We start from the raw sequence: 72,089 nt of genomic DNA on the forward strand, positions 1-72,089 counted from the left end.
ACTGCAGAGAAACTTGGCAGGACTCTAGCCACTGTATACCGTTGCTGGTAGCGGTGCTCACGACAATGTACGGTCACAAGAAGAACGGGATACTGAAGGCCACGTGGCACTACGGAGAGACAACGAACTCTTACAAAGCCGTTACTTCAAGGAGAGCTCCGAGCTAGAAGCACTGTAGTGTTCGTTCTACTGAACTCAAACCAACGCCGTTTGCGACTTCAGTGGTGCCAAACGAGGGCCCATTGGAGGGCAGTGTGGAGTCTGTTGCGCTTCTTGCCTACAGATATGTCCGCCTCGGTGCGAATCAAGCTGCGGGCCTATGGGGTATCATCTTAGTTGTGCGACTGGATTCATGATTTCCTGTCAGGAAGGTCGCAGTTCGTAGTAATAGACGGCAAATCATCGAGTAAAACTGAAGTGATATCAGGTGTTCCCCAGGGAAGCGTCCTGGGACCTCTGCTGTTCCTGATCTATATAAATGACCTGGGTGACAATCTGAGCAGTTCTCTTATGTTGTTCGCAGATAATGCTGTAATTTACCGTCTAGTAAGGTCATCCGAAGACCAGTATCAGTTGCAAAGCGATTTAGAAAAGATTGCTGTATGGTGTGGCAGGTGTCAGTTACGCTAAATAACGAAAAGTGTGAGGTGATCCACATGAGTTCCAAAAGAAATCCGTTGGAATTCGATTACTCGATAAATATTACAATTCTCAAGGCTGTCAATTCAACTAAGTACCTGAGTGTTAAAATTACGAACAACTTCAGTTGGATAGACCACATAGATAATATTGTGGGGAAGGCGAGCCAAAAGTTGCGTTTCATTGGCAGGACACTTTGAAGATGCAGCAAGTCTACTAAAGAGACTGCTTACACTAAACTCGTTCGTCCTCTGTTAGAATATTGCTGCACAGTGTGGGATCCTTACCAGGTGGGATTGACGGAGGACATCGAAAGGGTGCAAAAAAGGGCAGCTCGTTTTGTATTATCACGTAATAGGGGAGAGAGTGTGGCAGATATGATACGCGAGTTGGGATGGAAGTCATTAAAGCAAAGACGTTTTTTGTCGCGGCGAGATCTATTTACGAAATTTCAGTCACCAACTTTCTCTTCCGAATGCGAAGATATTTTGTTGAGTCCAACCTACATAGGTAGGAATGATCATCAAAATAAAATAAGAGAAATCAGAGCTCTAACAGAAAGGTTTAGGTGTTCGTTTTTCCCGCGCACTGTTCGGGAGTGGAATGGTAGAGATAGTATGATTGTGGTTCGATGAACCCTCTGCCAAGCACTTAAATATGAATTGCAGAGTAATCATGTAGATGTAGATGTAGATGTAGATGTAGATGTAGATGTAGATGTAGATAGCCGTATGTTGATTAGCAAGAGACCAGTTGAGGACCTGTAGCCAACCAGTCTGTGTGGTAGACTCGCCGGACATAGACGTGAGATTATGGTCCGGCGTGCGATTTCATATCATATCAGGAGCGCTCTCGTGGTTATCGCGAGCACTCTGACTCCAAATTTTTACGTCAGTCTGGTGATTCAGCGTGTTGTGCTGCTATTAATTAACAATATTCCAAGAGGTATTTTCCAACTGGATAACGTTCACCCGCGTACCACTGCTGTAACCCAACACGCTCTACGGAGTGTCGACACATTGCCCTGACCTGCTCGATCACCATATCTGTCTCCAGCGGTGCACATATAGGACATCACCAGACGAGAACTCCAGCGTCATCCACATTCGGTTATTAAAGTTCCAGAATTTCACATTTGCAATGGCTTACCTCGCTCTTACGCTTGTGATCTTGCGATGTTACTCACTTAAATATGTTGCCTAGACAAATGTATTCCCTAAATTTGTTACTCTATATTAATCAGTTTTTTTCCGTCGGTGTAGCTTCATGGAAGCTCTAGAGGCAAGTTACTCTCCAGGCTTGTGCATCGGTTGTGACTCTACAGGATTTACATCAACGAAGAGAATACTGCAGCAGCCAGTAGCTTCTTTGGAGTCCTTCCCCATCCCAGTGCTGCGCAACGCACGCAACCTCTGGCGCACGTGAACCTGTCGGAGGAAACGCGGGTCACTCTGCCGCGATGGTCCGCACTTAGCGTCACTCCTAACCGACTGGCCGTCAACCCGCCGCCGAGCCTCGTCCGAACCGCAGGGGAGGGTGGATCATACGTCCCGAGTCCACACGCGATCCTTAAAGTGCCTCGTAAAATGGGCGCATCCTCCACGCTACCATTACAGTCAAAAGTCTTTGTAAGGAGACGAGTCAGATGTAGATTACCACGTGCTACAGAGGCCGCTTTGGCATTCAGTACCGACTGAAATTACCCTGCTGCGGTGGTACGTAGAGACAGGAGTGGACGCCATCCCAATCCATATGTGGGCGGATTCAACAGCTCCTTTTATCACGTCTGCTTTAAAGCTTTTAATGATGTAGGCTGCCTGTAGCCATGGAATTACCAAGTTCTGTAATACTTACTTAATACAGGAATTAAGTAATTAGTGAAAAACTGTTTTCTACCAAAAGACTTGGGTATCTTACTTTTTTACACGTTCAATGATGAATCAAATCATTAAGAGCACCTGGTTGCGCAATACAACATCTGTTCTGTACGGATGTGATAAGCGTTGAAACGCACTTCTTGCACCGTACAACCTCCCTCCCCCTCCACAAGTTACAAAAATCACAAGTTTTGAAAACTTGGGATAAAACTTACAATGAGAAATCGTTTTTTACGAAATACTGTTCTGAAATTAAAGTTTTTGTCCGCTGTCTCGGACCAACTCCCTTCCCTACCCAGAAACGCGCCATACAGCCAGAATTTCCTCCTAGGCCGACTTCGATCACAGGTGATTACTGGACAAGTAGTAAATCGATAGCAAACTCGAGCCAGTAGCGCCAGACAAGACCCAAGCGAAGTAAAATGCGGTGCCACGGCTCAACCTCCCGCCCTTAAACGTAAACCAACCGGGGACGCAGCAAGCGGGCGGAATCAGCTGGCACGCTTGACTTGACTGTCGTGCACGTTAAAGGTGCTACCGGTGGTCGGATGTTTGACAAGCAGACTGACCGGCCACAAAACTCTCACAATCAGGCGTGGTCCTAGGAAACGTGGTACGATCTTCCCCAGACCCTCTGGAGTACTCCCTGCCACATTCCTGACGTAGGTTAGATCACCCATCTTCTCCTGGAAGGCGCGCCTATTTCCGTTATACCGCTGCGCTTGACTGCAATAGGTCATTGTAATGTTAGTACTAATTGAGTTTTGTTACAACCGGACTCATTTAGGGTCATTTTCATTACTACAGATAATTCATTTATTTCATTGACAGTACAGAGTAACCCACCACCTTGAAATGTAAGGTTGGCCAGATGCTTCTGAATGTAACACCAGAGATTTCTCATTGTTACAGTCTTATTGGTACACAGTTGTTAATGCTTTTTTAAATAATATACAGAAAATAATATATAAAGATTTCTCAGAGATTACAGTGAATTGAATCCTTAAGAATTATTATAATGCTTTCATGTAATTTGTTACTGCCTAGTTGATGAAAATATGATTTATGTAATGCAAATATCAAAGAAAAATTTAAAAAAGAGAAAATTTAATACAATAAGTGCGGTGAAAATAATTTCCAGTATGTAGAGGGAAGTATGTATTTGGATGTGTATTTGGGTGTGTGATATAGCATTTCGGTTGATAATGGCCTATTTCTACCTATTTTAGATGAGAAGGTCTCGGTACAACCTCGAGCTATTCCCATCTGAAATGGTTTGTGCTAATGTATGTTTACAGAGATTATGCAGATTAAATACTGACTGAGCACTTCGTAGATGGAATAGATGAATTTTAGCTTTGCATGAGAAATACACTTACGTTTGAAATTTGTTAGTAGAAATAAAATATAGTTCATTGCTACTTGATTGCATTATTTCTTAAATCACTTAATACATTACTGATATATAAAATTCATTGATTGTAGCTTTTAATAGAGAAGAGAATATACTTCTGTCTGCACACAATAAATACTGCTTATGTGCTGCATACTTTAAACACTATGCAGTATGTCATTGGGGAGGAGGAGCCTCGGAATAAAAGTTCTTCGAGTCTTCTCCTACCAAGCGACGTTACCTTATTACTACAGTCTTAGTATGTGGCGCCGGTGTTTTTTTGTTTTATGATTGTTGTGTTGTTTGTGACTGTGTTGTGGCACGCAGTGTCATGCGTTGTTGGTTTTGGTCCCTTACATGTTGATCCCTTCTGTGTCATGTCCACTTAGTGTTCCTTCCTTGGTTTCGGAATCTGTGGTCCCGTTTGTGTCCTACCATGTGGTTTGTTGTGTTGTTTGTGCTTGTCTACGCCTCTTTCCATATGGGTTTTGGTGCTTGTATTCTTCGTGCAGAATGTTCGATACAATTTCCACTACACTATTTATTTTGTTCCGGTGATCGGGATTACGTATTGTTCTGGCGATGTCATTTTCGTTTTGTATAATTCTCACTTGTGCTAGCGTGTGACATGCTCTGGTGTCCCAGTTTCTCCGCATACGCGTACTTGATCATTAGTTAGTCCCTTGCGATTTAAGTGTACAGGATACGGCTCGTGGCAAGTCAGGAAATGGACCATCCCACGGGTTGGGTCGACATGTTTCAGTTGTAGTCTTTCGCCTACATCAGGAAAGAAAGATTGTACTGACATTAAACTTCGAAAAGACTCACTATATGCAATTCAGAACCTGTTAGAGGTTTCCACCCAGCATATTCATATAGTATGAAGAAGAGAAGATGGAAGAGCTTGACAGTCTTAAATTCCTGGGATTGCAACTTGATAATAAATTCAGTTGGGAGGAGCACACCACAGAACTGCAGAAACGCCTTAACAACTCTGTATTTGCAATTCGAGTGTTAGCTGACGTAGGCAACTTAAAAATGAAAAAGCTCGCATACTTTGCCTACTTTCATTCCATAATGTCATATGGTATAATATTTTGGGGAAACTCTTCAACTCAAACAAATGTTTCCGAGTCCAAAAGCGTGTAATAGGTATTACTTGTGGAGTAAATTCACGGACGTCCTGTAGAAACCTCATCAAAGAACTGGGAATACTAACTACTGCCTCTCAGTATATTTACTCCTTAATGAAATTTGTCCTACATAATATATATCTTTTTTCCAACAAACAGCTCAGTTCATACATACAATACCAGGAACAAAAATGATCTGCACAAGGACTTAAAAGCACTTACTTTAGTTCAAAAAGAGGTCCACTACTCAGGAACACTCATCTTCAATAATTTGCCAGCAAACATAGAAAAATTAGTTACAAATAAAGATCAGTTTAAAAGGCGCCTGAAAGACTTACTAGTGGCCAACTCCTTGAACTCCAGTGACGAATTTTTTAATAGAAACAAATGATATTTTGTATATATTCATACTATTAGTATTGTTACTTCAGCTTAAAAAAAATTGACATGTTCCACATCCATGAGGATCTCCTCAGCACGGATCTATGGAACGAAAAAATTATCTAATCTAATCTAATCTTCACACAACACGTGTCAACCTTCAGTTGCCACGCTTTTAGTGCTAATTGTATGTACATCAACCTTTCTTTTTCAGTTATTATAGTAGTTGTCCATAGTACTGGCGACCGTAATTTTCCCCAAATCTCAAATATCTAATTAACGCCAGTTAATTGTTAACTTAACGACCGCACGTTTACTTTCTTTAATAACTTCACCTTTTTTTCGACATTAATTTCCACCAATTTAATTTTCATTTTTCCTTTCATTTAGATGTAACCCTTTCCCCCCTCTTTACCCACAAATTAACTTCGGTGACGATTGCTTTTCCCAAATTTCCATTAGGTACACGCGGTTTAATTTTTCACTGTCATTATGGTCGATAAGTGAGGGGAGGTTACAGGTCGACATATTTCAGTTGTGCTTCGCCTACATCAGGATAGAAAGAGTGTACTCGGCGACCCTTGTCGGATGCGTCCCATTCTCTCTGCCAAGTCTGAAGCTGCCATTGTTTCATTTGTGTTTTGTTCATAATGTTGGTTCCCGTAATTGCGGTGACTTTATCGACCCTGTCCCTCTTAAGCCAGTAAAGTGCAGCTCAGTAACGTATTGTTATGTGCATAGATCAGGTCCCCATCATAACGCATCTGTTATTACAGACAAACAAGACAGTCGAGACGAAGGGAAAGGAGACAGAGGAGTAGGAGCATGTCGAGGAGAGTGGAGAAAGAGAGAGTACATAAGAAAGGCCAAGAGAGGGCAAGGAAAGCACTGAAGGCTGCTGTGTGGCGTCGGAGCGCAGAGGTAGGGCAGCCGCGGTGCGAGGAGGCGTGAAGCCGTGGGCAGGGCTGGGTGCTGCGCAGGTCTGCGCCGCGGTGCGGCTCTCATTAGCCGCGTCTGCCAGCCACCAGCCGGCGGCGAACGGGCCGTTCTTTTTGGCGCGCCTTTACGAGCGCCCGTCCACCCGGCTCTGGGGCAATTTTTGTCTCCAAGCGGCACGCCTCCCCGGGTTTTATTACACGTACGTCGCCGCGTCGCTGCGCATCCTTTTGCTTCATTTTATCCTTTTCCCGCGTCGCTCGGCGCCGCTTCTGGGAATTACTCCCACGGATTAGGCTCGCTTTTGTCATACCGAGCCCGCCTTCCCCAGGGCGGGACGGTTAATTTACGGTCTTAAAAAGCAGAGCGACTCACTCGTAAAGTCACATGAAATACTGAACGATAAAAATTTTTTACAAAGAGTATGAAATTGTAATACATTGAAAGGGTTGCGAAGACTGCCGTCTCAGCTCTGCGCTGCGGCAGCTGCGCACAAGAAACGCTTGTAAACGTGGGGCGCCCGCCGCTTCAGAGGGAAAGACGCCTGTTTCTGCATGCGCGGCTTTGCTGTCGGTCTCCTCATTCGCCACTATCGAAGCACGGAATCCTGTGTTACGTAGACAGGCATCTTAGCTTCAGGGCTGCAGAGACAGACATAATATAGAGGGATGTTACTCTGGCAGTTTCTAAGTAGAGATCGCTACTGCAAGCAAGATCTATGCTCTGTGCCCATCGAAGAATGAACACTATGAAAAAATATTTACATGTCATGCAGGTTGTGCCGTGGCCACCATAACAAACAAAGTGTCATAGTTTACAGTGACGAATAGATTATCTTCCACAATATATCCATCTACACCTGCATTTGTTTCCATATTCTGCAGACTACTGTGAAGGGCATAGCAGAGAGTTATTCCCATTGAGTTCATTTCCGTTCCATTCATGCATGGAGCACTGGAGGATGTTCAAATGCTTCTGTACATACCGTAATTAATGTAAACTTGTCCTCATGATCCCTTGGGGAGCGACAAGTACGGGGCTATAATATACTCCTAGAACCATCGATTAAGGCCGGTTATTGAAATTTTCTAAGTGGTCTTTCTCTGGACAGTTTGTGCCGGTCTTCAAATGTCTGCCATTTCACTTTCTTCAGCATCTCTGTGACACTCTTCATCGTCAAAAAACCTGTGAGCAATCGTGCTGTCTTTCTTCGTGTACGTTCAATATCCTTGTAAATTCTATACGGACGTCTATGAGGGAAATTCTAAAAGCAAATGTAATGTTTTTAAAAGAAAATTTTTGTCAGGAGAGATCGTTCTAGGTAAGACCAGTCCTTTACCTAATACCGCTCAATGTCTATGCACTTTGCTCCAAGTTGTGCCTACCTTCCTAACTCAGTTCTGGAGGAAGCTTTATGGGAGGTGATCATGAATCTTGCAACACTTCCAGAACTTCGTCATCTGGAGAAAGCTTGGATTGGCCCAGGTGCTCCGCCATTGGACAAAAAGGTGGAAACCTCTCGGTGTAATCAGATCAAACTGTGTGGTTCTAGAGACAATTTAAAGCCTCACAAAATGTGTGAAGCGTATGTGCAGACAGAAGCGATGACTGATAATTTTTACCAAGGTCGGGATTCGAACCCTGGTCTGCTTCTTTTGGTATAAGGTCAGAATTGTACGGTAGGTGTTTCATGAGCTCAAAATAAAGATTCTGGAAGATATGGATTGTTTTTTCTGTTTTGAAAACTTCTTTGTCTTCTTCTATTTACTTCTGGTTTCAGATTGCCCATTAGCTCACAGTACCATTTACTGCTCGCTGTTTGACTGTTAGGTGTGTAGTGAATCATCAGTGAACATTCTAAGCAGCTTTTTGTGGTTAACAGTATCATAAGCCGCCGTGAGATCGATGAAAGCCACACCTTTTATTTCGCCTCTCCCGTACCCATCCTCAATATGCTGAGTCAAATTAAGGATCTGTCCACAGCAAGACCTTCCCGGTCGGAAGCCGGACTGCTCTTTTATGAGTATTTTATCAATATACTCCGATATTCGATTTAGGATCAGCCTTTCCAATACCTTGTACAAATGACAAAGGAGTGAAACCGGACGGAAACTTTTTGGGTCTGCTGGTTCTTTCCGAGGCTTTAAAAGTGCTATTACCTTTGCTTTACGCCAGATCTTGGGGATATGCAATTTTGAAATGAAGGTGTTCAAAATGTTTCATATCCACTGTTTTGTGGCAGGACCAAACTATTTGATTTGTTCCGTCCGTAGTTCGTCTAGGCCAGCAGCTTTATTACTCTTTATAGTTGTGAAAACTGTTTCCAGTTCTTTTAAGGTAAAAGGGGTGTTGAGATACAGCTTTTCATCTGCCTGCCTGATGAATTTAGATTTTTCTGATCTTCCTTTAGTCTTGCCATTGAGAAGTAATTGATGAGCAATTTGGTCAGGGGTTACCTTTGAGAGGTCAGGGGGAGTAATGATTGGCTCATTGTTGAGGGTCTTCAATAATTTCCACGCTTTTCGCTTATTCTGTTTCATATCTAGGTTTGGTACCAAGTCACACAATTTTCTGCTTCTGGAAACTGATATGGAATTTACTAGGTCCTCACATGTTTTTATTGTTTCATCAGAGAGTGGATCCATTTCAAATAGTTGTTCATATCTCTCCAGCAGAGATTTGGAGTCTTCATCGAGTCCTGGGATATAGTTCGTTCTGCATCCTCTCGGGATATATTCACGTGAGGTGGCTTGGACTATCTATCTACATCCGAATCCCGCTCCAGCTACTGTCGGGTCTGGGTGCTGATGAGTCCTCTCCATTTGGCTCGGTCCTCCCACCACTTTTCTTCCTCCACTTGGTGCCATTTCACACCTCTCCTTTCTACAGATATTCTCACTCCCATTTTCCACCGTGTTCTTGGGCGCCACCTAGGTCTTTTCCCATCCATCTTTAGTTCTTCCATAATTTTGGGGAGTCTCTGCCCATGCATCCTCTTAACATGCCCATACCATCTTAATCTCTTTCTTTCAATTTCTTCTCTCATACTTTCTTGTTTGAGGTCCTTTCTAATCTCTACATTCCTTACTCTGTCCATTCTTGTTTTTCCCTTAACTGCTTTAAGAAATTTTATTTCCCCTGCTTGCAGTCTGCTCCACTCCCTTTCTGTCATTGTCCATGTTTCTCCACCATAGGTGACAATAGGGATGTAATAATTCTTATACAAAAGGAGTTTTGCTCTTTCTGAAACTTCATTATTCCAAATCAGGTGTTTTATTGTTTGGTAGAAATTGCCTCCCTTCTGTAACCTCCTATTAATTTCGTTAGTTATTCTTCCATCCCTAGATATTTCACTCCCTAAATAAGTGAAACTTTCTACCACTTTGAGGGGTTCTCCATTCAAGGTAGTATTTCCGTTGATCCCTTTCTCTCTTCCAAATACCATTACTTCAGTCTTATCTTTATTTATTTTTAATCCATGCCTTTTCATTATTTCCTTCCACGCATCAAGCTGTAACTTTACATCTACCTCTTTATCACCCCATATTACTATATCATCTGCAAAAATCATCTTTTTCCCTTTTTCTTTTACTATATCTTTAACTGCCCTGTTCATTCCCTTCATCACAACATTAAAAAGTACAGGAGATAGAATACTTTCTTGCTTAAGTCCTTGTCTTATTTCGAAGTATTCAGAGTTCCCCAATGGTGTTCTAATTCTACAATTGTGTCCTCTGTACATTGTCTTTATAACATTAATGTATCCATCTTCTATATCTATCTTCGTCATTTCTTCGCAGAGTCTTTCCCTGTCAACTGAGTCATATGCCTTTTCTATGTCTATAAAAACCATTATCACCCTTATGTTATACTCCCAACTTTCTTCCATCAATTGACGGATAGAAAATATCAGGTCGATTGTGCTTCTTCCTTTCCTAAGCCCATGCTGTTCTTCACTCAGCTCCATTTCTATCTTTTCACTTATTCGATTTAGTAAAATTCTTTCAAAAATCTTGGCTGTATGACTCATAAGGGTTATTCCTCTGTAGTTTTTACAAAGTCTTTTATTGCCTTTCTTGAAGATGGGAACAATGTCTCATGTTCTCCAGTAGTACTATTTCTCCACATGCTTGATAGTACTCTATACAGCCACTGCATTCCCACTGGACCTGCTGCTCTTATCATGTCCACTGATACTTCATCAGGTCCTGGCGCTTTCCCCGCATTCATCGTCTTCACAGCTTTTTCCATTTCTTCCTGTGTAATTTGTCCTAATTCTGCTTCCCAACTTCTCTCAATTTCTCCATTACTTGTTGTTTCCTCATGTACCTGCTCCTCAGCGTTTAACAGCTTCTTAAAATGTTCTTTCCAGAGATCTTTTATATTCTCTGGATCTTCAATAATGGTACCGTCCTCTGTTTCCATCCTTACTGGTACTTCAGAAGCCTTCCTTTTATTTTTCATCATTTTATAGAACACTTTCTTATTGCTCTTCACATCTTCAAGTTTTTTTGTAAACTCTTTCAATGCCTTTTTCTTTGCTGTTTCCTGTATTTCTTTGCACTTCTTCTTTTATGGTCTTCGTCATTTTTAGTTTTCCACCACTTTCTCCATGCTCCATTTTTTCTTCTAACTGCTTGGATTGTGGTATCATCCCACCAACTTGTCTATCTTATTTTTTCCTTTCCAGATGTTCTGCCACATACTTTTTGTGCTGCTTCGACTAAAATGTCTTTGAATAAACTCCATTCTTTTTCTACATCGCAGAAAACTTCTTTTGGAAATTTTTGTGTGATTAATTCTCTGTACTTCTCAGCACATTCAATCTCCTTCGGTTTCCAATCCTGTATCCTCATCACTTTCTTCTGTTTTCTATTTTTCACACACTGATTCATTTTCCATTGTCCCACCAGTAATCTACGATCTCCATCTGCACTCACACTTGGTATTACCTTCACATTTGTTACTTTCACTCCCCATTCCCTATCTACTAGAATATAATCAATTACACTCTTGGTTCTTCCATCCCAACTGTATCTGGTGATAACGTGACGATCTCTCTTCATAAACCAGCTGTTTGCTATTTTCATTCCATTCTTCTGGCACAAATCCAGCAGTCTTTCCCCTTCTTCATTTCTGCCTCCATATCCAAAACATCCCAATACTTGCTCAAATCCCTTTCTGTCTTTGCCTAGCTGTGCATTAAAATGTGCCATCACTGTATTAGCACTCTCTATATGGTTTTCTAACACATTTTCAAAGTCCATCTTCTCTTCTTCGCTACATCTCACTTGAGGTGCATAAATCTGGATTACTTTTAGTGTTTCTTTTTGGAATCTCAGGTTTAAGATTCGATCCTGTCTGATATATATCTCACATTTTCAATACAGCTTTGTACATTCTTATTCACCATCACTGCCACACCATCTCTTCCGGACCTGTTATTCCCACTCCAGTACAGTTTTCCTCCTCGTCTCAAATTCTTCTCACCTTTTCCCTTCCACTTTGCTTCACTTAATCCCAATATATCTAACATCCTCTCTGTTAGTACGTCTGTCATTTCTTCCATTTTTCCATTGAGGGTTAATATTAAGGGTGCCAATATTTAGGTTATTTTTTAGTCCAGTTGGTTTCATCTTCTTGTACTGATGAATATCATCAGGTCTCCCATCATTTGCACCAGTACTTGAAGAAGCAGTGGGGTCAAATCCTGAGTGGTTCATTCCGAGGCTCGTCTGTGTTTTGAAAGCAATATATGAAGACTTTCCTACTGGCTTGCTAGACCTAACGCAAGAAAGGATTTTCTGTTGGTGTTGTCTCCCTTAGCCTTTGGAGTTTCTCCTCCACCACAAGGCAGTGGTTCCCTTCTCATTTAATCCCCAGAAAGGAGGGTTGCTTCATCTGCCAACTACGGCATTCCGAAGTCTTTCTTCTCCGCCGTCGCTGCCATTAAGGTCTTCACCCGTAACCCCGGGCATGGGTTCCGTGTTATACCCCTGGCTGAACTCAGCCATCCTAGCACTCCGGCCTACTGAAGTGTAGGATGCCCACCCCTGCGACTGTTTTGACAAAATCATCATACCTCTCTGATGATACGTCGAGATTTAGAACTTCCATATCAAGTTCTTGTGCGAAATTCTCCCACTTTACTTTCTCGAAGTTAAATTGTCTTTTGAGCAGGACGCGCTCTCGTTTCACAGCTGCTTCAACAGAACAAACAATAGGTCGATGTTGTGTGCGTGGGATTACGTCTATAACGTACTTCTTTACTTGTTGGGCAATATGTTCACTGGCGGAGATGTTATCTAGGTTACAGCCTCTATGCCATCTGCCACTACTGAAGATGGTGGTAGCTTCGAGTCATGGACTAACATCAGTCCCATTCTTACACTCCAGTCTTCCAGATTGTGAGCGTGGGGTTGCTATTCGGTCATTCTGCGCAACGGATTAATCTGAGATGTACCCTTTACCCTGTGGCTCCTGCAAGATGCAATTTCCACCCCCACACTACTACAGAAGTCAGACAGACGCTCCTAACGTTCTAAAGAGAAATGCCTAAAAAACTTTCAGCAATAAATATCTTCTGGAGTTGTCCGCTGTAAGGAAATGACACAAAAATTCACAAAATCTCTTACGTAACTAGTAGGATACTTGGGTACTGGAGTAGTGCTAGTTAGTGTAAGAAAAATATGAAAGTGACGAAAATTATTATTTATTTTGCAAAAATTCTGAGAAATCATAATGGCACTTTTAGTTATGAACTGAACACGTTATTTCCTGATTCTTTTCGGAATGTGAAGTTACCTCTCAAGGATAGGATTCGCTAATGAAATTTCTATACAAAGTTTAAGATTGTTATTGACTTGGCAGAATGGCTGAGAGGCGCACCTACTCAACTTGAATAATTATCTGTTAGAATGTTGCTAGGTTCAAAAAAGGGTTCAAATGGCTCTGAGCACTATGGGATTTAACATATATGGTCATCAGTCCCCTAGAACTTAGAACTACTTAAACCTAACTAACCTAAGGACAGCACACAACACCCAGTCATCACGAGGCAGAGAAAATCCCTGACCCCGCCGGGAATCGAACCCGGGAACCCGGGCGTGGGAAGCGAAAACGCTACCGCACGACCACGAGCTGCGGACTGTTGCTACGTACAGTCGAGGCTGTCGCGTTGGAATTGCAGTGAAGTGTACTGTTGTGGAGGAAATATGGGCCTCGCAAGAGCTGTAGTGCACAATACCGTAAGCTGCGATGACTGCTGTCTGCGCCACTCGCTGCTGACAAATAAGATAACTCTCGTTCTATCTGGATTGACCTTCGCCAATCAAACTCTCCCTACTCCTTGATGAAGTCAAGGACTCCTATTCGCCCCTAGTCTAACTATTGGCGTGGTACAGCGGTCAGATAACCAGTCCACCGCCATGCCACTCAAAAATTCGCTCGCAGGCGTGTAACTATAACTCTGTCCGTTCACTCCGCACAATAAGTATGGCAGCCAACACAGTGAACAACGCTTAATCACAAGGACTAAATATAGAGTCGCACTCCGATTCGCTCTCGACAGAGGTGCTCTCCCAGTGAAGTACTCAGGGGAGACTTGTTCCTCGCTATTTGAGTACACATACGAGCGCCCACGCTCTCGTTACATGTTCTCGCTCCAAGAGCGACAACGGAACTGGCCCTCTCCACACCAGACGTGAAGGGGTATATCTTTCGGTCTCTTCCATTACTCCTTCAGCTCAAGGAGTCAGAAATATCGTCTGCCAATCAGCATTGCTCTTCTAAAACGGGAGAATGAATGACGTTTCGTTTAAGGCGACCAACCTGGAAACTTGTAGCATTGGCGTTTGGCGTTTGCTGTCTCCCTGTGAAAATCTCTGAAACTGCGTGCTATATTGTAAAGAATGTGTAGGCTGGGCGCTCCCACAGAATGTAGCAGAATTTGCTTTTAAGCCGAACATGGGGTCTTTGCCCCTTTCACTCTGGCACACGCTGTCTGCTCCATGGGCGGTCACCGGCCGACGTAGATAGGTTGGAACCGGCCTCCTGGCGTGCGGTTGCTCTCCCGAACTAAAAGCTTTTGTGACCGTCGTGTCGTGAATGTGTGTACGTACACCAGCCTCGAGTATTTCAATCTCGGAGCGCATCTGCGATTTACTAGTTATTTGCATATCGTTTACATGAATTCATATAACATTGACTTTATCTTATCGAGTTTGGGTTCGAATGAAGCGTCTTGATGTGCGGAATATGATTCTGAGGGCGGAATATGTAAACAATGAAGGTCAGGAGACCACGACGTCTTACAAGATCTTCTCCATTTATTTCAGTTTCCTTGTAGTCCCATGACGTACTGTGGCAGTTAAAGTCGCCGATTACTAATTTTGTTGGTTGAGAGAGGAAGTTAGGTGGTTCCTTGAAGCAGAATTTAGCGTTAGGTGGTTTACATATGAATGTCACTGTACATGACTGGATTCCCACTGTCAGGATCTCTTTGTCGTTATCTGACGTGGAACCTACTGAGATGATGTTTATATTAGGTTTAGCAAACACTGCACTACCATATGTCATATTTGGTCTTTCAGTGATAAGTTTCATTCCACTTACTTTTGGTCTTCGGTATTCTGGGTCTCTATGGGTCTCTTGAATTAATAGAAAATCATGGGCTGTTTGTTTGCAGATGTTAGATAGTAAAACTTCTTTATCAGATGAAATACGTCCTATATCAATGGATATTATTCTAAGGGCTAGCTTTGATAAAAGCCTTTGTTCTTTTTGATCCTGGTGGTGGAAGGATTCACTGCTAGGATTCTTCCTAACGCCCAGGGTACGCCCGATCGTGCTAAAACCCATCCTCTCTTTGTCAATAATGACCCTTGCACGATCTTCGTGGTGGCTCCTTCCTTGTACCCCATTAGTAGAAGATAAACAGCTTCTTATAACCTACAACGGAAGTGCCTGGTCGTCCGCACAGTGCGGGGATCAATTAATTGACTTGTGGTTCAAAAATGGCTCTGAGCACTATGCGACTTAACTTCTGAGGTCATCAGTCGCCTAGAACTTAGATCTAATTAAACCTAACTAACCTAAGGACATCACACACATCCATGCCCGTGGCAGGATTCGAACCTGCGACCGTTGCGGTCGCTAGGCTCCAGACTGTAGCGCCTAGAACCGCACGGCCACTCCGGCCGGCAATTGACTTGTGGTTTGGCAAACTATTCATCGGAGAAACTGGAAGTAAGTTCACTGACAAAAGAACATGTCAAAGAATAGGAATGATGTACACGTTTAAGAAATACGTAAAATCAGAGGTAGTGGAGCACCAAGAAAAATGGAACTAGCTTGCAGATCTTAAGAACATACACGCAACAGCAACAGAAAGAAACATTTATAAGAGGTGAAATCCGTGAAGCAGTCGAATTACCAAAGACTGAGTAAAATTTCAATAGATGCAACGGCTAAAAGCTGCAGCTTCGTGGATATTCACCATCACGGAAGCAAATATGCAACAATGCCGAACGAAGAAAATCAACAGTTTCTAGGGAGCAACCGAGGATTCCCCCACTCTTCCAGCATCTGCTTTCAGTATTTATCCAATGACGAGGGTCCACCAACAGAAGGGTGAAGATTTTTACCCTGTAAGGCCACTTCTCCAAAAAAGATTTTTGTAAGTTGCGAGTTAATATCCCACAGATGTTCGGGCTGACATGCGGTTCCTCTTCGTCGAAATGTCTTGGCTCAGACTCGTCTAGGGATTGAACCGCACGTGTCGCATTACACGCCCTAAATTAGACACTTGAGACCCTTTGGTTAAATTGTCTGGATGATGGCAAGTTTGTGAAATACAAGGGTAATATAGCGTATAATAACAGTAATAATGCCGGCCGGTGTGGCCGTGCGGTTTAGACGCTTCAGTCTGGAACCGCGTGACCGCTACGGTCGCAGGTTCGAATCCTGCCTCGGGCATGGATGTGTGTGATGTCCTTAGGTTAGTTAGGTTTAATTAGTTCTAAGTTCTAGGCGACTGATGACCTCAAAAGTTAAGTCGCATAGTGCTCAGAACCATTTGAACCATTTTTTGAACAGTAATAATAACATCGAGAACTAAATTAACGACCCATAAGTGATGTAGACAACACGGTTGCGAATTGGTTAGAATAATGACGATTCAGAAAGCAAACTAGTAGCGAAAGTGGTCATGTTCAGAATTACTATTACACTCAAGCGCCTATCTATTTGACACACTTCGATCATTCACAAGCTCATCGCGAATTACAAGTCCAATACTCCACCTCGTGGACTACGCAAAAAGTTAAGAGTTCACACCAGACGCGCGGTTGCTCACCGCTGAGAGACTAAGTTCGGTGATACCACACAACGCAAAATTTTCTAAGTCGTTTCACTTCCTAGCCACCTAAAGATCAACCGTCCGCTTTCGGGTCTGCATCCTAACCGTCCCTTTAGGTGTCTCCAGACGAAATGTATTCTGTGTCTAGACCAGAACTGTCCTCTTTGGCGTCTCGACCAGAACTTCCCTTCCCCGGCCGCGTTTTCCCGCGCGCCGAACATCTTTGCTCAACTGACTAGGGCAGTTCCTTCCCTGAGGCCGTCCATCATATTGGCTACAGCTCCTTCTACATTATTTTACATTTTAACGCTTTTAAATAATCAAAGCTTGCCCGCATTCACGTTCTACTTAAAGTAAAAATAATATCCACTACCTAATAACCGTTAAATTTTTTTATATAAAACCAAGCAAATTCGTTCTTAGCTTTGAATGCCACTGCCAGTAGCCTTGCACCAATGTGCTTTCTGATAAATAAATGAAGAACAAAAGTAACTACTGTGTACTAAACTTTACAACAAATATTCTGTTACCTAGTGATTCAACAAGCATCATGCTGTCATCCTTCAATGTTTTTTGTTTGGTGGAAATGATGATGTGAGGCTCAAATGAAAATACTGATAATTTAAATTTACTATATCTTTTAAACAAATAAAGTTACAGAGTTGATATTCACAATGTTTGTCATTTTAATGATGCGCTTCTATATGAAATGTCGATCGTTAAGATCGACCTTAGCATTCAGATTTTAGCATTCAGGTCTTTGTTACAAAGCTTGTTAATTTCACTTTAACAGTAAATCCTAAACTATTATAAATATGGTCAATATTCAAGTTTTATTGGGATCACCATGAAAATTTATGGAGGATGGCAGATTAAAATTACTGGGGCTTGATTACCTGCATTACTACAGAATTAAATAGTTTCCATAAATGTTTCCCTTTATGGCCGATCTTAGGTCCGCCATATTTAACATTGTTACGTCTCCCTGGCCACAAACGGCTACTCTGGAGTTTCCCTATGACGTAGGTTCTTGTCTGTCTCACTCGCACACAACGGCGCTTAGTCCTCAATAGACAATAGACGCTTGTGAATTTCCTAATCTCGTGGTGAATCTGCGTCCTTTGTGGCACGCGGTGCAGGACGATAGGGTTCGTTTCACAATTCCTGTAGGCTGACTCTTTCGACCATATCTTTAAAAGAGGCCGCAGTGCTCGTTAACTTACAAAGTGAACGCGGCACGGTCTTGCGACAATGTTCATCTATCCATTGACAGTACTAGTAACCTGAAGAAACGGCGATCGCCGAAGAAGTTTGAAAAGAAATGTGACGCTACATAACGACACTACGCTATTCATCTATCCATTTACAGTACTAGAATCCTGAAGGGACGTCGATCATCGAATAAGTTAGAAAAGAAATATGACACTGCCTGACGATTCAGATTTTATCATCAATGACTAGCCGTGAAAGCCTGCAAACTTAAACAAATCATTTGTTCAGCTGTTACTATTAGATTTGTAAGTGGACGTCTCTTTGTTGCAAAGATATACAAACTCACTATTGGAATGCACTCACAAAATTTTTATTCACTAAGACAACTAACATCATACAGCAGATGCACTCTGTGAAAAATGTCCGCGCTCTAGTCACATCAGTCATTTCTTCCTTGGTGCATATGGCGAATGGAGCACTCAACAATAAATTACAGTGAAATAGTTTCCAATAGAGATATTCAGTGTGCCATCACAACTAACGCATAAGGACAACACTGAGGCTAAGGCATGTCATTGTTGAGTCAGTGCAATCAACAAGTGGGCAAAAAAGTGGTTCACTTACTGCTTTTACCGTCGGACATACATGCTCTGCAAACTACAGTGGATGAGGGATGGTACTTTTTATCGTACATATGTTAGGCTTCCTTCCCATTCCATTCTTCTATAACGCACGGTGCAAATGGTTGATTATAAGTGCTATGGTGTCTTTGCAGTACTTGTGGGAGCTACATGTAGTGCGATGTAGATTATTCCTAGACTCCTCAATACTGGTCCTTCAAACTTTGAAATTGACCCTTCGGGTATGTTAGGTGACTCTCTTCAATTCTCAGATAAGTCAGATGCTTCAGTATTTCAGTGACGCTCACTCCTGAATCAAAAAAACCTGCGATCAGACTCACCACTCGCACAGCCCTTACTTGTATACATACAACATCCATAAAACTGCGCAAGTTTTGTCTTCTGGTGATACTTTGACTGTAAACCGTTCAGCCATCTCAGAGGAGAGACTGAATGGTACAGCGCTACCTTCCATCTAACACACCGGTAGGGCGAACCAATTGTGCGCGTGTACATGGAAAATCATGGTGGAAGAATTTCCACGAGAACGGTAGAGATATACAATATCTGCTCAACATCATATGGGAACCATTATGTAATACGGAACTGCTCACTAAATATCATTAGAAGCGGATTCGTCAATATAAAAGGTGGAAGGGAGTACTTGGTAGTCATCAGGGAAACAGTAATTCAAAAAATGGTTCAAATGGCTCTGAGCACTATGGGACTTAACATCTATGGTCATCAGCCCCCTGGAACTTAGAACTACTTAAACCTAACTAACCTAAGGACATCACACAACACCCAGTCATCACGAGGCAGAGAAAATCCCTGACCTCGCCGGGAATCGAACCCGGGAAAACAGTAATTGAAACAATGGTCGGTCAGGGCATCAGTGACTCAACGTGGACTGGTCATTGGATATAACCTGAGTAACAACTTCATCAGGGACATATAGATCGATCTAGAGTTGCCCATATTGGGTGTTGGCGATACGATTATGAAGTGGGAAAGCGAAGGAACAGTCATATTTAAACGAAGAACACGCAGGTCTCACGTACAGACGGTCAAGGAGCGGAGTTTGATTGTAAAACATCGCTTGAAATCGGTGGAAGGAACACCTCTTGAAATCCAAAGTACTAGTAGCAGTCAAACTGGCACAGTAGCTTTGCATAAGAAGTCAAAAGAAAAGGAGTACAATTTTTTAAGCATTGCTAAGCAACGCTTGAGGTGGTACAAAAATGCCACTGGACAATGCAAGACGGGAAACGAGAGATTTGGAGTGATGACTCACGTTATACCCTATGGCAATACAGTAACAGAGTTTGGATTTGGTGAATTGTGGAAAACGTCCCATCCCAACACGTGTAGCGCCAACAGTGAAGTATCCAGGAGTCCCTGTTACGGTATTAGGGTGTTTTTCGTGTTGACGGTGTCTACCCATATTGTGGTTAAGAAAACGCTAAATGCAGAAGGATATGATCATATTTTACAGCTTCGTGTACTCTTTACAGTAGGGAAGAGTTCGGAGACGATGGTTATATCAGCATGGCAGTGCATTCTGTCATAAAGGAGTATCCACACTGAGGCGCCAAAGAAACTGCTGTAGGTACGCATATTCAAATATAGAGATATGTAGACAGGCAGTATCCGGCGCTGCGGTCGGCAACGCCCATATAAGACAAAACGTGTCTGCCGCAGTTGTTAGATCGGTTACTGCTGCCACAGCGGCAGGTTCTCGAGATTTAAGTGAGGTTGAACGTGATGTTACAGTCGGCGCACGAGCGATAGGACACAGCATCTCCGAGATAGAGAAGAAGTGGGGACTTTCCCATGATACCATTTCACGAATGTGCCTTGAATATCAGGGATCTGGTAAAACATCAAATCCTTGACATCACTGGGACCGGAAAAGTTCCTTGAAGAACGAAACCAAAGACGACTGAAGAGAATCGTTCAATGCGACAGAAGTGCAACCCTTCCGAAAATAGCTGCATATTTAAATGCTAGGCCATCAACAAGCGTCAGCGTGCGAACCATTCAACGGAACATCATCGATTTGGGATTTCGGAGCCGAAGTCGCATTCGTGTTCCCTCGATGGCTGCACGACACAAACCTTTACGCCTCGCCTGGGCCCATCAACACCGACATTGGACTGTTGATGACTGGAAACATACTGCGTGGTCGGACGAGTCTCGTTTCAAATTGTATCGAGTGGGTAGACTTGTACGGGTATGGAGCCAACCTCATGAATCCATGGACCCTGCATGTCAGCAGGGAACTGTTCAAATTGGTGGAGGCTCTGTAATGGTGTGGGACGTCTGCAGTTTGAGTGATAAGGGACCCTTGATACGTGTAGGTAGGACTCTGAGATGCGACAGGTCTGAACATCTGCATCCATTCATGTCCATTGTGCATTCCTACGGACTGGGGCAATTCCAGCAGGAAAGTGCGATACCCCACACGCCCAGAATTGCTACAGAGTGGCTCCAGTAACACTCTTCTGGTTTTAAACTCCCCAGACATGAACATTATTCAGCATATCTGGGATGCCTTGTAACGTTCTCTTCAGAATAGATCTCCACCTCCTTGTGCTCTTACGGCTTTATGGAGAGTCTTGCAGGACTGATGGTGTCAATTCCCTCCAGCACTACTTCAGACATTAGTCGAGTCGGTGCCACGTCGTGATGAGGCACTTCTGCGTGCTCATGGGGCGCTACAAGTCATCAGGCAGGTATATCAGTTTCTTCGGCTCTTCAGTGTATAAAGTAATGGTCTGTGGACATTAACATTTCTGAAATGGACTGGCCTGCCCAGAGTTCGACCCCAAACCAATGAAAAACCTTTGGGAAGGATAAGAATGTCGACTTTGATTCAGACCTCAGCGTCCAACTTCACTACCGTCTCTGGTTTCGGCTCTTGAGGAAGACTGACCTGGTGTTCCTCCAAAGACATTGAGATACCTCTTTGTATGCGTCCCCAGCATTCAAGCTGTCATAAATGAGAACAGAAACACCGTACATTAATGTCCATTGATATGTGTCCGAATACTTTCGATCACAGAGCGTATGTTACTGTAGCACAAATTCTGGTCGACAGAGAAACAGTACCTCCGTCTTAAGACCTAACTGTTGCTAGTGCTGGATTTCATATTCAAGGAGGCCACGGTATGAACTACGTCGACGTCGAGATTTTAACATATTTCTCATCAGTCCGGGCCCGGGTTCGATTCCCGGCTGGGTCGGAAATTTTCTCCGCTCAGGGACTGGGTGTTGTGTTGTCCTAATCATCATCATTTCATCCCCATCGACGCCCAGGTCGCCGAAGTGGCGTCAAATCGAAAGACCTGCACCAGGCGAACGGTCTACCCAACGGGAGGGCCTAGCTACACGACATTTCCATTTATCAGTCCGGGATAGATTTCCAGGTATACCGATTGGAAACGTTTGGCGGGTGACTTAAATAATCGCGGAAGTTTCTCAGATTGAGTAATAGTGATTGTATGACCGTAACTGATTTACTGTTATTTAATCAAAGGTAAACACCAAAAGTGATCGATTATTTAAGCGTAACGGATTGATAATGAGTTACGAGAACATATACACAAACACGTCTGATAATCATTAGCGCCAGAATTTAGTTTTTACTTAATTAATTTATTTACTTTTTTAGTTAATGTGTATCCACAAGGCATAAATTACACAACATAATTGTTTTTACAAAAGCTATTGCCACCTTTAGTGAGACAATTGATGTTTCCTTATGGCAACGCTGGGTGCTTTCTCTACCTATATTTGTGTGGGTTACTACATCATCAAAATAAATGGGTTATTGAAAGTTCTTATTGCTCATGAAATTTTTATGTAAGTTTATTATGAACTCTTCGTCATCCAATTGATATTTTACAACGCAATACAACTGATAACAATACATGGCCAAAATAATAAAATATTTCAACTCAACATTAGTGTACATGAAACGGAATAAAAAAATCTATACACAGTCCCACATTAGACTTCGAACACATTGTTCTCACAATAGATTCCCAATCCTTCTGAGCACACCTCTCCTTCTTTTCTTCTGTATGTCGGACGAGGTGGTTAGTTTTATTAAATTTAATTGAATCAGACATACGATTATCAGAGGGTGCTCTTGATGCAGAAGGTCTTCCTGCTCCTTTGGTTAAAGCGTGCTCTCTGCAAGTACACTGTTGCTACTTCTCTCCGGAATTCCTGCTGAGAAATATTTTGGTTTCTTCTTTTCTTATACAAAATCCAACTGCTTTGTATGGCGAAATCTACACTCCATGTAAATATAAACCAGTACCATTTCTTGCTTCTCATTCCAAACCGGTAGCATGCTATACCCTTATCCATCTGATGAGTAGCTCCCATGTATGTATTATATTTGGCTACCAACTTTGGCGTGAGAGTCATTATGTTTCGCTTTTTTAGTTGTGCAAATCTGTTGACTTGGCCAACTTCTTGAGCACCACATGAAAAAGAAATCATAGCTAAGCTGTTCAGCCACCGAATTTACAATAATTCTTCTCTATTGCTGTCTCAAAGTCCACGATATTTCTTGGAAAATGATTTCTTTGTTTATTTTCTAATGGACATGCTTTTGTAATTCTGTTTTCTTTTATGGTACGGATGGTAGAGTATCCACAGCACTTTAGAAATGAAAGCAGACATGCGCCTGTAAATAGACTCTCCAGGTAGAATGATTTGTCCTGCCCACTCGTCTAATACAGGGTGCCTAGGAAGCTGTTTTCTCGAATAGCTAGACAACAATTCAAGAAAATCTTATTAATGGAGTTTATTACAGTAAGTTAAATAGACAATACTTTGCGTATTTACAAAGATGGGTCGCAAGCAAATGGCCACATGCAAATGATCAGTGTACTTCGATGTATAGAACTTCCACGCAAGCAAATAATACAGTCCACAAGTAACTGCTACAGCGATTGTGTCACGGCTCGTCTTCCAGTGCTGCCGCGGCTATGCGGAGCGGAGCTTTTATTCTCTTCGTGTAGATGGCGCTCCTGTCGTGGTGTCCTCCTAGTCTGCGTACTCTCTAATGCCGTCGTGCCGGCGCTTGATGTTACGCCAGAGCACAGAAGCTGTAGCAAACTTCTCTCTTCGCTTCAGGAATTTCATCAAAAAAACAAATAAGGGACTTGCCGCCTTGCCCAAATTCTGTTCATAGACTGCATTTCTTATAGGTCTTCTTCCCTGATGCAGTTCATAATTTACCTAATATCTTTGGTGTTGAGGCTGCACGCCTTATAATCGGATCTAATAGCCTTACCACGGATGAATTGTTTGCATTCGTGGCGGACGATGTTCTCCACCATACACTCATCATATGACAGATTTTCCTCAGGCATGACATTCTCATCTACATCCATACTCAGCAAGCGACCTGACGGTGTGTGGCGGAGGGTACCTTGAGTACCTGTATCGGTTCTCCCTTCTATTCCAGTCTCGTATTGTTCGTGGAAAGGAAGATTGTCAGTATGCCTCTGTGTGAGCTCTAATCTCTCTGATTTTATCCTCATGGTCTCTTCGCGACATATACGTAGGAGGGAGCAATATACTGCTTGACTCCTTGGTGAAGGTATGTTCTCGAGACTTCAACAAAAGCCCGTACCGAGGTACTGAGCGTCTCTCTTGCAGAGTCTTCCACTGGAGTCTATCATCTCCGTAACGCTTTCGTGATTACTAAATGATCTTGTAACAAATCACTCTGCTCTCCGTTGGATCTGCTCTATCTCTTCTATCAACGCTATCTGATACGGGTCCCACACCGGTGAGCAGTATTCAAACAGTGGGCGAACAACTTCCTTTGTTTTCGGAATGCATTTCCTTTGGATTCTTCCAATGAATCTCAGTGTTTTATCTGCTTTACCGACGATTAATTTTATATGGTCATTCCATTTTAAATCACTCCTGATGCTTACTCCCAGATAATTTATGGAATTAACTGCTTCCAGTCGCTGACCTGCTATATTGTAGCTAAATGATAAAGGATCTTTCTTTCTGTGTATTCGCAGCACATTACACTTGTCTGCATTGAGATTCAGTTGCCATTCTCTGCCCCATGCGTCAGTTCGTTGCTGATCCTCCAGCATTTCAGTACAATTTTCCATTGTTACAACCTCTCGATGTATTACAGCATCATCCGCAAAAAGCCTCAGTGAACTTCCGATGCTATCTACAAGGTCCTTTATGTATACTGTGAGTAGCAACGGTCCTACGACACTCCCCTGCGGCACACCAGAAATCACTCTTACTTCGGAAGACTTATCTCCACGAGAATGACATACGGCGTTCTGCTATCTAGGAACTCTTCAATCCAATCACACAATTGGTCTGATAGTCCATATGCTCTTAATTTGTTCATTAAACGACTGTGGGGAACTGTATCAAACGCCTTGCGGAAGTCAAGAAACACGGCATCTACCTGGGAACCTGTGTCTATGGCCCTCTGAGTCTCGTGGACTTATAGCGCGAGCTGGGTTTCATACAATGCAGTTCTTCTTCAACATTTACATAAATGGACGGATTTACCATGCCTTGCGATTTTGAGCGATTTTAGTGTTATCTACACAGTTCAGAAACCTACATATTTGTAGAAATCTGTCTCTTCTCACAGACCGAGACAAAGCCAAGTTTTTCATGTCGTCTTTTGAGTCTCAATAGTTGCTTTTAGAAGGTAACCTATTGTAGTCACTAACATATAAAGTGGGGGTGAAACACCGTATCTCGTCTGCAGTGATTTTTGGGTCCTGCGAATTGAGAAATCATGTATAACGCTTCGTTTCTTTCACCAAACGCACAATAGGTTCCTGGCAAGTAATAAGTTCAAATGTATCAATGATCGACATATCTTCATACCTCGAGTAGCCAGGACTTGGACGTGTAGAGAGATGTCAAAGTCAGCTCCTTTCTCCCACCGTCCCAAACATATATATCAGAAGATCACAATATTTTCCGATAATAAGGTAGATCTTACTTCGGATACAGACGGCGCTGATACACTTGGACGTAGTCCAGCTGCTTCAAGTACAGTTGGATCTTGCGCAACACTTATTGACTGTGCCAGCAAGCCATGGTCTTCATAGTCAACGCCGTTCCTTTCTTTATTTGGCAATCTTATTTCAGCATTATCTCGTCACTGACAAGAGGACAGGTTGTCTTCTAATCTGTATCAATGCGGAATGGAACATAAGGTAATAAAGTATCAGTAAGCAGACAAGTCAAAAGAAACCAGTGATGGGCTTACGAGCCGTTCCGGCTTTCGGCCTATCGATTCTCCTGCAAACATCGTACCCCTTCGGTGCTCGTGACGCGGTCGCTAGGGACCGCACAGCGAGAGAGGTGATCGACCAAGCGAACGTGCGGAGTGAGGGGCAGTGTGGGTAACACCGTGTGGCTGGTAGCGAACACGAGATGCAACCTTGGCGGCAAATACTGTCGCTACGAAAATTTCCATTTGGGTCGGTGCCGGGTGTAATGGGCGCGTTTTGGGGTGGACTGCGTGGCGAAGAAGTTTGCTGGTCGTTATCCGATTACACGAGGGTTGGAACTTAAGTAGTGGCAAATGTTTATTTACAACTTATACAAAATAGATAAATGTTTCAAAGTTTTACTGTCCTCAGAGTAGTCACCAGAAGTGTGTATAACCAGTTGTCAGTGATGTGGAACTAGTAGGATAGCTTTATCAGCGACAGTTGTGTTGATAGTTCGAGAGGAGCGGTCTATTTCCCGAATCTCTGTAACAGTTCTGAAACGACTGTCAAAAAGTGCTTCCTTCATCTTAGGAATCAAATTGATATCACAAGAACTTAAGTCCTGGGACTGTGGTGGATTGCAGGCCGTGTTTCAAAAATGAACAGCTTAGAGAAAAAAGGGGTGACATTTCCTGCAGAAACCGCCCATAATTTTGCAGGACTATGCCAGGTCTCGTGTGACACCAACTTGCGACTGATTTGGTCGATCGATGGCGCTTGATTCCTGAGATGAAGGAACCTTTTAATGGCGTTCGACTCAGAACTGTTACAGAGATTCGTCAGGCAGTAGACCGCTCCACTCGATGTATCAACACATCTGGTGCTGCTAACTGTGTCCTGCGACTTGCACATTTCTGGCAAGGGGCTATGCACAATGCTGGTGACTACTCTCAAGGACAGGAAAACTTTGAAACGCGTGTCTGCTTTGTGCAAGTTGTAAATAAATATTTGCCACTATTAAAGTTCCAACCATCGTCTGTTGCTGCGGGTCCTTTCCGATGCTGTTGGGCACGGATTTCAACTGACGTAATAAGCCGATATCATTGTATTTACGTCATTGGGTGGAGTCATGTTTTCTGCCCGTCGGTATTCTGGTTTACCATTTAAACCTTGGGGCTTAGTGTGTATTACTTTAGTCTTAGTGTTTAGTCTGTTTCAGAAAGCATTGTGTATCATTGAACAGACCGATGCATCAACGTATGGTCATTCCACCGGAGTCCTTAATGTTTGGGTCCATCAAGGACGTGTAATTATTGTAAGGCTAACTTTTTATGCCTTTCCTTGAGGTAATCTGACGTTAGTGTGATTTGAACTGCTTGTTAAAGATACCTGGTCTTTGAATGTGATTTAGTTACTGCAAGGAGGCAGTGACTGTCTATTTAACTTGCTTTAGCACTAATTTGATATTTTTAAATCTAGTATTGTTCTACGTGCACTGCCTTGGGTTCATTACGATAGCATAATTTATTTAAGGAGTTTAAGCTGTAGCGTGTTCGTTATACCATTGGGACGCTCGTTTTATTGGCTCATAATTTCTTACGATTTGTTGTATCCCTGAGCCTGGGTTCTCGGCTTTACTTACGCCTTCGGGACCTTGTCCGTCTTTCTTATTTAGTAGACTCTAACGTTCCGTTTATGTTCCAGGTACACCCAGTAACAGTTGCCTGTTTGAAGTTAATACTCTTTGAGGAAGTATGTGTGAGACAAAGTTGGTCTGAGACTTGTCTACCTGGCACTGTTGGTCGGGTCGACAACTGATGGTTGAGCGAGACAACTGACCATTGTCCACGCTGCCTGTTGTGTACGACGTTCCGCTCCGTACCTGGTGGGCGCTTTGAGCCCAGGTATATTTGTAAGATAAGTGTATTCTATTGGTCCGAGGTTCACAAACTTAAAAAGGAATTTCTGTATGTGTAATTATTGCCCGTCCTTTCCAGGCGTTAGGTAAGCTGTGTTTCAGATGAAAGACTTGCATGTTTAAAGTTACTTATCCTATTTATTCAGCTACGAATGCATTTGCCAAGTGTGTCGCTTATTGTCTGTAAGCCAATTTTGTCACTGTTCAGTTTGTCTTCAGTCTAGTCTTCGAGATGCTTAACATCGAAAGCATTTTATTGTAATCGTTTTACTATAGTCCCATGAAATTTACATTAACCTAAATTGGCTTCTGTCGTTTGATCTGTAACGATTGATCCCTATCATTCTACTGTTAATCAGGGTACAATAATGAAGTGAAAGTTGCCTTAGCGCAGATCGGATACTGCCGTCTCATGTGTAACTAGTAATCACTATAACAAGGTGTTCAAAGAGTTGGTATTTAATCCTAGTTCGTTGCTTTTACTGATTGTATTTGTATCAGAATTATTGTCTTAAGTGCTAAGTTGAGCTTGTTTAGATATCTGGTAACCACTCGTTTACCAATTTCTTTTATTGCAATTGTAATTTGAATTAATTGTTTACATGAATAAAACATTGTGTGCAATAAAAGCTGAACGAAGTTTTCGCTCCACCCAAGGTGCCCTTTAGGAGCATTTTTTGAGGCCCCGATATATACCCTTTTCAGCTTAATTACCCACCAACATATTTGTTTACTGAATCTCCATCTCTATCTACATTCGGATCTGACAGCTCAGCAAACACATCACGTTCAACGTCATCATTATAAAGAATCTCCATCGCCTCAGCACGGCTTCTAAGGCAAAAAAGCGAATACTCGTCATTTTTCTGAGTAAAAGCGCCTAGCTTTCCATACGGCAACACAGAAGCTCAAACGGCCGAAATTAAAGTAATTTATTACACAACAAGCAATAACTTTCAAAGAATATGTATTTGAGCATATAAAACATAACCATACTAAAAACAAAATCCCATTTCATACATTATTGCGTAAGACATACTTACTCGAAATTTTACTCCATTTCTCTTCCTCACTTAGTAAAAGGCAAATTCAAACATAGCATACGTCGCAAGTTTTTAATATCTTGCTAAAACTGTTGCTTTTTAGTGATCTGCACAGTCTTACGAAACGGAAGCAAATGCTGCCAACACTCTCGCTTCGTCGGACTGATGTCATGGAGACAACGATTTTAAGCGGCCGCTGCCGCCGGAGGTTCGAGTCCTCCCTCGGGCATGGGTTTGGGTGTATGTGTATGTGTGTGTGTGTGTGTGTGTGTGTGTGTGTGTGTGTGTGTGTGTGTGTGTTGTCGTTAGCGTAAGTTAGTTTAAGTTAGTTTAAATAGTAGCCTAGGGACCGACGACCTCAGCAGTTTGGTCCAATAGGAATTCATACACATTTGAACACTTGAACGATTTTAAAACAGTAAACACGTGTTTTCACATGGCAACGCACATTGGTACTGTGTTAATAAGCAATTACAAGAGCAATGGACTGATAAGGTATGTCGCATCTGAGTGACTTTTTAATGGCAACCCAAATACAGGATAACGTCTCTGACTGCATAAGAAAACCACACCATCTGTTCTGCTGTTGTGTTTCTAACTTTAAGAATTCTGGCAGTCCTTTGAATCTAGCGGAGAATTGGCCAATATTTCGTCGTAACGAATTCGTAAACTGTTACGAAATACGCCGCCGAGAAGCGACTACACTAACAACATGCGAATTTACACGAAGGACACTGGCAAGAAACTAGAAATAATGTCTTTGCTCCCTACCTAACGAATCTTTATATGTAAGGAACAGACTTTAATAAAACATTCTATAGAAGAGGATTACTGTAGCGAATGAAAGCTGGTTGTCTCGTGTGCTTTGAAGAAGACAGGATATTAATTATCAATTTCATGAATGATTTTCTGGAGCGCAGCTCGGATAATTAAGCTGAGAGGACATCCGCAATGACAAAAATAATTCAACACTAATTATTGCTCTCTCACGTAAATTCAGCGTAGTAAACAGCCCGTATCACTCAAGTAGTCCAGCAACGGCGCAAAGATCTGACGCAGGCAGCGTCTCCGAAACAAGTGTGTCCACCCGTGTCGCTCCGGCAGTGTGTCTGCCAGAGGCCCTCTGTTCACGAGTATCCCGTAAGTCCTTCACCTGTGTGAGCCTAAGAACAACCACCAAACTACTGGTCACAGACTCTGCTCAGTCCAACGCACGTCTGTCTTAGTGACCCACAGTTAGCACGACGCATTTGACGAAAACCAGAGAATACGCGAAAAATGAAAAATTGTTTACGTTGTATGGAGAAAACTCTCTCCTTGTCGATTCATTCCAGATATACATCCAACTTGTATTAAAATAGACAGAACACTAATGAATACAACGCCAACCGTTAGTGCGGGCGAAAAGTTAGGATAACCACTAAACTAACGTCGTTCGAAGATCCCTGAACAAAATCCGACAAGCGAAACATCAACAAGTGGCCACAAATGCCTCATCAATTGTGTACCAATTAATCAGTTACTGAAGATAAACGATAACAAAGGAGAATCACGAAAACGAGTAGTGAGTTCCACTTGTTTCACAAGAGTAGTGGGGGGAACAGAGGAACTGGAAGAAGCAGGGGCGATGGCAAAAAGTGTGAGGGGGGGGAGGGGGAGGGAGGAGGAGGGGGTGGAAGCGAGGGTGATTCAGACAAACGAGAATAGAGCGTGGCTTACGAAGACAGCAATTAGGGCCGAGTCATCCGTCACGGAACATGTTAAGTTCGCGTGCACCTAAAGATAGTACCCAGTAACGCCTACCACCTGAACAGTAGACGGCGTCCTGAAGCACACAAACAGCGAGTCCTCAGTTTGAGCACCTGTCATGTGCCACTCCACCCGCCTTTTACCAGTCTTATTCTCTGGCGATGTCAACAAAGCGTTTATTTTGTGGCACTCCTACTCTCTAGCCATCATGCATTTAATCTCAGTTTTACACGCTGGAAGTCCTCTTCAGAAATATTGAGCCATGCTGCCTCTATAGTCGTCAATAATTGCGAAATTGCTGCCGGTGCACGATATTCGGCACGAACTGAACATTCGATTATGTCCCATAAATGTTCAATGGGACTCATGTCGGGCGATCCGGGTGGCCGAAACATCTCTCGAACCGTCCAAAATGTTCTTCAAACCAGTCTCGAACAAATGTGTCCCGGTGATATGGTGCGCTACCACCCATAAAAATTCCACTGTTGTTTGGAAACATGAAGTCCATGAAGGACTGCAAATGGTCTCCGAAAATCTACATCTACGTTCCACTCGAGAAACGGCGCGCAGGAAAAACGAGCACTTAAATTTTTCTGTGCGAGCCCTGATTTCTCCTATTTTATAATGATGATCATTTCTCCCTATGTAGGTAGGTGCCAACAGAATATTTTCGCAATCGGACGAGAAAACTAGTGATTGACATTTTATGAGAATATCCCGTCCAATAAGCTGCTTTATCCTGTTGGATTTTAAATCGAATATAAATGACGAGGAATAGCACTCGTCTCTAGTCCCTGTCGGTTTGGATGTTTTTACGGCCAGTGTCCTAGAGTCATATCCCATGGATGAATGGAGTAAATTTCTTATGCACGTGTTGACAGTCCGCGCTGATACACGAACAAATCACGTAACCTCTTCGTGGTGCGTTCGTGGCACGCTCTAAACATGATACCTGCTTTCTACTGTTTTGCACGACACCACGTCACCCCATTTTACTATGATGATTCGACACAATTCGATTCAATTGACTGACACAAACATACAACTCCAATGCCTTAGTTTAAATCAGTGGTAGAGAGACAGATGGTCGCCTTATGCATTCCAGAAGCGACCACTATCTCTGACATTTTAAATCTAGTGTCAAAGCCGTATCATTCAAATGTAGTTCTCTATCCAACTCTTGGTTTAAGCTCCATTGAGGGGTGTAAGGTTCTTAAGTTATGTTTGGTGTCCAAGGACATTTACGTGAGCTTTATATTTTCGTTCCATGTATCGTATTTCATACGCGTATACTGGATTTTTCGAACAGATATTTTCCGTAGTTGTGCCACAGAGGTTCTGAGTACAAGCGCTGTGGTCTTTGGTTGTCATTAGCACTGTCGTTGCAGTGAACACTCTAAGAGCAGCTAGTGAACGAGTCGAGTGTTGGCTCTTACTGAGCAGTCTGGAAAAGCTTGAAGGTCAAAGAGATGAAGAGACAGCTGATGAATTTTGGTATATGATTTGGTGAAGATCAATTCGACTGGTGAAGACTGTGAGGTGAAGTTGTCGCTGTACTGCTTACTTGCCCACAATTACGACGTTTTTGAAAAACGGATCTTCGTAGTGGAATTTTTTCTTTGAAGGTTCAGATTAGTTAGTACATTGTTTATACGAGAGTAAGTAAAGTTATCAGTGGGTATGACTTGCACTCACAGGTTATAGAGTTACCACTTTTTTTTACCAATTTAAGTGGCAGAGCAATATTTGTTATAAAAAATAATTTTTCTGAAGACGATTGTAATACTATGAATTTCAGTTTTTGCAATATAGTTTTTTAAAGGTCACTTTTTCTTTAAACATCCGGATGCTCAAATTCCGCTAACGTCTCCTCACGAAAGAATATGGTGTTTTCTGATTATTTTCGTCGCCGTATTGCACTCTGCGAACCACGGTGACTAAAACTGACACATTATCACGTTAGACTAGTTGTTCACTCTTGCACTGCAGTTCGCAGGGCTTTTTATTTCTTATTTAGCTTGCTTGCTTGCTGCTGCGCTGTCTATTTTATGTTTCTCACATCGAGCAGTTACAAGTTCCCGTTGCCACAGGTAAGCCACAAATTTTTTAGTACCAGTTACTGTACATTCAGTACATAATGTCATTCAAAGTTAGGTGTTGCTTTTCGAAATTTATTATCAGATCGATTTAAGCTTCACTTTAGTTCAGATTTTCCGGTCGCGGTGGCCAAGCGGTTCTAGGCTCTTCAGTCCGGAACCGCGCAACTGCTATGGTCGCAGGTTCGAATCCTGCCTCGGGCATGGATGTGTGTGATGTCCTTAGCTCAGTTAGGTTTAAGTAGTTATAAGTTCTAGGGGACTGATGACCTCAGATGTTAAGTCCCATAGTGCTCAGAGCCATTTGAACCATGTGAAGTTCAGATTTAATTTCTTATGTGGACAGTTTTATATTCCAATGCAGCGTTATATTTGTGTGTGCGTTACTCATGTTTGGAATTTTGTTTAGTCGGATTACGTACCTAAATTCGCAGGGAATTTCTTAAATATCTTTGTGATTTGTTTTTTCAAAAATTGATTAGTAATTTTATGTAGCCTTTTCATTCTGCTAACTTTGTGGTCTGAATTGTATGTCACGCATTGCGACGCCACGCACTGTAGCGCTTCACTGTACTGCATAACAGAAATTCACAGAACAGCTTGTTTAATATACAGTTGCGTTTCCTAATCATTTTGCTACAGTTAGTTAAAAATGCAGTTATACAGTTTCAGACAGTTTTGGTAACTCATTTTGTCAGATAGTGTTTCCGTAATTACACCACTTGCATTTTTCAGCATTTACAACAAAGGTACACGATTTATAAAGAATAGCAGTCCAGTTTACCCCAGCGGAAAACTGAAAAGTTACAAGTGTTACGATCTGGCAGTCAGCCATTGCATCACTATGCACATCTCTTGCAATGTGCCGGTGACCTGCCTTACGACACACGCTTATCGTGCCCTGTGCTTGTGCGCACTGATGGTTGAACTCGGAGGCGAGCGGATAATGTTTCTAGATTGATGCAGATATAATGCGCGATGATTTTTCGCTTGAGTTCCCGAAAGTAATGTTGAGGGAAAGGATGACTAATTTGGCTTGTTCCAGATGGGTTCATGGAAAACAACTAAGAATCTCTTTCTATGGACAAGCGTTCTGGGCCGCTGGCAAGGAAATCTCTGGGAGAAAACATGTAAACTGCTTAAAGTTGAAGTCACCCCATTCAGGACGACATACTGCTCCCTGTCTGTTAGAATCTGACGATGATAGCATGCCCCCTTTCTATTATCGAACAAACGAAAGGATGGCTGACATAGTGTTTAGTGTATCTGGGATTGTAAAACAGTTATGATCCTTAGACGCCAGAAAGGCATCTGGCCCAGAAGGTATCCCCGTAAGATTTTGTGTTGACTATGCTACAAATATAGCACCATTCTTATCCGTCATCTGTCAGAGATCATTGGAACGGCGGAAAGTTCCACGGGATTGGAAGAAGGCCCAGGTCATAGCAATCTATAAAAAGGGTAGTAACCCGGATGCACACAACTTCCGGCCAATTTCACTGACATCGATTTGTTGTAGAATCATGGAACTTATTTTGTGTTCAGACACAATGACCTTTCTAGACTCTGAGGAGCTCATCTGCAGAAAACAGTACGGTTTTAGGAAACAGCGGTCATGCGAGACACAGCTAGCCCTCTTTGTTCACGATACACAACAGGCTCTAGATACCTGCTACCAGGTTGATGCCATATTTCTCGACTTTCGAAACGCCTTCGACTCAGTTCCGCACTGTCGCTTGCTACAAAAAGTGCGCGCTTAAGGTCTATCCAGTGACATATGCGGTTGGATAGGAAGTTTTCTAACAGACAGGGAGCAGTATGTCGTCCTGAACGGAGTAACTTCCACAGAAACAAGAGTAACTTCAGGTGTGTTCCAGGGCAGCGTAATAGGCCCTCTGCTTTTTACGATTTACATAAACGTTCTGGTTGATGATATTGACAGCGGCCTTAGACTGTTTGCCGATGATGCTGTAGTCTACAGGAAGGGAGTACCACACGAAAGTTGTGAACAAATCAATGAGGATTTGCAGAAAATAAATCCGTGGTGTAATGACTGACAGTTCACTGCGTATAACAAGGCGAAAATCCCCATTAATGTATGAGTACAAATAAAATGATCACTCTTTGGAAGCGGTAACATCCGTCAAGTACCTGGGTGTGACTATTCGAAATGATCTCAAATAGAAATATCAGATTACACAAGTAACGGGTAAGGTGAACTCTAGATTGCGGTTTGTTGGTAGAATCCTGAAGCGATGCAGTCCTTCAACAAAGGGAATAGCTTACAATACGTTAGTTCGTCCAGTCTTAGAGTATTGTTCGACTGTATGAGACCCTTACTCGTTGGGTCTCATTCAATAGATTGAGAAGGTCCAAAGTAGAGCGGCAAGACTCGTGACTGGTACATTTAACCATCGCGAGAGCGTTACAAATCTCGTAGGAAGTTTGAAGTGGGACACACTTGCAGATAGACGACGCGCTAAACAGAAGGGGCTTCTCACTAAATTATGAAATCCAATCTTCACCGAGGATGTAGAGCATATATTATTACTACCAACTTCCAAATCGCGTAATGATCATCATTCAAAGATAAGGGAAATAAGAGCTCGTACCGAGGCGTTCAGACAGTCGTTTTTCCCTCGGGTGATCCGCGAGTGGAACAGTGAGGGGGGGGGGGGGGGGGGAATATGGCTTTGGCGCGAATTGTGCCCTCCGCCACACACCGCTTGGTGGCTAGCCGAGTATATATGTAGATGTAGATGTACCAGGTAACTCTGGGGCAGACCTGGAAGGAAACAATTGAGAAGTAGCGACACTGGTATACGTTTGGTGTAAAGAAAAATAAATTAAAATAAAAAAGCACGAATGTCGTTCAAATTACATAGTATGTGAATTTTAGAGCCTCTGTGATAATCCTATTGTCGGACAGATTTAAATAAGAGTATCGTTAAAGAGGATGTTAAGAATAGTGTCTTCAAAGTTCAACAGAAAAGAGGAACATACATTATAGTCCTAGAAGATAGTTACTGAGCTCTCCGTTTGCACACATATCGATTCATTCACTTGCGGAACCTCTGGGTTTCTTTATCTATCATTTCTGACGTCTCGATAGGCGGCTACACGGTAGCGCCTCGGGCGGGATTTAAGCGCACATGCAGCTCTTGCTAGAAATCTGCGGGAGTTTGACTGTCAGTGAAGGAGCCTGTCTGGATCACAGCCTAAACTTGCGAGCCTCGCGTATCCGCTGGCCGCATTTGGAAGGCATCTGTTTACTTTAGAGACCATGAGAGGCCACTTCCCTCTGCCTTAAGAGGTAGCGGGCCGTACTTCGGAGGCTTTGTTGGTATACGTGGACATATACATCGTCCTCAATTCTCTCAGGCCCATCGCAGCAGTATATGAGAGCATCATTTCTTCCGTGTGATGGAGTGTCCGCTGTGATCCGTAAAGTCTCCTGTGCTTTTGCTACTGAGTTTAGTTTAATGTTCTTACCTGAGCTGACCTGGCTTATACTGCTGACCGTTAGTTTGGCCGTTGCCCTTAACGTGGATCAGCAGACCATTAATAACAATGTGTTCATGTTAAATATGGATTCAACTGTTAGATGGCTTGCATATTACCTAGTTCTATTTTGTGAGTAACTGATCTGGAAATATTTAGTTTTATTTGTACTACATGCAAGTATTTTATAGGTTTGGATATCTTTAATATTTTTCATTGACAGTTAACTTTAAGTACTTTGTTTTCCTCAATCAGGATGGAAAGGTGTCTGTGCACGTTGAAAGTTATTATGTTATGTAAATTTAACTTTGTTAACCTTAAGTGCTTGTGTGTGTGAAACGGGCTCGGTTGTCTACCCTGATTTTCTCGTTATGTAGGAGCCCCAAGTGCTATTAGTCATCTGTTTCTTACGTAAATGTAATGTATGTACTATGTGTGTTTCAGAATACGTACTGAATCGAGTAATCGTTCGAGGCGTGGGGTAAGATCCTGCCGATTACAGTGCTTTGGCTGGTCCAAAGTTGTAGCCCTTTTCTTTGCTTTGAATTTGTCTCTGGTTGCTCTTGTTAATAATTGCATACGATCTCTGATTTTCCTATGCTCTCTTCCTTACTTTATAGGCAATGTTGAAGTCATGTATTGTGCTGTCTTGAAAGCTTTTTTTAAAAGTATTATTCGTATTGTGATTATTGTGATATTGATTTCCAAGTATCCAAAATAATTGGCAAATCCACTGAGTGCCTCTGGGGACGATCTTCTAATGTTTATAAGTTCAAAAACCCTCCTTTGTTGTAAATTAAAAAGAGTGTTCTACGAAGTATGCCAAGGACATTAATCTGTAGCTTTCCTAACATACTGTGTTGTATTGTGGTACTCCCTTGAGCTTCATTGTTCGTATTAATCTTAAATTTGGCCTCTGTGGCAAACTAATATTGCTCGTCATTTATGTTTAAACCGGTCTCAGTAGCAAATAAATATATATGTTCAAAATTATTATCTTTTCAATGCTTAGCACCATACCACTCCCAGGGCAAATGTCACTACCATTTACCGCAGAGGGTGACTAGCTCGAAAGGGTACACTGAAGTTCTTTCTAACGGGCAGGACTTACCCAACGGCGTGACAGAAGAAGTTGAAGGTAGGGGAGACATACCGGATAGAGTGAAAATTTTCATCTCTTGAGATCAAATAAGGCAGAAGGGACAGATAACATTCCATGGAATTTCTAAAATCGTTGGGGGAAGTGGCATCCAAATCACTATTCAAATTGGTGTGTAGAATATATGAGACTGGCGATGTACCATCAGACTACCGAAAGAATATCCTCCACTCTATTCAGGAGGCAGGAAGAGCTGATAAGTACGAGAGCTGTCGCACAGTCAGCTCAACAGCTCATGCATCCAAACTGCTGACAAGAATAATATATAGAAGAATAGAAAAGGAAATTCAAGATCTGTCAGACGACGATTAGTTTGGCTTTAGGAAGGGTAAAGGCACCAGAGAGGCGGTTCTGAACTTTGCCTTTGATAATGGAAGCGAGACTGAATAAAACTCAGGACACGCTCATAGGATTTGTGGATCCAGAAAAACCGTTCGTTAACGTAAAATGGTGTAAAGTATTCGAAATTCTGAGAAGAATAGGGCAAGTTATAGTGAAAGACAAGTAATGTACAATGTGTACAAGAGCTAAGAAGGAACAATAACACTGGATGACCAAGAATGAAGTGCTCGGATTAATTAGGGTGTAAGACACTGATGCCGTTTTAAGTTCCTAGTGTTCAATCCATACATCGAAAAAGCAATGACGGAAATAAAGTTTGGAGGGTAGGATTAAAATTCAGGATGAAAGGATATCAGTGATAAGATTTGCTAACGATATTCCTATCCTCGCTGAAAGTGAAGGACAATTACAGAAGCTGTTGAATAAAATGAACGGCCTGATCAGAACGTAGTATGGATTGAGAGTAATTCTGAAGAATGACCGAACTAACGAGAAGCAGCAGAAATGGGAGTTGAGAGAAACTTACGATGAAAACTGATGATTACGAAGCAGACGAAGTTAAGGCATTCATCTAGCTTGGAAGCAAAGTAACCCATGACTGACGAAGCAGTGAAGACATAAAAAGGAGACTAGCACAGGCAAAGAGGGCATTACTGGCGAAGAAAAGTCAACTAGAATGAAGCACAGGCCTTAATCTGAGGAAGAAATTTCAGAAAAAGCGCTTTTGGAGCACAGCATTGTGTGGTATTGCACACTGGATAGCGGGAAAATAGAAACAGAAAAGAAATGAAGCATCTGAGTTATTGTGCTACAGAACAGTGTTGAAAATTAGGTGGACTCGTCGGATGAAGAATTTGAGGGTTCTCCGGGGAACCAGTAAAGAAAAGAATATATGAAAAACATTGACAATAAGAAAATACAGGATGATAGGACATCCGTTAAGACATCAGTGAATACTTGCATGGTACTGGAGGGAGCTGTTGAGGGTAAAAGCTGTAGGAGAGGACAGATACGAAATACATCCACCAAATTATTCAAGACGTTGAGTGCAAGTGCTACTCCGAGATGAAAAGGCTGGTGCAGGAGAGGAATTCGTAGCGCAAACTTCAGTTGTTAATAGTTAGGAGCCGCGCGGGATTAGCCGAGCGGCCACAGGCGCTGCAGTCATGGACTGTGCGGCTGGTCCCGGTGGAGGTTCGAGTCCTCCCTCGGGCATGGGTGTGTGTGTTTGTCTTTAGGATAATTTAGGTTAAGTAGTGTGTAAGCTTAGGGACTGATGACCTTAGCAGTTAAGTCCCATAAGATTTCACACACATTTGAAAATTTTTGAAGGAACATGAGTGGCCCCATCACTGATCCCTGGGGCAGCCCCCACTTGACAGCACCCCACTCAGACAGTTAAGTCCCATAAGATTTCACACACATTTTTTAATAGTTAGAAACCCCCCGCCCCTCAAATGGTTTTACGGTATGGAATGGAAGTCGGTGCCTGATGAAGAAGTGGAGACGGAAAGTGGCAGTAGTCTTGTGTTTTCGCATTCAACAGCATGGTCAGCAGCTCTTTTGCTGGATATTAAAATATAAAAATGGTTCAAATGGCTCTGAGTACTATGGGACTTAACATCTGAGGTCGTCAGTCCCCTAGAACTTAGAACTACTTAAACCTAACTAAGCTAAGGACATCACACACATCCATGCCCGAGGCAGGATTCGAACCTGCGACCGTAGCGGTCGCGATTTAAATATATATCTGGAAGTCTGAACCATGTCTTCTCTCCCAAGGGAAATTACTACCACGATCCCAAAGCAGTTGTCTTCACAATGTCTGGCTATGTCGACACACGCGAGTGTATCAGCCTGTTAAATCAGCTAATTATTCACGTTGGCATACATTAAAATTCGCCGATCGTCTGCAATTACGGTACGTCTTTATGTCACACTAAACTGCGATGAATATTCAGAACATCGTTTCCACTGTATTTAGTTAATTAGCGTCTGCACTGACAGTGACGTTATCTTAGCTTAAGAAATTTTACTGATCCTGACTTGAGATGCTACTTAAAGGAACAAGAATAAGTTGATTAAAATGGTAACATTACCTGTTATTAGTGGATGCCTGACCATCAGCTCAGAGCTCACTGACTTTAATTAGGAGATCCGACACATTACAAAATTTTATACTGCATGCTACACATCTACCGTTGTCTTGTAGGATAGAGGACAAATGAGGCCTAATTCCTATGTCAGCATTCTGGCTAAGCTCATGTCTGCATTCTGCACATGAAACACCTATAATTAAAGTACGTTGTACCCAAAGAAGTGTCGAAATAACGGGGGAATGTATGTTTCAAGCTATGAACGAGATCAAGATTGGACAGTGAGCAGCCATGAAATGCTTCTTAGACAAGTGAGGCACTGAACTGCTTCATGAGCATTGGGCGGGTGTAACTGGATGAAGATTGGTGCGGTAATTCGCCGTAAGGATGTATGAGGAAATAGAGGACTGAGCAGCAGAATTTTCGATAACAGGCTGAAGATGGGAGCGCTCTAACTTAAAGACGTTTCTAGGTCGCGGATAGCGTTCGTATGTGTGGCTAATAATTTGATTGCATTTTGCATACTCACTACGGAATTTGATTAATTTAAAGAAAATGAATTTCATTTCGTTGTTATCTTTTCTGTTCATGTATACCTTTAAAATAATAGGACTATCCTTTTAGTGCTTTTTTATATTTGTCCTGATCTTGCCTCAGTGCTAATCTGTCTGCATTTCACCAACCCAGAAAACGAGCCATGTAGTCTATCTTTGAGACTCAAGTAGTCACATGGCCTAAAAATTATTGCAAGTTGATAGATCATGTTTCGGTGTGGGGGGAGGGGGGGGGGGGAGGAGTTATATGTTAAATGAATGTAAAGATCCTTAATATAGGACGCATGAAGTATGGAATAACTTAGTCAGCAGTAAGACAGCTTACATATGTGGCCGGCCGATGTGGTCGAGTGGTTCTAGGCGCTTCAGTCTGAAACCGCGAGACCGCTACTGTCGCAGGTTCGAATCCTGCCTCGGGCATGGATGCGTGTGATGTCCTTAGGTTAGTTAGGTGTAAGTAGTTCTAAGTTCTAGGAGACTGATGACCCATAGTGCTCAGAGACATTTGAACCATTTTTACACATGTGGTGAAGCGTGTGGTTGAAGTGTAAAGAAAACATAGTATTCGAGAAAGGATACCGAGAGTAGCGGATGGGGGGAGAAGCGGGGGGAGTGCAAGGGGAAGGTAGCTAAAGAGAGAGACACAGAACAGACGAGCGTATGAACACTGATGGTCTTCAGAATTCCGGTAGCAGGAAGGGTAGCAAGTAACACAATTTCAATTATCGTGCATACAGAAAATGTTCAAATGTGTGTGAAATATCATGGAACTTAACTGCTAAGGTCATCAGTCCCTGAGCTTACACACTGCTTAACCTAAATTACCCTAAGGACAAAACATACACACCCATGCCCGATGGAGGACTCGAACCTCCGCCGGGATCAGCCGCACAGTCCATGACTGCAGCGCCTAAGACCGCTCGGCTAATCCCGCGTGGTGTGCATATAGATTATAATAAGAAAAATACGGGGGGCCTTCAGCCAGTAATGCAACTCATTTTTTTCTGAAAACACGTTGGTCATTCAGAACTCAAACACACCATATTATTCCTCACTCTTTCGGCTACAATGTCCTGTTTGTCAATATAATGACCTTCCAATGTCACTGCCTGAATGCCCGCATGATACCACTCCAGTGATCGACGTGGGAGTCAACGTCTTGCTGCATCAATAACCACCACACCATCCACGTCCTGCCGCCCGTGAAGTGCATTCTTCATTGGGACAAACAGATGGAAATCGGAAGGTGCAAGATACGGGCAATATGCTGAATGAAGAAGGACAGTCAAAACAAGTTTTGTGAGCTGCTCTCGGGTGCGCAGATTTGTGTGAGGCCTTGTGTTGTCATGGAGAAGGAGAAGTTCGTTTGCATCCGTCGGTCACCTCGAATGAGACTGTCCGCACGTACCAGTACTGCAGGAATCACATGGGCCGGCCGTCACGCGGTAGATCGGACAGATTTGGGAGACCTTGTTCAGATAATGACAGACACCTCGTCCAACGACTCATCGTGCTTTTTTTCACTGGAAGCACCTACGAGTATCTGCGAAGCTCTGGTTTTCCGCCAGAAGAAACTCAATGACGTCTCACTGCTTGGCACGCGCCTCCGTTGTAGACGCCATGGAACACGCCTATCTCACCACTGACTACTAGTGTTACACACATACGGTGCTGTCAACAAGTGTGCGCCTGAAGATGATGTTGTAACAACATCGGAACTACACTCCTGGAAATTGAAATAAGAACACCGTGAATTCATTGTCCCAGGAAGGGGAAACTTTATTGACACATTCCTGGGGTCAGATACATCACATGATCACACTGACAGAACCACAGGCACATAGACACAGGCAACAGAGCATGCACAATGTCGGCACTAGTATAGTGTATATCCACCTTTCGCAGCAATGCAGGCTGCTATTCTCCCATGGAGACGATCGTAGAGATGCTGGATGTAGTCCTGTGGAACGGCTTGCCATGCCATTTCCACCTGGCGCCTCAGTTGGACCAGCGTTCGTGCTGGACGTGCAGACCGCGTGAGACGACGCTTCATCCAGTCCCAAACATGCTCAATGGGGGACAGATCCGGAGATCTTGCTGGCCAGGGTAGTTGACTTACACCTTCTAGAGCACGTTGGGTGGCACGGGATACATGCGGACGTGCATTGTCTTGTTGGAACAGCAAGTTCCCTCGCCGGTCTAGGAATGGTAGAACGATGGGTTCGATGACGGTTTGGATGTACCGTGCACTATTCAGTGTCCCCTCGACGATCACCACTGGTGTACGGCCAGTGTAGGAGATCGCTCCCCACACCATGATGCCGGGTGTTGGCCCTGTGTGCCTCGGTCGTATGCAGTCCTGATTGTGGCGCTCACCTGCACGGCGCCAAACACGCATACGACCATCATTGGCACCAAGGCAGAAGCGACTCTCATCGCTGAAGACGACACGTCTCCATTCGTCCCTCCATTCACGCCTGTCGCGACACCACTGGAGGCGGGCTGCACGATGTTGGGGCGTGAGAGGAAGACAGCCTAACGGTGTGCGGGACCGTAGCCCAGCTTCATGGAGACGGTTGCGAATGGTCCTCGCCGATACCCCAGGAGCAACAGTGTCGCTAATTTGCTGGGAAGTGGCGGTGCGGTCCCCTACGGCACTGCGTAGGATCCTACGGTCTTGGCGTGCATCCGTGCGTCGCTGCGGTCCGGTCCCAGGTCGACGGGCACGTGCACCTTCCGCCGACCACTGGCGACAACATCGATGTACTGTGGAGACCTCACGCCCCACGTGTTGAGCAATTCGGCGGTACGTCCACCCGGCCTCCCGCATGCCCACTATACGCCCTCGCTCAAAGTCCGTCAACTGCACATACGGTTCACGTCCACGCTGTCGCGGCATGCTACCAGTGTTAAAGACTGCAATGGAGCTCCGTATGCCACGACAAACTGGCTAACACTGACGGCGGCGGTGCACAAATGCTGCGCAGCTAGCGCCATTCGACGGCCAACACCGCGGTTCCTGGTGTGTCCGCTGTGCCGTGCGTGTGATCATTGCTTGTACAGCCCTCTCGCAGTGTCCGGAGCAAGTATGGTGGGTCTGACACACCGGTGTCAATGTGTTCTTTTGTTCATTTCCAGGAGTGTAGTTGCCAATGAAACCAACACCCTTATACAGCTGGAGGAATTTCGTCATTTTTTAACATGTATTTCATTTCATCCTCCACCCCAACAAAACAAAAAAAAAACAAACATGCACACCAAAAACTGGTCTCGTTTCCCACCAGATGGCATTTCAAGCAACAGTCATCATCAACGTTACAGGTTTCTTTGTGCTGGTAACACAAAAGGTAAATGTGTACATCAAAGCAGGGCTGTGTGAAGTCTTCCGAACACAGGCAGCAGCCAGGAACTGCCCGCCCTGTTTGGTGCTGTGGCCCTTCAGTGCCCTGCCACTGCCAGCTGCCAGCTGCCACCTCTCGTCGAACGCCTGCAGTTGGCGGCGCCTCTGCCTTTGCCGGTGGCCGCCGCCTGCCCGCCAGCCCTTATCGAGATGCGGGCCGACAGCCGCGCAGGCGCGAACACGAGATGGTGCCGATACGGCCTGTTAGCGGCGCGGCGCTTCCCCGGAATTATGATAACGCAAATTAATAAGCAGCCTGTTACTCTGCCGACCGCCGGCCGGTCCTCGTTAAAGCGTGGCAGGTGTCAAACAGGTGCACCGTCAGGACGTAATGCCTTCTACGTCTACTGCACCTCTTCCATTAACGTGCCTATGCCTGTAAGCATTTTATACAATTTTTTTCCTTACTTTCATATTTTCTGTTTTTAAATACGTAATACATCAGTTATGTGTTTCGTTCTTAATAAAGTCATGTTTACGAGAATGGTACACTATGATGCGCTTATGAACAAATTTTGAGGAGGATAAGTGGATTATCGTACAAAAAAGTAGTGCCGGCCATATTGTTATGACCTGACGAAACTACAATCCATAATCTGGTGGAATTACATTTTCCTGGATGCATATGATTCGCAACTTAATATTCGATAAGGGTAGAAACTGAAGCAATGAATTAAAATTTCTGCCATGCCCAGGACTTGAACCTGGCTCTTCTGCTTACTGACAATTTAAGAAGAGGAAAATGGCTGAAACTCTTAACTACCTACACCATCTGTTAGGGAGGACATTGGACGAAGGGAGTGTGTGAAGCTGTCGCAGCCATTGTGCTATGGTGATGGGGTTGTGGTTAGCGCATCTGCCTGCTAATCAAAGAGATTATTTGATATCCCAGCTATATCACAAATTTTAATTTATTGCTTGAGCTTCTATACTCATCGAGGAGACTACACTCGTTCAATCTAACAAATTCAAATCGCTCAAATGGCTCTGAGCACTATGGGACTTAACATCTGACGTCATCGGTCCCCTAGAACATAGAACTCCTTAAACCTAACTAACCTAAAGACATCACACACATCCATCCCCGAGGCAGGATTCGAACCTGCGACCGTAGCGGTCGCGCTGTTCTAGACTGAAGCGCCTAGAACCGCTCGGCCACATCTTATCTAACAGTGGGTTTGTCGATTGCTCTGAGAGATGGCTGCTTGGAACTACAACATATGAAACATCAGTTCACTTTATTGCACGAATGATAAAAAGATGTACTTAATTTTATACAGTCCGTTGCCACAGGAGTGAGCCAAATATTTACAACTGTCTTTGAATAGTAATGCATCACTTGAGGCATGCGCTTACAAACTCTCCTTTTGAAGTACAACATTCGCAAAAGTACATTTCCTGATAAGTCTTGAATAGCTTTGATGCCCTAACTAGACGATGTTGACTGCTTCATCTAACGTCATGAACTTGGGGAGAGTGAGTCTATGCTCGGCTCTAAATCAACCTCCGACGTGCGATGGTGCTGCAGTCCTGAGCGTAGGGTGTCTTCTAATGTATGTGGTGTCGATGCACATTGCCGACTTCGGTGTGGCACCATGATCTTTCGACGACACCACACATACCTTCTGAGAAAACGAAGTTAAAAGGAAGGCATTAGTGTTATTTACTGTCCCTTGTAGGAGAACATGTCTTTGATATGTTTTCCACTTTGCTTCTGAGTAAAAACTTATTTGGCACCATGCAAAGCCTACCAGTGGAATCTATACTAAAACGTAAACTAAAAGTGTCATTACAACTTATTGCCAGGAATGTTTGGAAAGAGATGTTGTAAACTTTTACTGTTTATATTGATACATTTCACACTTAAAGCCTGTTTAAACCGTTTGCAGGAGACATTAAAAGCGTCTAATATTGCATTAAGAACACAGCTCGGCCTTTACACACCATGTGGGAAAATCTGTAGCATACCCCGAATACCGTATGTAGCAGCCACTAATTCATTCCACAAATCACCTCTTGAGTTATGCCATTGGCAGAACACAAGCCGTTTCATGTTGCCCCACATCCGGAAGTCACATGGTACGATATCTGCAGATATACACTGGAGAGCCAAAGAAATTGGTATACCTGCCCCCATGAGTATGCAGAAGTGCCGCAACACGACGTGGAAAGCAACGAACTAACGTCTGAGGTAGTGCTGCAAGGAACTGAGACCATGAATCCTGCAGGGCTGTCCTTAGATCCATAAGAGTACAAGGAGGTGGAGATCTCTTCTGAACAGCACGTTGGAGTTATGCTCAATAATGTTCATGTCTGGGGAGCTTGGTGGCCAGTGGAAGAGTTTAAACTCAGATGAGTGTTTAAATGGCTTCAAGTGGCTCTGAGCACTATGGGACTTAACATCTGAGGTCATCAGAGTGTTGTTGTAGCCACTCTGTAGTAGGACATGAATGGATGCAGGGGATCAGACAGGATGCTTACATACGTGTCACCTCTCAGAGCTGTCCCTAGAAGTATCAGGGGTTCCATATCACTCCAACTTCCCACGCCCCACACCACTGCACAGCCTCCACCGCCTGCCGCCGTTGGATAAGCAGCAGCCAGCAGCAACTCGTACTCTGAGCTCACTTATTTGCTTAATAGTTTAATTTTAATTTCTTTGCGTGTTTTTGGGTACTTGCATAGTTTAATTCTTAAATTTCGGTCGTATTACAGTATCTGAGAGTTGTAGCATCGCGCTTTAGTACCCGTATAGTGTAAATTCGCGTAGTCATCAGTCATCTATTTGTTTTGAACGGCTTGTGAGGTACAAGAGAGGAAAAAAATGTTAGGAATGGATAGGGACCTCGCCTGTTGTGTGCGATTCAGGGGAATTGGCCACCGTTCGTAAGCAGCTGGAAGCTCTGTTAGCCGTGGTCGACAGGCTCCAGGCTGTTGCCCTGGGCCGCGGTGACATTGGGGCACCCGAGGCGAGCGCTTTGCCGCCTCTGAAACCTGTGGCATCGCCTGGTATCTCTAATGCCACTGCGCTATCGGATTCAGACGTCCCTTCCCGTCGACACTTGCCTGACGGTGATTGCCGAACCGTGTCGGGGTCGCGAATCCCTGCGCGGAAGGCGGAAGTTGGTGCTGGCAGCAAGGCTGTACCCTTACACCTCCGTAACACGTTTGAGATGCTGCCGACTGCTGAAAGTACTTCTGAGCCAGCAAGGGCGGCCTCGCCTGTTTCGGCAGTGGCCGGTCTTCCTGAGAGGTCCGGACAAGCGCAGAGGGTGGGATTATTTGTCATTGGGAGCTCCAATGTTAGGCGGGTGATGGAGCCCCTTAATGATATGGCAGCTATAGACGGTAAGAAAGCCAATGTGCACTCCGCGTTCATACCGGCGGGAGTCATCCTAGATGTGGAAAGAGTCCTTCCAGATGCCATGAAGGGTACAGGGTGCAGCCAACTGCAGGTGGTGGCTCATGTCGGCACTAATGATGTGTATCGCTATGGACCGCAAGAGGTTCTGTCTGGTTTCCGGCGGCTATCTGAGTTGGTGAAGACTGCCAGTCTTGCTAGCGAGAAGAGGGCAGAGCTCAACATCTGCAGCATCGTCGACAGGAGCGATTGCGGACCTTTCGTACAGGGCTGAGTCGAGGGTCTGAATTAGAGGCTCAGACGGTTCTGCGACCGTGTAGGCTGCAGATTCCTTGACCTGCGCCATAGGGTGGTGGGGTTTCGGGTTCCGCTAAATAGGTCAGGTGCCCACTACACACAGGAGCAGGCTACACAGGTAGCAGGGGCTGAGGGCGTGTACTGGGCGGATTTTTAGGTTAGACAGTCTTGGGAAAGATCAAAAAGGGTTCCAATCTCAAAGGGTACAGGGCAAAGAAACGACGAGAATCGACCAAGCAACAGTCGGTGTTGTAGTTGTAAATTGTCGTAGCTGTGTGGGAAAAAATCCATAGCTTCAAGTGCTGATAGAAAGCACTCAAGCAGAAATCGTTACAGGAACATAAAGCTGGCTAAAGCCGGAGATAAATTCTGCCGAAATTTCTACCGAGGCGCAAACCGTGTTCAGAAAGGATAGATTAAATAATGTAGGTGGTGGTGTGTTTGTGTCTGTTGGTAGTAGTTTATCTTGTAGTGAAGTTGAAGTGCATAGTTCCTGCGAATTACTATGGGTAGAGGTTATACTCAACAGCCGTACCAAAATAATAACTGGCTCCTTCTACCGACCCCCCCCGACTCAGATGATATAATATCTGAACGCTTCATAGAAAACTTGAATCTCATTACAAATAAGTACCCCACTCATACAGTTATAATTGGTGGAGATTATAATTGGTGGAGACTTCAATCTACCCTCGATTTGTTGGTGAAAATACATGTTCAAAGCCAGTGGTAGACAGAAAACATCTTCCGAAATTGTAATAAATGCTTTCTCTGAGAATTACTTTGAACAATTATTTCATGAGCCCAAACGAATTTAAAATGGTTGCGAAAGCACACTTGACCTTTTAGCCACAAATAATCTTGATCTAATAGAGAGCGTCATGAAGGATACAAGGATTAGTGAACACAAGGTCATTGGGTTCACTCAAAACTATATCAACCAAAACCACTGAAAGTAAACGCAAAATATATCTCTTTAAAACAGCAGATAAAAGTTCGCTTGATGCCTTCCTAAGAGAGTCTCCATTCAGAAATTGGTTGAAATGGCTCTGAGCACTATGGGACCTTACATCTGAGGTCATCAGTCCCCTAGAACGTAGAACTACTTAAATCTACCTAACCTAAGGACATCAGACACATCCATGTCCGAGGCAGGATTCGAACCTGAGACAGTAGCGGTAGCGTGGTTCCAGACTGAAGCGCCTAGAACCGCTCGGCCACTCCGGACGACAGTCTCTATTCCTTCCAAGCTAATTATGGAAATGTAGCTCAGATATGGCTCAAATTCAAAGAAACAGTATCGACAGGAATAGATAGATTCATACCACATAAGTTAATAAGAGACGGGTTTGATCCACTATGGTACACAAAACACATCAGAACACTGTCGCAGAAGCAACGAAAAAAGCATGCCAAATTCAGAAGAACGCAAAATCCCCAGGACTTCTAAGTTTCACGGAAGCTCGAAATTTAGTGCGGACATCAATTCGAGATACTTTTAATAGTTTCCACAATGAAATATTGTCTCAAAATATGGTAGAAAACCCAAAGAGGTTCTTGTCGTATGGTGTTATATTCTTTAAAACTGAGGGCCAACCGTTCTGTTTTTATGAAAATGCTGATGATATTCAAGTATGCTAATGGGATATAGTTAAACATTAAAAAAAATGAATTTAAGTAGGCAGATAGCAAAACAAGAGAGGAATTAAGATTATCCCAGCTTGCTTCGTCACATACTCTTCTGCATCGACAATCACCTTATCATCCAAGTAATGCTTGCCGAATAGTGCATCCTTCATTGGGCCAGACAGATGGAAGTCCGAAGGTGTGAGATCCGGGTTGTAGGCTGTATGAAGAACAACGGTCCAATGAAATTTTGTGAGGTCCTTTCGGGTTCGCAGACTTGCGTCGAGCGTTGCGTTGCCATGGACAAGGCGAGGTTAGTTTGCAGTTTTGTGATGACGAAGGCAATGAATTTTCTGAACATAGCGCAATAAACTTTATAGTTCATCGTTGCACCATGAGGGAGGACATTAAACAGAACAACCCCTTCATAGTGCCAGAAGACCGTCCCTATGACGCTACCAGCTGAGGATGTGGCGTCGAACTTTTTCTTCGTAGGAGACATGATGTGGCGCCACTTCACGGATTGCAGTTTCCTTTCCGGTTCGAAGTGATGAGTGCATGCTTCATCACCTGTGATGATGTTCCACAAAAAATTATCACGATCAGCCTCGTCCCGCATAAGCAATTCCGCTCAGATGGTCCTTCGTTATTCTTTATGGCCTTCTGTTAGACAGCGAGAAATCCAGCAGACACATACCTTTGAGTACTCCAACTAGTCAATCAGTGAGTCAACACTGTTAACAGAGACGTTCAGTTGTGCAGCAAGCTGTTTGATTGTGATCCGTCGATCACTTCGAATGGGAGCGTCCGCACGTTTCAACATCTCAAGACTTATAGCTGTATGCGGCCGTCCGGCACGCAGTAGGTCGGACAGGTCTGCGTGACCTTCTTGCAATGATGACAGACGCCTCGCCGAGTGACTCACCGTGCTTTTGTTCAATGCCAAGACTTCTTAGACATTCTACAAGTGCCTACAACTATCTGCGATGATCTGGTTTTCCACCAAAAGGAACTCAATGACAGCTCTCTGCTTGGAACGTACCTCCGCACCTCCGACACCATCTTGAAAGCTACGTATAGCGGTGCCTCCTATCGGAGCTTCCTGAAACTATAGGGGCTGAAGCAGGAGTACTCCACGTTGTCCCACGATTCCACATTTTTTTACCGAATTGGCTGAGAAAAAAAGTGTTGCATTACTTACTGAACACCCCTCATAGATAAACAACAGCATTAGCGTATGAAAAGATACGTACGGTGAAAAAAAAAATACTTCGCGCCATTAAATGGCTCTCGATCCACATAAGTCATGGGATAGCGATATGTACATATACAGATGGCGATAGTATCGCGTACACAAAGTATAAAAGGGAAAAGCATTGGGGGAGCCGTCTTTTCTACTCAAGTGATTCATGTGAAAAGGTTTTCAATGCGATTATTACCGCACGACTGGAATTAACAGATTTTGAATGCGGAATGTTAGTTGGGAAATCATTAGGGAATTCAGTATTCCGACATCCAAAGCGTCAAGAGCCCATCGAGAATACCAAACTTCAAACGTTATATCTTAGAAAGGACCACGCAGTGGCTGATGACCTTCACTGAGAGCAGCGACCTTTGCATAGGGTTGTCAGTGCTAACAGATAAGCAATACTGGGGGAAGTAACCGCAGAAATAAATGTGGGACGTACGACGAACGTATCCGTTAGGACAGGGCGGCGTTAATGGATAGCATACGACCGGCATGAGTGCCTTTGCGAACAGCACGACATTGCCTGCAGCACCCCTCCTGGGTGTGACCAGATGGGATAATACCTAGACACATGGAAAACCTTGGCCTTGGAACAGGAGTCCCGATTTCAGTTGGTGCGAAATGGGGGTGGGGTTAGAGTGTGACGCAGATCCCACCAAGTCATGGATCCAAGTTGTCAACAAGGCACTGTGCAAGATGGTGGTGTCTGCATAATGGAGTGGGCTGTGTTCGTCTGAAATAGACTGGATCCTCTGGTTCAGTTGATTCGATCATTGTCTGGGAATGGTTACGTTCTAGGGCTCGGAGACCAATTGGAGCCATTTGCAGACTTCATGTTGGCAAAAAACGATGTCACGTCACCGGACCACAGCTGTTCGCGACTAGTTTGAAGAACATTCAAGACAATTCGAGTGAATGATTTGGCCATCAAGATCGCTCAACTTGAAACGCCATCGAGCTTTTATGGGAAACAATCGGAAGATCAGTTCGTGAAGAAAATCCTGCACCAGGAACACTTACGCAATTATGGACGGCTAGCTAGGCAGCATGGCTCATTAATTCTGCAGGGGACTTCCAACGACTTGTTGAGTCCGTGCAACATCCCATGGAACATACAGTTAATGCACTACTCCGAACAAAAGACGGTTCGACACGATGTATGGTATTTATGGTGATACAATAGCTCCATACTTAACAATAATACACAACGGTTCGCTCCACGAAAGATCCGTACGCAAAGGCTGGAAAGTTGCACAGGACACACCAATATTCGAGAATGATAATAGGAGTAAGACACTAAATTATAGGCCCATATCATTAAAGTCGATGTGCAGCAGGATTTAGGAACATATTGTAAGGTGTCAGGCAAAGCCAACACCTTCCATGAAAACCCTGACATGATAAGCAAATCCAGTAGTATGTCACATAGCTCCGAATAAATCGTGACATTAAATTAACCAAAGTAATACGAGTAACGAGAGAGCAAATGGAATACCACAGACTAACACAAGAATGCCTAAATGCTTGTCATACCTTCCCACCGTGAGACAGACACAGTTTCGAGGGGAGAAACGAGAACAGAAGCCGAGAGCAGAACCGTGTTAAGCTAAAAGGCCCTACGATAAGAGACGGACCACCACGTCGCCAGCTAACCGCTAGGACCACACCACAGCCGCAAGTTTTAGCGTGAGACTTTTTCGCGTCTCTGTTACGTTGCAAACTTTAAAAACATTGCCCCACTACGAAAAATATAACGTTTCTCATTGGATAGACAGAATTTTTGTAGGCGGAGCTTAAGGTTAACATTGAGGCCCTGATTGGACAGATGAAAACACAGCCAGATAGTTTTTTTTAAACCAACTTCGGTAAATTGTAGTAAGGAGAAGTTAGGAGAGAGTTGCTTCCGAGACGGCGAGGTGAGCGGAGCTGTGCTGCCCGCCGACCCCTGACGAACACCGACAAGGTAATGAACGCACACGATGCCGCATAAAAGCGCATAAAGCTTCACTCAGAACTGCAGAAGTCTCATCTGTCACACCCCCTTTTTGCGTATTACTAGTGTCGATCGTCAATTAAAGCTCACGGTTTCACATTTGCCACTTGAAGTAAAATTCTGAAACGCGATGATTTTTCTGTTATGTAGTTACTGAGAAGCCACATCAGCCAATGTAATTTACGACAAGTTAGATAAGTAATTAAAGATAATTGAGGGTCACTGTAGACCATTTTGATAGTTTTCTCTCTTGTGAAACTTAATTTAAACCTAGATTATAGATGTGATATGGCATAGGTCATCCTTCGATCCATTGTAGAACTTGGAAACCCATTCAGGGAATATTCGTTTACATTTTTGTTGAACGCAGTTGGTTTTCACCATCCTGTATTAAAACATTTCCTTTTATCACTAGAGCAATTTATAAACGATGTTTAGTGAGTAGAATAAGATTTCCAATGGTAAACTTAACTGCTTTTTCGACGTTATTTTACCAGCTAACTAAAAATAGGAAAGCCTTGAACCCCTTCCACTAAATTTAGTTAGTATTAAGATTCTTTTGCAGGGAGTGCAGTGGAGCTGACGCTGAAATCATTAAGTATTTGGTTATATCATCGCTAGCCTCACTGAACTCTTCTGAACTCTACATGTCACGTGTGGTCTGACGTCTCCTTACCAGCAACAGGTCCCAGGTTCAAATTAGTCAATTCCCTAAAAAACACGCTCAGAGCGTCGTTGCGCGAAAGTGGTAGGGAGACACGATATAGAACAAACAGACACCACGCAGAATGTTAGAATATATTGTATTCGAACATTATGAGTTACCTCGAAGGAAACGGTCTATTGACACACAGTTAACATGGATTTAGAAAACATCGTTCTTGTGAAACACAACTAGCTCCTTAGTCAGAGGAAGTGTTGAGTGCTATTGACAAGGGATTTCAAGGTGATTCCGTATTTTTAGATTTCCGGAAGGCTTTTGACACTGCACCACACAAGCGGCTCGTAGTGAAATTGCGTGCTTATGGAATATCGTCTCAGTTGTGCGACTGGATTCGTGATTTCATGTCAGAGAGGTCGCAGTTCGTAGTAATTGAGGGAAAGTCGTCGAGTAAAATAGTGGTGATTTCTGTCGGGTCCGAAGGATTTCTGGCGTGTCACAACGTAGTGTTAGAGACCCTCTGATGTTCCTTATCTACATGAACGATTTAGAAGACAATGAGCATCCGTCTTAGGTTGTTTGCGGATGACGCTGTCATGAATCATCTAATGATGTTATCGGAAGAGCAAGCGTGAAACCTCCAAGTGAGCAGTCACTTATTTGGCCTTCCAATGCATCTTCATGTGCCTTGATCACTGCCGGTGCTCCCTGGGCAACTAATTGGTCCTTTCCAATTAGGCTAACTCTCGCAGAAGGCGATTTAAAGATAATCCCATCAGTAATTACGAAATTAACAACAATATGAAGCCCTATACAAACGGCACTGTTAAGAGCCAACCTGGAAACGTGCTCAGAATATGTCAACTGAATGTTGGAGGACTGTCCAGAAATAAAGGAGACATACTATCTAAAATTTTGAGAGAGAATAGGGCGGACGTCTTAGCGCTGCAAGAGACTCATACCGAAGACTACAACGCTCTGTGGAAGCGAGTGCGCATCCCAGGCTATAAATTTGTGTCGCGAATCAACCACCCTCAATATGGAGTTGCCAGCTTAGTCCGCAACAACTTAAAGGATGCCTCAGTTATTCTCGAGGAGAAATCAGACAAAGAAAACGCGATGGTATCGGTGATTCATATCGGAAATATAAAAACAGTAAATATCTACAAACCACCGAATAGCACTTGGCGCAAACAACTCCCAGTACTAGAACATCCTGCAATATATGTAGGCGATTTCAAGAGCCATGGTTATGAGTGGGACTATTGCGAAGAGGATGAAAATGGTAGAAGTCTGGCAGAATGGGTGGAAGCAAACAACTTAAAGCTCCATTACGATGAAAAGGGAAAAGGCACATTCAGGTCTGGAAGATGGGGTACAGAGAGCACACTTGACCTCTGCCTGTCAACTTGAAACACGTATGTATTCAGTAGCAGCGATGGCGAGGCATGACAGAATCTCTGACCAGAGAGTAATTTATCGTTGCTAGTCTGCGCTTGACCGCGCGAGAGTTCAGCTGTTGCGAAGCAGTTGTTGTACGTAGCGAGTCGCGAGAGCATGTAGTTCGTTCGTGCTAGTAGCGCGCGAGAGACAATCGGAGTTGTGTGTGAGGAGTCGGCGGGCGTCGACATGGGCCTCTGGTCGAGGTTCAGGATGAGGTATATTTTTAAATAAGGTAATGAAGCAGCATTGCGCACATCTGATAATGTAATGTATCTTAACTGTAATTAATTTGTTCAAGAATTGCCCCAATAATAATTTTGTTCTGAAAGCAATTTTTTTAAGAAAATAATCATTACAATTGAAACAATACTTCCTATGCTTTTCCTGCCAGAATCAATTTATCAGATTTGCACAGGGCCTAAGGTCAGCGCAGATGACCTTATAAAATTTATCAGGTTGATCATAACGTTAATTTTGTGGGGACTTAATATTTTTGCACATTGTTATTATCATTGAGTTTTACTACTGTGGGAAGCTAACATTTGGCTCTAATTGCATTTTCATTCAATTCATATTACTTCAAAATAATTCCGGGGAGGTTACACTTGGCGACATCCGGTCCAGGATCGTATTTCTTTAAGAATCTTCTGAGAAGTAGTTAGATATTTGCTCTTATTTACTTAATATAATTAGCATTTGGCGCAACGCTTTTACTAATTTTATAACTTTCTTTCCTTAGATCATCGGCAATTCGTTGCTCTGTTGTATATGTGTTTGTTGCTTTTTGCATTGTGTTTATTTCATTTGTGAATAATTGTGACTATAGTAAAAATGCCGCGAAAGACTGTGAATAGTGTATCGCGAGGTATTATGAACGAAATTACCGACTTAAACAACTTTACTGATAGTACTTGTGACACGCAGTGTAATGATGACAATCCTGCGTTCACTGACAATCAGTGCATTCCAACCACTAATGATGATATTTATCTTACTGATGAACAAACGAACTCAATTGTCTCCCCTGTTAATTTGACGACAATTGATGACGTGGGAAGTTCTATTGTAATGAGCGCTGCCCAGCTTAACACACCCGGTTTGGAAAATTCAAATAACGTACAGATAAATTTTTCTAATGAAAATGGACAATGTACTGAAAGTACGACGGATCCATTTAATTCCGAAATAGTGACCGACAGTGTACATTCGACTGGCAAACCTTTTTGTAAATCTCAGAATAACTAAATGGTTACAGAAAGCGTGACAATTGCAGATACACCATTAAACAGTACAGAGAATAGAAATGCTAATTTTTGGTCGAATCCAATTATGGTATTGTTGCTACAAGTGACTAAACAACTTAATGAAAATAGTGAAGATAACAAACAAGTTAAGGAAAGTTTGAATCAACTTAATAAAATTAATGAAAAACTAGACAACAATGATGAAAATTTCAAACAACTTAGTGAACAGGACAGACAACAGAGTGAAGATTTCAGACAACTTAGTGAGCAGAACAAACAGTTTAATGAAAAATTAGACAACAATTCCAGACAGCTTAATGAAAAATTGGACAACAATTCCAGGCAGCTTAGTGAACAAATTAGAGACATTGCCGCGCAGTCTCATGATACTAAGGTACAGTTACGCATGAAAATTGAGGCTTGTTCAAAGAAAAGTAGTGAAGAAATTAGATCTGTTGCTCAAGAATTAAGGGATATGCAAAAAGCTACAATAGAAACACTTAGAGAGGAAATTAGTACAGTCGGTAAACAATGCTCTGAAAAAGCTACACAATTACGCGACGAGTTTAAAACAATGACAGCAGAACTTTCGCGCACAATGGACGCAAAGATAGACGCGAAATTCGAACAACAGAACACTCAAATTAACGAGCGCTTTAATCAGCACATAGAATACAGTGATACGCGTTTCCGCAAATTTATTCAGGATCAAAATAAAGTAAAACGTCAAGTCATGGAAACAATCACTGTACAGAGACAAGAAGATAAACGTAAAATGTTTGCAAAGGCGAAGACATACGTAGACAACAATGTTGCTACAGTGTCCGACGAAATTAATACCATCAAACAGTTGAGCACCGAATTACGTGATGAAATTTCTGATCTTAAATCAAAAACAGATACACACACCGCAGATATTCAGATAGTGACAGACAGATTCGAACAATTAGAACTAACACAGGATTGCGATGTCATCAAAGCTGACGTTAAAAAACTGAACGAAACTACACGTAAATTGCAAAAACAGATTAATGCTTCTGACAGTAAAAACGATGATCAGGCAAAAATACTGACTGAAAAATATGATGAATTGGCCAGTCGTATTGATGTTATTGAAAGTAATAATGACAACAAATCAGATGATACTGCACCAATTTCGTTTAACCAAACACCTGAATTCCAAAATTTACAGCAGACAATTAATGAGATCGATTCATCTAACAATACATTACGTAGATAGTTCTCAAGTTTACAGCAAGAAGTATCAGAGATGAAAAATATTTCAGTTAATAACACATCACAGCAGACGCCACTTTGCGAACATTTGTCAGACTCACACAGCGCGTATAATTTGGGTAATCTACAGAGAGTATGCGACTTAGATTCCGAACAGACACAGACAAATAGATTCTCTTATAATCATGAACCTGTTCCATCATACAGAGACGATAATTTTGACTTCAAACATTTTCTGTCAGTGAGAAAATTTAAAGTGTTTAAAAATGACAGAACACAGATTCACCCACTAGATTGGATACAACAATTTAGCTTTGCTTTTCCACCGACTTGGCCCGTAACACATAAACTTGAATTTATTTGTAGTTTTTTGGAAGACGAACCGGCAACTCGTATGAGACCGATCGCAAGACAATGTTACGCGGTAGAAGAGTTTCAGAATGCCTTTCTGTCAGCGTATTGGTCGAAGACGACACAGCACGGAATTAAAGATCAGTTAATTAGTTTACCAAATTATGAGAACTCAAATTTTCCCAGTGTGATGCAATTTTTTGAGCACATGGTCCAACAAAACCAGTACCTAAGTGAACCGTACAGTGAATCTGCACTCATTCAATTATGTATTTCCAAATTGCCAAGATCATTACATGTGTCTCTTTTAATGGGTCAGCAAAAAGAAAATAATTCGGCATTCAGGGATCTGCTGCAGCTTTTAGAAGTGCAGCAATCAGACTATTCCTTCGTAAACAAAAATTTTTCATATAACAACCAAGGCCAGCAAACTTACAGTAATTACGATGAACCACGTAATTTCAATAGTAAGAGTAATAGACGCTTTAGGAATAACAACCAACCGAACTTTAATAGCAGACCAAATTCTAATTATCAATATCATCAAAATTATCAGCAACAGGAACCACATTTTGGTAACAATAGAAGTTTTCCACCGCAACAGCATGAAAGTCAACCAGTTAGCATACGTAACCAACAATGTAATGCACAAGGTCAACCTAACTTTAATGTTTCGGCGCGTGGACGTATAGTCCCTGGTACAACAAATAGTAACGCACGGCAGCAAAGGAACAACTACGTACAGAAAACACAGTATTTCAATTCCTGTCGCAATGCACCGTATAGGAATGACTATTACGACAGACGTATAGGAGTGACTATTACGACAGACGTAAAAATAATGAGGACAATTTTCAGCGTACATCTAACAACAGTCGGTCATACCAAAAGCAAAATTATCCACAAGAACCTATTCTCATGAATAAACCCGACAGTAGGTATCATCCAGAGCGTAATACGTCTGGAAGAAGTAATAGAACAGTTCAAATAGTAGAAATGCCACAACATCCTCCTGATAATAATAACACGTCAGATAGAATCTGACTAGACACTGTACAGGTCGCATCTTCCAGTAACACAAGCACTACCTTTGACACGCAAAATGTTGTTCACGAAAATGTTATTACTTTTGACGACATCAGAGACACTCTCTTGCAGGAAAGACCAGTTGTTCAGAAAACTATTTCACATCCTGTCATTGAAATTAAAATTGGTTCATCGAAATTTTCAGCAGTAATCGATTCTGGATCACCTATGTCAGTTATAAATGAAGAAACGTTCAACGAGTGTAATAAAGAGAATACCTATCCTACATTACCATTAGGCAAAACGAAAGTAAAAGGAGCAGTATCGAGTAAAGGTGTAGACGTTAAATTACAGACGCATTTATCATTTTGCATTGCAGGTCATACTTTTCACTCAAATTTTTGGATTGTTCCTTTATTGACAACAGACGTTATTTTAGGTACTAATTTTCTCGTACAACACGACGCAGTGGTTGATTTTCAGAATTCCTGTTTAATGTTGAAGGATGAAAATGTGCAACTGGCTGTAGAATTTCAGCATTCTTTATCTGCGGAAGAACAAACAATTAATCGTACAGAGGTCATTTCCGTATCACGCAACACAGACTGTAATTCCACATTGTTCACTGATACGTACGTACATAACTATAATACTCCAGACGAAGCTGACTATGACGTAATGCAGATGATTTCTGATAAAGTTAAACAAAGCAATGCAAATACAGACGACGAACGCACGCAACTACATAAAATTCTTTTACAGCAAGCTCCAGTTTTCGACAACATTCCTGGTACTATGTCCGGTTTTATGTATGAATTTCAAGTTAAACGGCACGACACATTTAAAGCCAAGCATTATCCCATTCCGTATATCCACAGAGAACAAGTTAAGAAAGAATTGCAGGATATACTTGACCAAGGAATTATAGAACCGGCAGTTAGTACGTACATAAACCCGCTACATATTGTTAAGAAAAAAGATGGTTCACTTCGCCTCGTGCTTGATTCACGTCACATCAATGACATAATTATTAATGAAACAGATCGACCGCAGACACTAGAGGAACTACTACAGAAATTTCACGGTACTGCTATTTATTCCACACTAGATTTGAAATCGGGATTTTGGCAAATTCAGCTTCATCCGAATTGCAGAAAGTATACAGCTTTTCTCTGTTTTGGTGACTGTTATCAATTTTGCAAATTACCATTCGGTTTAACTATTTCTTCTGCAGCTTTTATTCGCGGTTTGAACACAATACTTCCGACAGAACTTAAGGACAGAATTATGACGTACGTAGACGACATTCTTATTGCAGAAGCTAACTGGTGTGAACACAATATGGTTCTTGAACGACTGTTACAAACTTTTCGTGCACAAGGACTCACAGTTATTCTTAGTAAATCGCACTTTGGCAAATCTTCTATAAAAATTCTTGGACACGTAATTTCAGCAGAAGGCATTGCGCCTGATCCGGAAAAACTTCAAGCTTTACGTGACATTACTGTTCCTACGACGAAGAAACAACTACGCAGTTTCTTGGGTTTAATTAACTTTTTCCGTAAATTTATTCATCACTCTGCTTTAGACACACCTAGATTATGTCAATTGACAGGTAAAAACACTATTTGGTCCTGGGATAAGCAAGCACACTCTGAATTTGTGGACCTGAAAGAAGCCTTGTTGAATGGTCCACTTTTATCGCACCCAGATCTTACCAGAAATTTTTCCATTGCCACCGACAGTTCCAACACAGCTTTAGGCGTACATATTTTTCAGGAAATTGAAGAAGATGGTTGTACAGTAATTAAAAACATCGCATTTGCAAGTCGCATTCTGTCACCTGCTGAACGAAATTATTCTGTTACAGAACTGGAAACGTTATGTGTTGTTTGGGCTTTTACGAGATTTCGGCACTTTCTTTATGGCAGACACACCACCGTTTACACAGATCACAGAGCGATACAGTTTTTACTTTCCGCAAAATTTACACACAACAGGTTAAGCAGATGGAAACTTTATTTACAGGAATTTAATTTTACAATTGTTCACATTCCCGGCACACGAAATGTTATAGCAGACGCACTATCTCGTTCTCTCAGCAATAATCAGCAAGACGTCGCAACCAACTTCTGCAAAGCAAATTTCAGCGTCATGTACATTCAGCAAGTTGCATTTGAAAATTTTATTTCGTCGTCATTACAGGACATAGCAAAAGAGCAAAGTAAAGACAATGTGTGGAAAGAAATTAAACACCTTTGGCAAAATAAGAATAATGTTACGATTAGAAACCATTACACTGTACGCAATGACATTCTCTTTCGCCGATCTCATCCTGACAGCAACAATTGGTTATTATGCATTCCTGACGAACTGGTTAACTAATTAATATGGTATACTCATTTAAGTTACGAAGCCAGAAAATGTTTTCTTATACTGAGACAGAACTGTTATTTTGCCAACATGGAGAAACGTATACGACGAGTTTTAGCGTCATGTAAAATTTGTCAGAAAGCTAAGTCAGACACAACTTCACATATTCCTCCATTACATCCAATTGTACCTGTTAAATTAAGACATATGGCCGCAGTAGACATTTTTGGTCCAATTCCGAGAACTAACAGCGGTTTTTGCTACATCTTTGTCGCTGTTGAACTCACTTCAAAATTTGTTACTTTCACTCTGTTACGCAAAGCTACTGCTAAAACCGTTTCGAAAGCATTTGTAAAACATTTTCTATTTCATGTAGGGCATGTGATGAGAGTAATTTCCGATAATGGATCACAATTTCGTTCTGCTATATGGACACGCATGTTACGAGCTAGAAACATTTCTCCGATCTATATATCCAAGTACCATGCTTCTTCGAACCCCTGTGAACGATTAATGAAAGAAATTGGTAAACTGTGTAGAATATACTGCCCCAAATCATATTGATTGTGACACATACATATTCTCATTCCTAGATGTAATTAATTCCATTCCAAATGAATCCACTATGCTATCTCCGTCTGTTATACTGAAAAATGTTGAACCTCCGAACAAAATTAAAGAATTAGTAAACTTTCCTACATCTCGTCGACTACGACACCATGAAATAATTGACATTGCGCTGAACAACATCAAACGTGCCGCAGAGCGCCGGAGAGGACAGCAAAAACAGGTTTGTACACGCCGAGACTTCCACATTGGACAGAAGATATTAGTACGTACACACTATTTATCCAACAAAATAAAAGGTAAGTGCAGTAAATTTGAACTTCTATACGCAGGTCCATATCGGATTCGCAGCATTCCTCACCCCAATGTTGTACACGTCGAAACTCTGAGAACCTGAAAAAGTAAAGGCAACCACCATGTCTCTAACATTAAACCCTTTATTGAATGAAGATACTTTATGATTTAACATGCTGTGATGCCATTTACACATTTTATGACTATTTCTGCAATTACATTCACATGACTACCTATTGATGATTATCGTATTTTTTCTTGGCAAGTGCCCGGCAAGGTAAAGTTAGCAGGTCGCTCTTCTTGTCGTTACACATCAGACCGTGCATATTTTTCCAGATGAATTTACACATTTATGACTATTTCTGTAATTATATTTATGTGACTACTTACTGATGACTGTCGTATTTTTTCTTGGCAAGTGCCTGGCAAGGTAAGGATAGCAGGTCGCTCTTCTTGTCGTTACATATCAGACTGTGCACATTTTTCCAGATAAAATTACGTATCTTATGAATAATTATGCAATTTTATCTAGTGACATATTAATTTTATTAAATTCTCTCTTCATTGAAGTCTTATTTCTCGCCTCTACTAACTACACAACATACAAGCTGAACACAAGGAAGGTCACATTTCTTGTCATCATTTTTTTTATGTATGTACGATTGTTCTCATGTTTTGTTTGTATGCACTATGAAATAGTTAAGATATAACACACACCAGTTGACTTTGACATTTTTTTTTGCGCTATGATATCTCAACATCGTGACTGTTTTACTTTTTTTGCTGCTGCATTGTGATATTCTGTGTACATTTTTGCATCTGAACACTGTCAATGTCTTTGACATATTACGTTTTCTGTCATGGTATGCTGTATGGTCAAATTATGTTACTATAAACCAGTTATTATTTAATGGGTATATGATTTAAGTGCAAGACTTTAATCTTTGTTCGTCATTTTCAGAAAGAAATAACGTGTAAAGGAAATTAAACAGAAATGGGAATTTCACCTACGGCATAAACGAAAGAAGATGCAAAAACCTTATGAGGAAGAGCAAATGGATCAGAATTAACAAGTATTAACAAGAATATACTATACACATCGTAGAATAGCAGTCTTAACTAATTTTTTCTTTCAGAATACAAGGCGATTGATGCAGGCTGTCAGACAGAACTACACATCTTAGTTTTAGTGATGAAATATGCTAGAGATAAAAAATAGTTATGTAGTTTTTTTGCAGATGATAATGAATGCTGATGAATAATAATGAAGAATATGCTACTATGTATAATAAAGTTTTTCTTTACAGGTGATGATAATAATGGAGTTATGATAATATAAATAATGAAGTGATGGATAATGAAGTTTTTTTTCTTTACAGATGAGGATATTGTTGAAGTTATGCATTTATGCTATATAGTTATTTAATTATTTGTTGCAGTTCGCTTTGACAGCAGGTGTTATATTGCATAGTATAATGACGGAAGGTTTTGGAAAGGACAGCTATGGAACACATTTTTATACACATTTCACTACCTGTTAATTCGAAGTTCACTTTTTTTCAGCATAAAATGCATTTCTTGTTTCAGCTTAATAATCCATTTTTTTATATATTTTTGCAGGAGAAATTATTTATGAAATTAATGTGCTATAAGCAGTTGTTCATTAAATCTATGTCATCTATGAATGTGATTAGATATACTCTACTTGTTTCATAATCTTGCTACAGCTGACTTATGACGAATGACGTTACACATTTTCATTTACACCAACCACCCAGAAGCAAATTTTTCTCTCTTGCTTTCCCCTATAATTACCCAACGCAATGCATTGCTAACAAAAAATATGTATTACCAGTCCCAAATAATGATACCAGTTTAAGAGAGTTCTGAGTAATGCTGATCAGCTATGAATAATATGTCACCTGAAAAATGAATACTATTAATTACTATATAGAGATGACCAATGCTTTGTAACTGGAAAATGAATACTATTAATTAATAACGCTTTGTAACTAGGAAAATACTACTAATTACTGTATTGAGATGACCAATGCTTTGTAACTTGGAAAAGAATGCTACTAATTACGCTTTGTAACTAGAAAATGAATGCTATTCATTATGCTTTGTAACTGGGAAAATAATGCGATTATTTAATGCTTTGTAACTAGGAAAAGAATGCTACTAATTATGCTTTGTAACTAGAAAATGAATGCTATTCATTATGCTTTGTAACTGGGAAAAGAATGCGATTATTTAATGCTTTGTAACTAGAAGAAGAATGCTACTAATTATGCTTTGTAACTAGAAACTGAATGCTATTCATTATGCTTTGTAACTGGGAAAAGAATGCGATTATTTAATAATGCTTTGTAACTAGGAAAAGAAGGCTACTGATTATTACTATATTGAAATGACAAATGATTAATTAATAATGCTTTGTAACTGGAAAATGAATGCTACTAATTAATAATGCTTTGTAACTGAGAAATGATGACTGTATTGGGATGACCAATGATTGAGTATCAACATTATTATTGACTACCTCCTGTTTTAAGTAATGACTTCTGATGATTTGTAATTAGAGAATGGGTGCAAATATTCTATGTAAAGCAATTAATGAACATTTTTCTATAATACTACACACATGGTACAGAAATGTTCAATAACTGGGCTATGAATGCCGCAAACTACTAATGTAATTCCTAATGAAGACTAGTATGTGACTTAATGTCCTTCACCTTCTGACCTCACTACCCTGAATTACTGCAATGTCCATTTGTCCTGTACATCCTCCTGATCATGGAGCACTATATTTGGTTTTTGCACTAATTCTACGTTGGTGTGCCTTGTAAGAGCGTGGTGTTGACACGACATGCTGTCCACCACCGTGAGCGATAGAGACGTTATTATGGTCCCACTGTTTGGTGTACCTAATGTACTGCCAAAATGAAAACGTGGAATATTACTACGACATTTCAGTATCTTGGCTACGCTGATAAAAACTTCTGGGAAAAGAACTGCAAATTGTCTCACTTTGTGTTGTGCTTCTGTGGAAAGATATGGACTTTCAGTGCAGCTGCGTGCAACCTAAAGTGCTACAACCATGATGCAATCCTTCCCTTTCCTATCCTAATTCTTGTAACATAGTGAAAATCATTTTTTTTTTTGCTAACTTCATTTATATTCATGGCCTATACAATTTTTTTTCGGTTTGCTGAACTGCAGCACATGTGCACTTATGTCACGTATCAAGATGATTTTTTTGCCATTATGTTTATTTGTTGCGAAAATGCTAAAGAGTTTTTCAGTGCGTGTGCACTTATGTCACTTCTTTTGTACTCACATTTTGTCTTGTCTAACATGTTTTGTACTTGATGCATGTGCACCATATTTCCTTCATGTTCTATATCTGTATATATGCTGTAATTGTAAAGTTAATTAGTTACGAAAAAATCTGTTGCTCATGGCAAGTCTAAATGACTCACCACCGCTGCCAAATTTTTGCCCCCCCCCCCCCCCCCCCCAGTGGAGGGTTATGAAACACGTATGTATTCAGTAGCAGCGATGGCGAGGCATGACAGAATCTCTGACCAGAGAGTTATTTATCGTTGCTAGTCTGCGCTTGACCGCGCGAGAGTTCAGCTGTTGCGAAGCAGTTGTTGTACGTAGCGAGTCGCGAGAGCATGTAGTTCGTTCGTGCTAGTAGCGCGCGAGAGACAATCGGAGTTGTGTGTGAGGAGTCGGCGGGCGTCGACATGGGCCTCTGATCAAGGTTCAGGATGAGGTATATTTTTAAATAAGGTAATGAAGTAGCATTGCGCACATCTGATAATGTAATGTATCTTAACTGTAATTAATTTGTTCAAGAATTGCCCCAATAATAATTTTGTTCTGAAAGCAACTTTTTTAAGAAAATAATCATTACAATTGAAACAATACTTCCTATGCTTTTCCTGCCAGAATCAATTTATCAGATTTGCACAGGGCCTAAGGTCAGCGCAGATGACCTTATAAAATTTATCAGGTTGATCATAACGTTAATTTTGTGGGGACTTAATATTTTTGCACATTGTTATTATCATTGAGTTTTACTACTGTGGGAAGCTAACATTTGGCTCTATTTGCATTTTCATTCAATTCATATTATTTAAAAATAGTTCCGGGGAAGTTACAAACCATGAACCCTTCGGAGAGTAGTAGCGGAACTATCATCAGAAAGGTCCTGCATGACTTTCCCAGAAGCCAACGTCGCCCCATTCTCATCTCCTACGGGATACGCATTTCTCCAGTGCGATCTGCTCCTGTATCCCGCTGGAACTTTCAAAAAGCAGATTGGGATAAATTTTCTAAATTGCTGGACGAGTCAATAACACTGGTCCCTATACTTCCAAAATCATACTCAAAGTTTTTAAAGATCGTAATATCTACTGCCAAAAAGAGCATACCCAGAGGATGCCGGAAAGAATACATTCCTGGCTGGAATGAAGAGACCAACCAGCTGTTTAACCAATACAAGGAAAGTGGAGACCAAGGAACAGCTACGAACCTTATGAATTCCTTGAATGAACAGAGGAGAGAAAAGTGGCATAAAGAAACAGGAGACCTCGATTTCACACACTCCAGTAGAAAAGCATGGACGCTGATTCACAAACTTGGAGAAGACCCTTCCCACAACAAAGAAAACTCAACGGTCTCATGCTATTCAATCGTCAGTCACTTAGTGAGAGTTTCCAAGGTCCCAACAGATAAAACAAATCTTCGGCAAGTAAAGACAGAGCTTACGGAAGTCAAAAAATCTCTGCAACATAACCCGGAATTCTCTTCTCCATTTACAATCACTGAACTGGAGACAGCCCTTAAGCATACGAAATGTAGAAAAGCTGTAGGTGCAGATTGGCTTTCCCCTGAATTTTTGATGCACAGTGGACCGGTAACGCGATTTTGGTTAGTTTGCCTTTTTAACGAAATTCTTCGTAGAGTGGCATTACCCAAAAACTTTAAAAGAGCAAAAATTATCGTTATCAAAAAGCCAGGGAAAGAGGGAACAGCTGCAGAACACTTCCACCCAATGTCTCTACTTAGCTGTGGTTACAAGCTATTGGAAACAATAATTCTAAACAGAATCCAAGATCAAATTAATGCTATGATACCACCTGAACAAGCTGGATTCCGACCTTATAGAAGCTACTGTGAACAAGTACTCTCCTTGACTACTTACATAGAATCTGGACACCAAAAGAAACTTAAAACTGGAGCAGGATTCATTGACCTGTCAGCAGCTTGTGACATGGTGTGGTGCAAGGGCCTGTTATTGAAATTTTTGAGGGCAATACCTTGAAAAACTCTAGGCAACCTCCTAACTAACATGTTAAACAATAGGCGGTTTAATGTACATCAAGGAGAAGAGAAAAGCAGATGGCATGTACTCAATGACGGATTACCTCAGGACTCTGTCCTTCCTCCAGTGTTATTCAACCTCTACACAGCTGACCTGCTGAAAATTTCAATATGCAGATGACCTGGCAATTTCATATCAGAGTGAAGACCTTTCTGAATGTGAAGAACACCTAACGAACTGACTTACTAAACTTTATGAGTATTTTGAGACATGGCGGCTGAGACCAAATGTTTCAAAATCCGAGGTATGCCTGTTCCACCTCTCTAATCGCCTTTCGTCAGCAACGATCAGTCCACAGTTCGGCCCTGTTGGCACAGTCAGACACTAAGAAAGCCCAAAATACCTGGGAGTCACTCTGGACAGAACTTTAACATACAAAAAACACCTTTTCAACTTGGCCAAGAAGATACAAACATGAGTGAACCTTGTGAGAAAGCTGGCAGGCAGTACATGAGGAGCAACTACATCCGTCCTCTGAAGAGCATCCCTTGCTCTGGTATACTATGCAGCAGAATACTGTGCACCAGTTTGGCTCCGAAGCGCCCACTAAGTGAAAGTAGACGTCCAAATGTACTCAGTTATGAGAGTAATTAGTGGTACAGTCCGGTCTACACCGACTTGTTGGCTACCAATGCTTCCAAATATCTGTCCACCATACCTCCGTCGAAAGGTACTCTTTACAACCTCTCTCAGCAAATTTCTGAAAACAACTCGATCTCTCTTCATGACGATTTGCTATCACTCCCCAGGAAACGCCTCAAATTTAGAAGACTAACATATGAAATGGGAGACCAAAAGCTATCCACAGGATTCGACTAGGACGCAGAGTGGAAACGTGAGTGGCAAGCTACAAGAACCCGAAACCACGAACTTGTAGACACTCCAACAGTTCCAGTTCCAGGCTTCCACCAACCAAGGGAGTTGTGGGTGCAGTTAAACAGGTATCGGACTGAAGAGGGTAGGTGCAAATACAACATGCACAAGTGGGGCTTTTCAAGTGACAGTGTGTGTGACTGTGGTGACACCCAAACAATGAGCCACATTGTGAATGAATGTCCAATCAGACGCTTCCGTGGTGGCATTGAGAAGCTCCATCAAGCATCCCAAGAGGCACTTCGCTTTAACGAGTCCATCAACATCCGAGTGTAGTCTGAGCCGTGTTAAAACTTGTGTACTGTATATAATTTCACATGTTCATTTTTATATATATTTCTTTGTTTTGCTAAATGTGTGTTGCTGTAACTGATGGAGACGATAATAATAATCGGAAGACCAAGACGAGTTACAAAAGATTTAGGGAAGACATCTGTATGACACAAAAATTGGCAATTGACCCTAAATAATGAAAAGTATGAAGTCATCCACATGTGTGCTGAAAGGAATCCGTTAAACGTCGGTTACACGATAAATCAGTCAAACCTAAAGGCCGTAAAATCAACTAAATGCCTAGGAATTACAATTACGAAAAACTGAAATTGGAAGGAACACACAGAAAATTTATGGGGGAGGCTAACCAAAGGCGGCGTTTTATTGCCAGCACACTTAGAAAATTTAACGGATGTACTAAGGAGACTGCCTACACTACGCTTTATAACACTACAACAGCATTTACGTAGCTTGTACAATCAAATACCAAGTTTGGCTTATTTCGTACTATGCCCCAACGGAACAAATTAGTCTTGTCACGGAAAAGCCGCGTATAACACTACTGTCCGCTGCTATACCATAACCTTAAAGTTGGAGGCAGTTCGTACAATGAAATTATTTTTATTCAAGCTATTATGGTACAAAGCAACAGAGCAGTGTTACCCTCTGAGAGGAATTTCGTTATGTTGACCGTGTTGTACCTAACGGAGATGGCTTATCGGAAGTGAAAGCCAAAGTTACGTAAATACTTAAACAATAACAACCAATGTTTTAGCTATTTACACTGTTCAAAGAATAAACAAAACGGTCGCCAGCCTAATTAGGCAAGAGAATGAGTAACATTTTTATTTAGGAACTGAAAATAAGTAACTTCAATGGACAACCACAGTCTATACTTTTGTCACTCGAGAGTGCAATGAACTCTGGCACCTGAATAGAGTATGTTCACGTTAAGTTTGGAGCTAACAGATCAGAACAAACTATTTGCATGAATATAACAGATAACAAAACACACTATTATCTTGATGACTTAGTCAAACTGAATGATCTCAATAACGTTACTCTTAATATTCACTGCAGAATCGTAAATTGGACGTAGGTTCAGCATTACTTTTCAAACAAATTCCTGTCTCACAAAAAATTGTAAATTTATTCACTGCAAATTTCGTTACGGTGCGTAGATTAAGTCTTTCACTACTAAACACCTTTCTACTTAGAATGACAATTAAATGGAATTCACTAACAGGTTACATCTCACTGTCTTTTGAATAAAGAAATTATTGTTTTCATAAATAGTGGTCTTCTTATTAATCGTTATGTAGCATGAGAACAATAGACAAACTGTTGGTCCTGTTACGCCATTAATATGCACTTTTAATACACAAGAGGAGCCCAATATTGTATAGAATTTCACTTGAATAGCAAAAGTAACTGAAACTTGCTATAATTAAGTAACTTTGTGAATTTTTAACTACTTTCAAGCAGGGGCCCTTCATTTTGACCACTGTAACAGAGCAAATTAAACACACTTTCAATACACTAAAGAAACAAGCCCTTAGCAAGCATGAACATATAACTGTCAACAGTTGCACTTGTGAAGTTTTACTACAATGGAACACCAAATTTGAGATATTTGTAAGATTCTTTCAACAAACAATATTAATTTTAGCACACTCTAATGCCATATTAATTTTAATATGCCTTCAATAAAGAACACTCGGTAAACACTTTAGCGTGGGAGGGACCCTAAGTGGATCTGTGACTGAGGATAAATCACCGTAGGTACAAGAGTTCAGTCAAATTTTACCTTATATTTGGGTACACTATAACATCCAACGAGCTGATCCTTCACTGTACATTACTGTAGTGTTCCATTACAGTGACTGCGCAATGTGGTGGCGATTGTGTGTTGGTAGGTGGATTTACAGGTAGAGTTGCAGGACTCTGTCATTTCTTGGTGGCGATGATAGATACCAATTCCAGAATAGTTACAGCTCTTTATCCATTCATCCGAGGCACTGGAAAGTGTCAGAAAAAAGTCTCTGAACCAACACAATACACAACTTTTACATGAGCAGTTGATAGTTTGGTAGCTCGTCCCCGACTGACTCTTTGTTCCACCTTTTTATCCATGCTAACCACATTTTGCGCGCGCTACACAGTTCCGTTCCCGAGGGGAACCACAACAACCTTTACATATGAAATTACTAAGAATCCTAAGTGAAGGCCAGCAGTATACATAACAGCAACCAAACATTTTAAATAAAACAGAACATTTGCACGTATTAAGATTTCTACAAAAAATTATTCACCCAAATTCAAAATGTAGACAGTAAGTTTTGTCTCCCTCCAAACGAGACAAAGAATTTAAATGATAGATACACTACATTGCATAGTATCAAACCACGACATCAAAGTTTTTACAAAGGAAAGAGCGAACACTTTCGTGCTGTTAATGCAATCAAACAATATTTACAATATCTTAATGATAGAAGGTAGAACAGACAAAGCAGAAAAATTTATGTCAGTAGAGCTACGGAGCTCTGGTGTTACAGCTTGTCTGTCCTCTTTTAGAATACTGCTGCGCCGTGTGGGATCCTTACCACATAGGATTGACGGAGTACATCGAGAAAGTTCAAAGAAGGACAGCATGTTTTGTATAATCGCGAAATAGGGGAGAGAGTGTCACTGAAATGGTACAGGAGTTGGGGGTGGTCATTGTTAAAACAAAGGTGTTTTTCGTTGCGACGGAATCTTCTCACGAAATTTCGGTCATCAACGTTCTCCTCATAACACGAAAATATTTTGTTGACGCCGACCTACATTGGGATACACCATCACCACAATAAAATAAGCGAAATTAGAGCTCACAAGGAAAGATATACACTACTGCCCATTAAAATTGCTACACCAAGAAGAAATGCAGATCATAAACGGGTATTCATTGGACAAATATATTATACTAGAACTGACATGTGATAAAATTTTCACTCAATTTGGGTGCATAGGTCCTGAGAAATCAGTACCCGGAACAACCACCTCTGGCCGTAATAACGGCATTGATACGCCAGGGCATTGAGTCAAACACAGCTTGGATGGCGTGTACAGGTACAGTTGCCGTTGCAGCTTCAATACGATACAACAGTTTACCAAGAGTAGTGACTGGCGTATTGTGACGAGCCAGTTGCTCGGCCACCATTGACCAGACATTTTCAGTTAGTGAGAGATGTGTAGAATGTGCTGGCCAGGGCAGCAGTCGAACATTTTCTGTATCCAGAAAGGCCTGTATAGGACCTGCAACATGCGGTCGTGTATTATCCTGCTGAAATGTAGGGTTTCGCAGGGATCGAATGAAGGGTAGAGCCACGGGTCGTAACACATCTGAAGTGTAACGTCTACTGTTCAAAGTGCAGTCAATGCGAACAAGAGGTGACCGAGACGTGTAACCAATGGCACCCCATACCATCACGCCGGGTGATACGCCAGTATGGCGATGACGAATACACGCATCCTATGTGCATACACCGCGATGTCACCAAATACGGATGCTACCATCATGATGCTGTAAACACAACCTGGATTCATCCGAAAAAAGGACGTTTTGCCATTCGGCACCCAGGTTCGTCGTTGAGTACACCATCGCAGGCGCTCCTGTCTGTGATGCAGCGTCAAGGGTATCCGCAGCCATGGTCTCCGAGCTGATAGTCCATGCTGCTGCAAACGTCGTCGAACTGTTCGTGCAGATGGTTGTTGTCTTGCAAACGTCCCCATCTGTTGACTAAGGGATCGAGACGTGGCTGCACGATCCGTTACAGCCATGCGGATAAGTTGCCTGTCATCTCGACTGCTCGTGATACGAGGCCGTTGGGATCCAGCACGGCGTTCCGTATTACCCTCCTGAACCCATCGATTGCATATTCTGCTAATAGTCAATGGATCTCGACCAACGCGAGCAGCAATGTCACGATACGATAAACCGCAATCACGATAGGCTACAATCCGACCTCTATCAAAGTCGGAAACGGGATGGTACGCATTTCTCCTCCTTACGCGAGGCATCACATCAACGTGTCACCAGGCAACGCCGGTGAACTGCTATTTGTGTACGAGAAATCGGTTGGAAACTGTCCTCATGTCAGCACGTTGTAGGTGCCGCCACCGGCGCCAACCTTGTGCGAATGCT

Source organism: Schistocerca piceifrons, chromosome 7 (genome assembly GCF_021461385.2).
Source record: "Schistocerca piceifrons isolate TAMUIC-IGC-003096 chromosome 7, iqSchPice1.1, whole genome shotgun sequence".
NCBI lineage: Eukaryota > Metazoa > Arthropoda > Insecta > Orthoptera > Acrididae > Schistocerca > Schistocerca piceifrons.